We start from the raw sequence: 66825 nt of genomic DNA on the forward strand, positions 1-66825 counted from the left end.
AGGGGCCATTTCTTGCATTATTGTACCATGGTTCTATTTTTTGGTTACAGCTTTCAGGTAGTCCAATTATATTCTATCTTCTAGATCTGTTCTCCAGATCTGTTGTTTTTCTTATAAGATGTTTCACATTCTGTTCTATTTTTTCATTCTTTATATTTTGTTTTGTTATTTCTTGGTCAGCTTCACTGGTTTCCCCTTGCCCAATTCTAATTTTCAAAGAATTATTTTCTTCTTTAAGACACTCTTTTTCTAGTTGGTTAACTTTTTTCCATAATCTTTTTTTATTGGATGAATCTTTTTTTTTTTTTTTTTTTTTTAGTTTTTCCTCAATCTCTGTCATTTGATTTTTGAAGTATTTTTTGAATTCTTTTACAAATTCTTTTTGAGCAGGTAATCCCTTATTTCTGGGGTAGAAGTCTTTTTTATTTCACTGTCCTCTTTTCAAAATGAACCCCCATCTTTCCAAATCCCATAGTAAGTTTCTGTGGTTGGAGTCTTCCTTGTGAGTTTTTTTTTTTTTTCAATGAGAAGTATCAGTGTAACATCTCTGATTGGAGGGATGGTGCTTCTACCTTCACTTCAGCTTTCCCTTCTGACCTGGAACCCCAAACCAAAAACTCCACAGCAGCATCCCTGCTCCACTGCCTCTACACTCGCCTAGTACAGCTAGTCCTGGTGTTCCTGATACAGCAGGGTTCTCCTCAGTCTTCTTGGACTCAGATCCCCCAACTTCCTATGGAAAGTTTCTGTGGCTCGGGCTCAGGCTCCAGCCAAACCTAGCTGGACTCCCCACTAGTTGTTTATGTGAATTTTGCCTGGAGTTTTCACACAGCACACAGATTAAACCCATCCTGCCAGAGATCCTCAAACTTACAACCCAAGGGCCAGATGCGGCAGCTAAGGACGATTATCCCCCTTACCCAGGGCTAAGAAGTTTTTTTATTTAAAGGCCCACAAAACAAAGTTTTTGTTTTTACTATAGTCCGGCCCTCCAACAGTCTGAGAGACAGTAAACTGGCCCCCTGTTTAAAAAGTTTGAGAACCCCTGCTGTAGTCTTTCTTCAGAAGAACCCCTGTTATACCCCCAAGTCACTTTTGTTTTTCACCATCCTGTGTTCATCCTGAGGCACAAATTTATTCTGTTTTGTGGGGAAAATCTGGAGAGTTTGAAATTTACTGACCTGCTCCGCCATCTTCTCAGAATCCTTCAACCAACATTCATTTTTTAAAAGGTCAAGTTCCAAATTCTCTCCTTTCTCTTGCCCCACCCCCACTTTGAGAAGGCAAGCAATTTGCTATGTTATATATATAAAGTCATATAAAACATTTTTCATATTATCCATATTGCAGAAGAAAACAAAATCCCAACAAAAATAAAGTTTAAAAATAATCTTTGATATCTTTACATGGAATTGAAAAATATATATTAAATTTTTTAAATGTTTCATTCTGAACTCAAATATCAGCTTTCTCTGTGGAGGTGGAGAGCAGCATTTTTCATTCTAGGTTTTTTGGAGTTGTCCTGGATAGATATGGATGGACATAACCACATCTTTCCCAGCTCTCTGTCATACATTTTATTTATTCGCTTTTTTCTTTTTGTGTTAAACATGTACATTCATTTTTTATATATTTCCATATGAGTTAGATTGGGAGAGAAAAATCAGAACAAAAGGGAAAAACCCATGAGAGAGGGAGAACGGAGGAAGATAAAGAAAATAAAAGTGAAAATAGTGAGAATTGACTGATCCACATTCAGGCTCCATAAGACGGTCTCTCCCTGAATATAGGTGGTATTTTCCATCCAAAATTTATTGGGATTACCTTGGATCACTAAATTGCTGAGAAGAATCAAGTCTATCATAGTTGATCATCACACAATCTTCATGTTGCTGTGTACATTGTTTTCCTGGTGTTCTGCTCACTTCACTCAGCATTGGTTCATGTAAATCTTTACAGATTTTTCTAAAATCAGCCTTTTCATCATTTTTTATAAAACAACATTCAGTTACTTTCATGTACTGTAACTTATTGAGCCATTCCCCTATTGATGAGCATCAACTCATTTCCATTTCTTTGCCACCACAAAAAAGAGCTTCTACAAACTTTTTTGCCTTTTCTCTCTTTAATGATCTCTTTGGGATCTAGATCCAATAGTAGGCATTGCTTAGTCAAAGAGTGTGCATGGTTTTAAAGCCCTTTGGAAGTAGTTTCAAATTGTTTTCCTAGTGCCCCAGTTTTCTCAACTCCATTTTATTTACAATCTTTTTCTGAAATCTTAGCTTATTTGAGATTTGTGAGATGGTACCTCAGTTGTCTTAATTCGCATTTCTTTAATCAATAGTGATTTAGAACAGTTTTTCATATGTCTATAGATGGCTTAAATTTCTTCATCTGAGAAATTGTTCATATTCTTTGATCATTTTATCAATTGGGAAATGGCTTCTATTCTTCTACATGTGAGTCTCAGTTCTCTATATATTTTAGAAATGAAGCCTTTGTCAGAAACACTGGCTGTCAAAATCCTTCCCCCTCCCCCCACCCCCAGCTTTCTTCTTCCTTTCTAATCTTGGCTATATTGGTTTTGTTTGTGCAAAAACTTTTTAACTGAATATAATACAAATTACCCATTTTGCAACTTATAATGTTCTTCTTTGGCCATGAATTCCTCTCTTCTTCAAATTTGATAGGTAAACTATCCCTAGCTCTCTTAATTTGCTTGTTTTGTTATTACCCGTTAGTCTTAAATCATATATCCATTTTCACCTCATTTTTAGTATGAGGTATGAAAATGTAGGTCTATGTTAAGTTTGTGACATATAGTTTTCCAGTGTTCCCAGCAGTTTTTGATCAAGAGTGAATTCTTATCCCAGAAGCTGGAAGTTTATCAAACAGTAGATTACCAGTCATTGATTATTGTGTGTTGTGTATCTATCTAACCTGTTCTACCAATATCCTCAGCCAGTATAAAATAGTTTTGATGACTGCTACTTTATAATAGTTATACATTTAATATATAATATATATTATAATATATAATATGTTTTAAAGTACATTTCATTGGTAAGTTTTAGCATTTAATAACCATTTTACCACACATCCTTGCTGCAATTAAAAATTTTTGATAAAGAAAAATTTAGCATAAATCTCATCCTTTTTGTAATTCTTTATTCTAAATTTCAGATCATCCACACTTCCACATGCCCCTCATCATTGTCCTTTTGGGAATCTTGCATTTCCATTCTTTGGAGATGGTATTCCATAACATACATTTGGGCAGATCATTTAATTTTTTGACCTCAGTTTCCTTATTTGTCACCCTGTCATCCTCCCACCAATGCTTTTGCAGAGTGTTCTTCATGTAATCGTTTTACTGTCTTTGAGGTGCTTTTAGCTCAAGACAGGAGCCTACCCTGATCCCCCCATCCCTTTCTTCTTATTACTTTATATTTTATATAAATTTTGCATTTCTGTATTTTTGTTGTGTCCCCAGTTGGATGGCAGATTCTTCTCCTATGTCCTCAGTATGCTATGCTGTGCTATGCATAGTACCTCCCTAACAGGTGGCACTTAATAAATGTTGTTTATTGAATGAATTGGCCAGTTTGGTGGTACCGTGGATAGAGCACTGGCTCTAAAGTCAAAGAAGACTTGTATTCCTAAATTCAATCCTAGTTTCAAATATTAACTAGCTGTGTGATGCCAGGCAAGTCACTCAACCCTATTTGCCTCAGCTTCGTGATCTATAAAATGAGCTGGAAAAAGAACTGGCCAACCATTCCAGTATCTTTGCCAAGAAAACTACAAATGGAGGCACAAAGAACCCCACAACTAAAAAAACATGATTGAATAAATCTTTAAATTGAGCTATACCTGGAAGATGTTGCTTTTGAGCTGAATAATGAATGTTTTTTAAGATTATGAACTTAATAATAAATAAAAATGAGCATTTCAGTAGATGAAATAGCAAAAGATTGTATGTGAAACTAAATCTTCTTCCTTATAGCTTGGGGCTTTTTACATGAATATTAAATTCATGTAAATCCTGCCCAGCTTCTAGGTCCCTTTTTGTTCCCATTTCTATTTTTGATGCTTTTATGCTTTAGTGATATCACTTTCTTAGCTTTTTATTTTCATTGGTATCAGGTATCACATCTCCCTTGGGATCCTACCCCTAGAACCCTTCTCTTTTAACACCCAAGCCTAGTGTTATATGGGGTGGGAGACAGCGTTTTTTGACTATGTCCACTTATTCCCTTACCTGATTATTGGGTTCAGATCCCTGACACAGCTTGGGGTATAAAACAAGAGAGAGGTCTTCAAACAGAATGATACACAGTTGGGCACCCGCCGGTGGGGGCTCCTTTTAGAATGAGAACCTTGAGTTTTGATCACGGCCAGGGCCAGACTAACCTCCCTGCTCTCAGATCTTATTTTTGCGTAAATTGCTATCTGTGCTTTCCCACCATATGATCCCCCAATTATGATGAAGGCAGATGAATGAGAAGTCATTGTGATGACCAGAAGTCAAATATTTCTCTTTGTCTAAAGGCCAAATGGGTCCTCATTCATTCATATCTTACCCCATTGGCTTAAGGAGAATCTCCTTGGGGAGATGAGAATTTCATCTATTCCCATCTTCTTTAAAAATGATGGAAATAGAAGGGAAAGAGGAGAAGGAAGAGAAAATTAGTGCTAAAGAAAACAGATTCCAAGAATGTAGAAAAATATGTAGCCTCCATTTTCAGAAGTGGCAAATGATAGACTTTGATGGGGAAATGGCTAAACAAGTTATGGTATATAAATGTGATGAGCTACTTTTGTACTCTTCAGAAATGATGGAGAAAGTTGCAGAGAAACTTGAGAAATTTTGTATGAATGGGTGCAAATGGAAGTGAATAGAACTTGGAGGACAATTTATGATGAGGCAGACAATTTTGAAATATGTAGGAACTGTGATAACCTTAATGACTAGATATGGTTCCTGAAGACAAATTACAAAACAGGTTGCCCACGAATGAGACCAAAAATATTTTGGATGTAGACAGTGTGGAAATTTGTTTTGATTGATGATGCATGTGTGTAATGGGCTTTGTTTTTCTTTTATTTTCGTTTGGGGCTGAATTTGGGGGGGTGGGAAGATGAGAAAGTGGTTTTTGCTGAGTAAATAAAATATAATTTAAAATGATGTTGAAATCGTTCTCTTTGCTCTGCTCCCAGTTTCCACGGGAATGACCGAGAACTGTCGTCGGTCACCGGGCTCTGTGGAGGGAATTTCAGTTGCTGGGTTCTAGCTCTATCTTCTGTTTCCATGGGAACAGCCCCTGGACCAGCACAGGTAAGTGTTTCAAAATCTTGTTTCTTGTTAATTATCCTTTTGCCATCAAACGGAGAGCTTGGGTAGAATCAAGAGAAGTTACCCAGAAGGGTTGCTCAGGAGAAGTGGACAAAGAAAAGAGAGGGATGCTAGAAGTCTATTGGGCATGAAAGCTGGCATGGGATGCCTTCTGGATGGGTACTGCCCAGCAATGATTTGGGTCTGAGATGAGAATGCCCAAGAGTCCCAGGGAATAGTTGGGATGAGAAGAGGTGTGATGTCTTTTGTCAGATCTTCCCTCTGGTGACTTTGTGACCTCTTTTTTCTATATAGACTGGCACAGAGAATATATTGGCACATGAGTGCCCAGTCTTATGCTAGCTTTTGGGAGGTGGGGCTTGCTGGGCTGTTTCTTAAAGCTCAGGTGGGACAAATCACTTTATTTGTTTAGGAAAAATTCAAGACATTCTGAGTCTGTTTGAGTTGCCAGCCCCAAACTCACTTCTTTCCCCTAATTTCCAGTCTCCACGTTGGAGGGGACCAACCTCAGGAGGCCTTTGGTCCAGCTTGGCTATGAATAGGAATCCTGTACTAAGGTCCCTGGGTGTTGCTGGACACTTTAAAGAACTTTCCTGAGGTCTCTTTGGGACTCCTTCCCTTCCATCCCCTTAGCTTACCCCACCCCACCCCTGAGCTGTCACCCTATACCCTCACTCTTTAACTCCCATATGACCAATCTGGTACTCAATGCAATCATTCTGCCTTCACTGTGGGCAACCTCCTGGTGAAAACCTTCATCATTTCACACACAATGTTTTTATTGTTTAATTAATTTTATAGTGTTCAAAGAAAATATGCCTTCTTTTCCTGTACCCCCAATATCTATTAAAAAATAAAAGTAATATCTCAAACATGTATGTATAGTCTAGTAAAATAGCTTTACACCTTGGCCTTGTCCGAACAGCTCTGTCTGTCTCTCATCTCTCTCTCTTTTTCTCTATTTCTCACACTCTCAGGGGATGGGCAGCATGTTCTATCAGGAATCCCTTAAGACTGGGATGGTCTCCATGGCCCAAATCCATTTCCCACACACACACACACACTCAGGTGAGCTTCCTAAAGTGCAGGTTCAACCATATATCCCCTCCCCAATAAAATCCACTGGTCCCAGGATGAAATGAAAAAGTTCTCTGGTTCAAAGCTCTTCCTAACTTGCTTTCACTTCACCTCCCCAGTCTTCTTACACCCATAATTCCTCACCCTTCCTCCATTCTCCTGGCTCTTCCTCATCCAAGATCACTCCATACTCTGAGCATTTTCTCTGACTGCTCCATGCCTGGGACTGTTCTTTCCAATCTCCTCCTGGCCTTTCCAGCTTCCTTCAAGTGCCAGCTAAAGTCTTCTTCCTGTGGGAAGCCCATCCCCAGCTGCTGCAGCTGTGTCCCCTACAAGTCCTCCCTTCTGTCCCTTCCTTACTTCTTTTCTCTCCCTCCTACACACAGTTTTTCCAAACACACTGCAGGACCGGGTGCTTCCTGGTCCACACAAGGACTGGTCTGATCTCCAAAAAGTCTCCTTGTAGTGCCTCTCTGCCAAGCAGACCTAGTCCAGTTTGATTTCCAGGGTCTAGCACTTACACACAGCCGTCCTGGCTTGTTGAGGCTTAGCCCCTGAACAGTCTGTGAGTGTGGCTGTCCCTGTACAGCTTCTCACACATCAGGGACCCTGAGCTTCCTTCGCCCCGGACCCCTGGGGTGAGACCTGCACGTATCAGGTTTCAGCCATAGTCACCATCTGGGCCCCACACTCTGAGCACTATGAGATCATAGAATCATGGGCCAACTGGGTCAGCCACTCCAAAGGGGGCTTTCAAAGCAGGGCGCTCTGATGATGGTCAGGAGTCTCGTACAAGCCAGGCCTCCAGCTCAATCAATAGCCAATCAAAGGACAAAGTACACACCCCCAAATCACATTACGATGGGTGGAGTAGTCAGCTTCTTGTCCAAGGGAAATGGGGAGGAGAGTTTCACCTGGGCTGAAATAGGTCACACAGAAATCAGAGAGACAGATGAATGGATGGATGGATAGATTTGTACATAAACTTAGGTCCTCCTCAGCCCTCTCAGCGGCAAGGAGTCTCATCTCTGATTTTCTAGAATCTTAGAAGGTGAGAACAAGCCCTACAAGGGCTGGAATCCTCTAGCTTAACCATTGCCTCTCCAGGATTCCCTCACACCCACACCCACTCCTGATTGTGCCCGTACTTCAGAACCAAGCAGAACAAAGCTAAACCTTCCCCCCAGTTGTCTTTCCAGTAAACCAGCCCATTCCTGTGTCCTCCTATCAATTGTATTGTGGACTCTGGTCTTTTCTCCAGATAAACCATCCCCGCTGCCTCATCCCCATACCCTTCTGGCATATTCCTTCTCTTCACCTGGCTATTTTTCCCTAATGGCCAGGGCATGTCAGTGGGCAACTCCTTGGGAACAGCTGGGGTCTTTTGTGACTGCCCTGGCAGGACTCTGCCCTTGAATCAAATTTAATTGCTCCTTGAGTATAGAGACTATTTCTCCTGTTTGTCTCTGTAGCCCTGAACACAATGCATATAGTAGTAGGTGCTTAATGTTTGTGGGTAGGTGTTTTTTTGTTCCTTCAGTATACTTGTCCTGTTTTTTTCCAGGTAACCTTTATTAACCTTTTTTTTGGGGGAGGGTCTATTAATATCTTTGGGAGGGGTACAGAAATGTGTTGGCCAAAAAAAAAATGTGTTGGCCATCTACTCTGACCTCACTCACTGGAGAGGAAACTTAGAGGATGGGCCCTTTCTGGGCTGAAGTTAATTAACATCTTTGACCTCACCAGGATCAGGGATAATCTCTGGTGATGGGTTCAAGCTCCTTGAGTATTACTCAGGGACATGGCTCATAGTCTCCATGACTGGAATGTTCCTTGGTCCTGGTGCTCAATCTCGGCTCTGGGAGAGCTTCCCTTTTCCTCCCTCTTAGTCAACTGCTTGAACATAGCCCTAACACTGCTTATCAGTCCTACCTTTCTGGGTTCCTATAGTCCCATTACTGCCGGGGGGGTCTCACATTTTAGAGGGTAGATCTCTATCATACTCCTTCCAGCCTGATCTCTGTAGTCCCATTTCCCCCTTATGTCTACACTAGATGGATGGTGGGCTCTCCCTGACACAGAGATGACACAAAGCAGGCAGTCATCACTCAGCTTGATTTAGAAGCACCTATTATGTGTCAGGAAGTGAGCTAACTATAAAGAAAGGTAAAAGACAATCTTTGGTCTCAAGAATATCAGTTTAATGGGAGAAACAACACGCAGACAGCTACATACAAACAAATTTTGGGGGAAAAAATTGTAATATCAGCAGAAGGAAGGGGAGAAATCATGAAAAGTTTGCTGGTGAAAGAGGGATTTTAGCTAAATCCTGAAGAGAGTGATGGAAAAGGTGTCTGGAGGAAGAGCATTCTAGGCAAGGGCAGAGTCAGAGAAAATGTCTAGAATCTGGAGGTGCTGTGTTTTGAAGAGCAGCAAGGATTATTACTGAGTGGTGGGAGGGTGTGTGTGTAGACAGGAAATGTAGGAAGAGATCAGGTTATGAAGGGCTAGAATGGGGAGAAACTGAGGCAGATTGATGGCCAGCCCTACTGCAGTAGTCTAGCTATGAGATGAGGGTTTGCTCCCAGCAGGGGCCACTGTCAGAGGAGAGAAGGGGGGGGGTGTATTGGTGACATTGATGGGTCTTGGCAACAGCTTGAACATGGGGGATGAGAGAGAGGAAGGAGTCCCAATGACCCCTAGGTTGGGAACGCAAGGCACTGGCGGCTGCTGGCAAGTGAGGAAAAGGGAAAGGGTTTAGGGGGGACAAATAAGTTCAGTTTTAGACCCATTGGGTTGAAGATGTCCCCTCACCATCCACCATCCAGCTGAGAGTGTTCAGTCATTTATTGGAGATGGGAGATGGAGAGAGCATAGGGCTGAACAAGGCATTCTGGGAGTCATTTCGAGATCATAATTGAAACCATGGAAACTGATGAGATCAGCAAGAACTCAGGGGGGGAGAGAAGAGGGCGTGGGCAGAGAGCCTGGGGACACCCTTTGTACACTCAAAAGCATCCTTGGTGTAGATGGTATTCAGCACTTATTGAAACATAGAAGGATTAGTGTGTGCCCCTGAGACCCCCAGCCTTAGAAGCATGAAGCTCTGGTTTCTTCTGGTCCCAGTCCCATGCTGGCTGTGGGACCGAGGCAAGTGACTCGCCCCGTTCTGTTCCCCTAGTATCCTGCGAGCAAAGCCGTCCAAGAAGTTAAGCTTGTCTCAGGGTGGCTCCTTGAAGTTCCTGGTGGAGCAGGTGGCCTGGCTGCCTTGGCCTTGTGCTGAAGTCTGCTCTGGCCCTTTTTCCACCTGTGGGCCCAGCCTGTACTCAGGTCTATCTCTGTGAGGCCTTCACCTCGGGGGCCCACAGCATCCGATGTGGACCAGGTGGGCCTTTGGCAGTTATAAAAGGGGGAATGCTCTTTGCTTTCCCCTGGCATGCTGCGTTTTTGTACTAGCATCACATCACCAGCCCTTCAGTCTGATTAAGGGGTCACTCCTCTGGCTGGGCTGGGCACTAGGCTCTGGAGATATCCATGCAGAGAATGAAGCATCTCTTTTCCTTCCAGAGTGGGGAAAAGCACAGATAGATGGGTCCAGCCTGAATAAAAAGGGAATAAATGCAAATAGAGGGGGAGAAGGGAAGAAACAAGCATTTGGAAGGACCTTTGTTGAATCTTCAAGCACTAGATAATTACTAGCTGTTAATATTTCTGTGAGGGGGTGATGACAAGCATTTACTAATCATCTATTGTGTACCAGGCATCATAACCTTGTGAAGTAGGAACATTTATCCCCAACTTTACAGAATAGGAAACTGAGGCAAATGGAGATTTTTTTTTAAGTGCTTTCAAATCCCTTTTATAAAGTACCTGAAGCAATATTTGACCTGAGTCTCCCTGATTCCAAGCTATCAATCTATCCATTTGGTATTTTGGAAAGATGAGGCAATTAGCAGTTAGAGAATCAAATAGTGTTTCCTCTTTTTACACATGGGGAAACTGAGGCAGGCAGAGATTTGAATGACTTGCTCTTCTGGATGTGTCTGAGACAGGATTTTAAAATCAGATCTCCCTTTCACTGCCTGTAATCCCACCTTTCCTGTGGCTTCCAGAAAAGGTCTTTGCCCCAGAGAGATCTGGGCCTGTTATTTTGTTTCTGGTTCCCAAGGCACTCCTGAGTGGCAGCCATTCAAGCTTCTACCTGGCATTTGCTTTCCCCTCCCACCCCAGGCTATACTGCTCTCTTTTTCCAGGCCTTCCCCTTCTCATGTCATCTCCCCAAATGTGCTCCTCATTCTGTTACTGCAACTCAGGTCTCATGTGCTGTCTGCGGTGCCCCCCATCCTCCATCTCAGGCCACTGAATTTGCCTTCTTGCGGGCCTTATGCAGAATGCCCCTTCCTCCAGAAAGCCTTCCCTGATTGCCAGGCTCTAACTCTTCCCTCTCTGGCTCTGTATGCTGCTTCTGGTTGAGCATGCCTTCTTGTGGATTGGCTCTCTAGCCTTGTCCCTCCTCTGGCTGTCAGGGCCAGGACCCCACCTCAGGTCCTCATAGTGAATGCTGGGGAGAGAGGGCAGTGGCTGGAGAAGGCAGGCCTGGAGGGAACATGGGGGCCTCTTGGTGGGTGCTTGGCCAGTTCCACTAGAGGTCTGTTAAAATGTCCACTGGAAGAGGTCTGGCAGATGTCTTGGGTCTAGGGGCAAGCATTCAAGTGGTGCCAGTTTCACATTACGGCTTCACGTTTAGGCAACTCCTTTGCTGTATGTAGAAATGCACATTTTCTGGTGTTTGTCAAGGTCATAATTTCAAAAGATAGTTAAATGAACTGCAAACAAAGAGAGAAGTGAGACAGGTGGAAGGAGAGGAGAAAGAGGTAGAAAAGAAAAGGGGAAGGGAAAAGAGATGAGAGAGGGGAAAAGGAGGACAAACAGGAAGGAAAGAGGAAAAAAGAGAAGAAGAGGTAGGAGGAAGAAAGAAAGAAAAAAAGAAAAGGGAGGAAAAAGAAAAGAAAGAAGGGGGAGAAAGGAAGAACAGAAAAAAGGAGAGGAAAAAGAAGGAAGGAGAAAGGAAGAAAAAAGAGGATAAAGGAAGGAAAGAGAAAAAGGGAAAGAAATTAAGATAGAGAAAAAAAGAAAAGAAAAGGGAGGGAAAAGGAAAGAGAAGGAGAAAGAAGGAAAAAGTGGGAGGAGAAAAGAGAGCCAGAGAGCGGGGCTGATGTGGCCCCTTGCCTTCACCCAGGGTTGTCCTGTGGCTGTTGTGAGCCCCTCTCTGGTCACTGGCCTGACTGGTTCTGCCCAGCAGCACACCTTCCCAGGCCTGGCTCTGTCCCAAGGTGCTTATGATATCATAGGCATGGAGAATATCCCAGCTGGGAGGGTCAGCACGGGTCATGCGTGACCCACTCTCAGGGGTCCTGATGGGAGGTACTTAAAGGGGACCGGTTGGAATCTTCTCATTTTGTTGGTGAGGAGGCCACTGAGTGAGAGGGAAGCCAACCCACCAGGGTCCCCCAACTCTCAGATCCCCTTTCTGACTACCCCTTCTCTGTTAAGGGGCTCACATCGCACACGACTGGGAAGAACCATTAGAAGGACTATTACTACTATATTTTTCTTCATTTTAATCAACCTTTATGAGGCATCTGGTGGATACCACCCATTATTGCCCATTGGGGCCAGAAGGGAATTGGACACATGGTGGGTGAAGTGTGGGAGAGAAGGCTGGGAAACAGAGGGTGGCGGAGCCAGAGAGAGAATGCTGGCATCTCATCATTCTTTCCCTCCTCTCTAGGGGTGAGTGGGATTCTTCGAGCCAGGCCACCAGACGAGACCAAGCAGGTAGGTCTCTTCCTTATGTCATTGATTCACATGTAGTCATGTGAATTCCCTACTTTTTCCTTGTTTTGTGATACCTGTTCTCTAACTGGGACATTCAAGGAGTTGGCTGTCTCAGTCACCTTAAAGGGTATATAGCCCAAGTGATCTTCTACCCAGATGAGGGTGAAGGTCGGAAAATGTCCTTTCTGCTTTGGACTGAATTAATCTATTATTGATAATATATTGTAATATATTATAATGTGTTACGTATTATACAATAGCATAATTATATTAATGATGTAATATACAACTAATTCTATTATAATAGCTAGTCTTTATATAATACTTTAAGTTTGTAAAGTGCTTTACAAATATCTTACCTGTCTTCTCTCCCCTTTTCTGAGGCTTCAGAGACTGAGATTCTGACTTTCTCTGCTTAGCCAAAGGACCCCCCACACACACCGCACCCTCCAGCAGGGGAGAGATTATAAAGGTCCAGTCACTGTTTTGTCAGTCTTACTCCAATTTTCCAGATGACTTTGCAAAGAAAATTCAAAAGAAAATTGCAATTCCACCAACAATGAATGTGTACTGATAACGTGTTTTTCGTCTTTTTGAAAGTTTAATGGTTATGTGATGGTACCTCTGCGTCACTTTAATTTACATCTCTTTGATAAGTGAGGATTAAAAAAGTACTTGTCCTCCATTCTACCCAATATGTATATAGGACCATTTGTCCTTGGGGGCCTGGATGTTGTTGCCTTTGTAAATTTTAATATATTCTTTATATTTTAATATCATTTATCTGTCCTGTTTTTCAGACATACTGATACAGATAAAGATATAGATACATATAAATATAGACATAGAAGTAGAAATGGATAGACATTTCCCAGTGTGTTTGTTATTTCCTCTGGTAAGTTGTTCATGGCCATTACTCTTTATTGACTTATCTGAAAGTTGTTCATATATACACACACATTCACATAACATTCATACAACCCAGCGCCCTTGGGCTCACCTACCATGTAAGAGGCACTGAGCTAGGTGTTAGGGTGGCAGAGATGATGATAAAAAATGTGGATCTTTCATTCTTCTTAATCTATAGAAACACATAGGATATTTTCAAGAAGAGAAAGGGAGCATTGACCCCAGGAGACTCTTCCCAGTGGTTGTCACGTAGCCTGAGCAGAGCCTCAAAGCAACTAGGGAATTCTGAGACAGGGTGGGGCATTCTAGAAAGGCTAGAAATGAGACAGAATGCCCTGTGAGCATTCCGGCCAATAGGATACCTGAGGCCATACCGGAGATGGCCTTAACGGGATAGTCTGAGGTGGAGAGGTGAGCTCGTGAAGGGCCACGAAGGTACTGGAGGCAAAGAGTGCCCCCAAAGCTGCACAGTGTTCTATCAGACTGGGGTTAATCTCACAGGAAGGACAGCAGCAATTAGGCAGAGAAAATGACTATTTTCAGTTTCTTGGAGTGTTTATGGCTCCTCCGTTTCCCAATACATCACCCTGTCCTTTCCCCTCTCTACTTTTTTTCACATCTGGGAGGGCTGTAGCCCACCCTAAACCAGAAATCATAGACTTCTTCATTCCCTCCTAGCCTGGGATGCCATAATCTTTCAATGTAAAGTTGCTGGTCAGTGGAGATACTGTTGGGCTTGGTTAAGGCCCTTGGCTGGCATTTAGAGCACCTCTGAGCTCTGCAGTGTGCTTGTATGTATATCGTCAGCCTCACAAGGGAGATGCTGTTAGGATGCCCATTTTGAGCAATGTCAGACCTAAAACTATATAAAGCAGCAGTCATCAAAAACATATGTAAGAATGGGGGATCAGTGGAATAGATTAAACACACATGATGCAATAATCAATGACTGTAGCAATCTAGTATTTGATAAACCTCAAAACCCCAGTTCCTGGGATGGAATAACTCATTATTTCACAAAAATTGCTGGCAGTGCTGGAAAATAATGTCAGAAACAGCATAGACCTGCATCTCATAATCCCTTGCCAAAATAAGGTCAAAATGGGTACATAATTTGGGCAATAAAGGATGATATCATAAGCATATTAGGAGAGCAAGAGATAATTTATCTATCAGATCTTTGGAGAAGGGAGGAATTTATGACCAAAGAAGAACTAGAGAACATTATGAAAGGCAAAATGGACAATTTTGATTGTACAATTTAATGTAAGCAAAACCAACACAAACAAGATTGAAGGGGAAGCACAAAGCTGGGGACAATGTTTGTAGCTAATGTTTCTGATAAAGGCCTCATTTCTAAAATATATAAAGAATGGTGTCAAATTTTTAAGAATAAAAGTCATTCCCCAATTAATAAATGGTCAAAGAATCTGAACAATTTTCAGATGAAGAAATTAAACCTATCTATAGTCATGGAAAAAAATGCTCTAAATCACTATTGATTAGAGAAATGCAAATTAAAACAACTTAAGTACCACCCCCCCATCCCCCCTCCCCACACACAAACAGGGTATATGGGAAAACTGGGACACTGATACATCGTTGGTGGAGTTGTAAAATGAACCAACCATTCTGGAGAGCAATTATACCTAAAGGGGCTATAAAAGTGTTTATACCCTTTGACCCAGCAGTACCACTACTGGGTTTATATCCCAAGGAAATCATAGAGGGAAAAGGATCCACATGTGCAAAAATGTTTGTAGCAGCCCATTTTGTGGTGGCAAAGAATTGGAAAATGGGCAGATGTCCATCCAATGAGGGGGAGAATGACTGAATAAGTTATGGTATATGAGAGTAATGGAACATTATTCTATAAAAATAATGAACATGTGATCTTAGAAAAACTTGGAAACATTTACATGAACTGATACACAATAACAGCAAGATTGAGTGGTGATCAACTATGAAAGACTTGATTCTCATCGGCTCAGTGATCCAAAGCCGAATGGAAAATGCCATCTGAATCCAGAGAGAAAAAAACTATGGAGGCTGAATGTAAATTAACACATGCTATGTTCACTTTTTTTTTTCTCTCATGGTTTTTCCCTTTTCTGGTTTTTCTCTCCCAACATGATTCTTAAGGAAATTTTTTTTAAATGTATAAAACATGTATGTATACAAAAATGTATTAAAAAAATTTTAAAAATTTAAAATTAAAAAAATTTTAAAAAAAATTTTAAAAAGAAAGAAAATTTAAAAGAAAGAAAGAAACTATTGAGGGCAGGATAAGGGTGAGGTAATGTGACCTACCTAGGATCCCATAGCTCAGAAGTGCTATGACTGAATTTGAACTCAGCTCTTTATAACTCCAGACCCAAGGCTCTGTCTACTACTTCAACTTCAGTAGCCTCAGACCAGGCATCCTTTACTGGCTATTGGTAAATGAAAAGATCACTAGGAAGCTGGAACCAATGGGGGTGGGGAAGAAAGGGCTCTGATTTCATTTCTTTTTCTCAATTTCTGAATAGTTTTTTTATTTTTTCAATTACAAGTAAAGTGTTTTTAACTTTAATTTAAAATTTTTTTATACTAATAGCTTTTTATTTTTCAAAATACAAAGATAGTTTTCAACATCCACCCATGCGAAATTCCAAATTTTTCTCCCTCCCCAACTCCCACCTCTCCTAGAGAGCAAGTTAAATATCAACATTTGTTTTTGTAAGATTTTGAGCTCCAGATTTTTTTTCTCCTTTCTTCCCCCACCCTAAGACATCAAGCAATCTGATATAATTAATACGTGTACAATCATTTTAAACATATTTTCATATTAATCATGTTGTTAAAAAAAAATGAGCAAAAAGGAAAAACCACGAGAAAGAAAAAGCAAACTTAGAAGGTGAAAACAATATACTTCAATCTGCATTCATACTTCATAGTTCTCCCTCTGAATGTGGATGGCATTTTCCTCCTGATTTCATTTCTTAAAAGTGTCAGTTGAAAGAGACCAAGTGAGAGTGTGTTGGGGAAGGGAGGGGCTTGACAGCAGATAGTGTTAAAGCCATGAATTCAAATGCTGCCCTTGAATGGTTCTGAGTAGTCACTTTCCCAGGATCTTCCTGTTATCTCCTCACCTTAAATATGGCCCTTAATATGTATGTAATATAATATGTAAATATATCAAAATAGCACTTAATCTCCCAGGGCTGTTGTGAGGACCCATTTGCCAATTGCTTCTAAAACTTCCAAGTTCTTATTATGGCCCCCAAGTTTGGGCTTAGGACCATTGTGCTGATTGCTGGTGCACTGTGCTCAGTGGGGCTGTCGGGGAGCAGGTCTGACTTCTGATCGTCCATCTTTCAGTAATAATGACAATAATACTGACCACTAGGCAAAGCGCTGTCCTTCATTGTCTCATATGAAGCCTCCCTGCAGCCCTGGAAGGGAGCTGTCATTACTGGCTATTTAACAGAAGAGGGAAATCCCCCTTCCCCCCCCAGCCCAGTGATTGAAGGTGATCTCTCCTTTGACTCCTCTCAAAGAGAGGTGGTTGCTATAGGGCCTTCCACAGTCGTCCTGTCTTTGCATCCTTTAGGTCAACACCGGAATGGAATTCAAAGAAAGCAAGCGAGGCAAGTCTTCGAGCCACCACAGTTATTCCCACCATGATGCTGTGGCCCCTGGGTCCAGCTCTGGCCTCGAGGCCCACTCTCTGAAGAACTTTACCATCCCCAAAATCCGAAAGACAGCTGAGAAAGGTACTGGTCACCACCCCATCCTCCCCTGGGCCTGCCTGCCGTTTTTCTCTAGGACCAGTTCTCGCTTCTAGAATCCCCAAATCTGGCTGATTCTGCCTTGAGTCTTGGACACAAAGAGCAGGACTTCTGGGGAGCCAACCATCTGCTGGATTGCATGGCCAAGCCAGGCCTGTCCTTTGCCAGGTCTTTCCAAGCCTCCTAAGAGGAATGCCCCCAGAAGGAAGGTACATAGTGCCTCCCAGTTTGCTATGCCATGGATCCCATAAGCAGGTACTTGGTGTAATTGGGGAAGTACTGCACAAAATTATGGCGGTGGGCAAATCTCTGAGAGCTGGCACTGAAGGGCTTCTTGCAACCCACTGGAAGACATGTTTTTCTGAGTACCAAAAAAAACTCACATACCCACCTTAGATATTTGAAGAGGACCTCTGCTAGCCATGTCTATAACTGACGATGCTCTCTGGAGTCCCTTCCTCTCCTGCATCTTTGATTTCCTTCTCTGGTTGGTCTCGGTCATCACAGAGGACCTTTTTTGCTTTAAAAACTATAATAGTCCAACATTTTGGTTGGGAATCTCATACCCCATGGTCTCAGAACTGGAAGGAACCTCAGAAGCTGTCAGTTCAACCTGTCTCACCTTTAGATTGCCAAGTTTCTAGCCTCCGTTTGAGTAGGAAAACCTTAAAACAATACAATACACCTTCCAGAAGTGTCTGGTGATGTTCCAGGGAAGGGCTCTGGGTCTTCCACTCACTACTTTTTTTCCTCTGGCTTTTCTGCAGTGTACTTGTCATCTTGCCACACCAATCGGAGGGAATACAGTTCCATAAACCATACCATTTCCCAGTGCAGACTGGACCTGAGCTGCGAGTTGCAATCAGCATGGCAATTTGGGGAAACAAAACTAGTTCACAACGAATATCTTGAAAAAAAATATTCAGCTAAGAGGTCAGTTCTTTTGATGTGAGAAGTAAGCTTTTTAACAGATGGAGCTATCACAGATAACCTGGATAATCCTGGAACAGATAACCTACAGAATTGTTTCTGTAGGTGGGACTGTATTTGGCTGTCAGGACTTTGGTTCTGTCCTGGCTTTTGGGGTGAGCTTGGGAGAGGGGGAGAGACATTTCTCCTGTTCATTACCCAACATCCTTTGTCCTTTTTTCTCAAAGAGAACCAAAATGACATCACTATGTAGCAAAGACTATCTCAGTGAAAGGTTGCTGGTAAGCAGCTTAGATATGCCCCTGGGGCTAGACAGGTCTTGAAATGAGATTTTTCAGGCATTCTTCTTTGGTCAGTGATAAATCTTTGTGTCTTATCCGCAGCCATATCTAGAGTGCAGGGCAGGCCAGGGTGAATGTTAGTTTTATCAGAGTATCCTTGGCAGAGAAAAATTTGTGCCTGGATTAATTTTACAATTTTATAATATGAACAGAAAGCCTTGCTTCTTGACATCTCTTTAGCAGGTTTTGGCCCTAAAAGTGTGGGGAGTGCCCTAGGTAGTTGTGGATGGCCTTGCAAGCACCTGACACTGGGTTTCTGTTTCAGATTCCTTGGTCATCATCCCCTACATTTCTAAAATCAGGGCACTGTTATCTGTGTGAGAGTCCTGTACTCTGGGCAGTTTCTCATAACTAGCTCAAGGATGGCACAGCTTCAGTGACCTTGGGAGAAAGCTCTTAATCTCAGATGAGGCAGCCTGGCCACTGGAGGAGCTAATAGTGGCTTCTGAGAATGACCTTGGAATAAGCTATCTCCTTTCCTTTTTTTGTAGCTCAATACTTGTGTGTAAATTTGTTAAGAAGACAGCTAGATGGTGCAGTAGAAAAGTGCCAGAAGTCAGGATGACCTGAGTTCAAATCCAGCTTCAGACATTTAACACTTCCTGGCTGTGTGACCCTGGGCAAGTTACTTAGCCCCAATTGCTTCAGCCCCCCCCCCCAAAAAAAAAAATTATTAGCACTAATGTTCTATTCCATTTGAATTTTCTTAGGAAAATTCTGAAAATCACCTGGCAGGATAAGATAACCAGACACTAAGGTCCTTTCTCAAAACTAAACTGCCAAGCATTCCAACTCTGCTGCAGAGAGCACAATTCTGTTGGGCTGGGCACATTGTTTGAATGTTAAATGCACACGCACCAAAATGATTAGTTTGTGGAGAACTTGCATAGCGCAAGCACTTAAAAAATAGAAAAAGCAATACAAGGACACATTCAAGGTCTCTCCTAAGAACTTTAAATTGATTAAACTTTGACATGGGAGACATTGGCACAGGACCACCCAGCATGGTGAGCCCTCATCAGAGAAGGTGCTGTGCTCCATGAGCAAAGCAGAATTGAATCAGTCCAAAAGAAATGTGAGACAGGCAAAGTTAAGAGAAGCCCCCAGATGTTCATAGGGAATATTTGTATCTTACCTGGGCAGAGCATGCTGAGCTCATACTGGTCTGATCAGCCACAATTGGCTCTAACATAGTGATATTATTTTGACTTGAGACCGGAGTAGCAAGGCTGCTGGCTACCTTGAATGTTGAAAACTATCTATCCATGTATTTTGAAAAATAAAAAACTATTATTATATAAAAAAGAAAAATAAATAACAAATACTAGACATTAAAAAAAAATCCTTTCTCTAAAATCCAAAGTGGCAGAGAAGTGATCTCCTTTGGAAGTCCCTGTGTAAGTCTAGTCTCTGCTCCGTGGGTGCAGATTGGTTCCTTCTGAGACACTGGCCATTTTCATCTGGTCACAGACTATAAAGGAGATTATAGAGTTCTCCCTACCTCTGAGGCTAACAAGGGATCTGAGAGGCTGCATCAGGCCTGATTGTATTACTTTATAGGGGAGGAAACAGAGGCCCGGGGCTGAGGCGCTAGAGGGTCCTAGGATCCCAGGTCTGAGACGATCCTCTCCAAATTTGATGGATGAGTAAATCTAAGGACCAGAAATGCAATGAGTTGCCCTAGATAACGCAGCTCAGAAATGTGGAGAGATGGGATGCATGTAGCAGAATGGAAATGGGGGCTGGGCTTCTTGACTCTCGGCCCCCAAACCCAGTGGCCCAGCTTGTACTGAACCCAGTGATTTCTTGTAGGACGGAGATGCGGGAACGTGGCCGACGAGGCTGTGAGCTGGAGGAGCAATACTGCTTTTTGGCACTGTCCAACAATGCTATGTCCCGGATGTACCAGAGCGGGCTGTGTACCCGAGAGTCCACCATGAAGGCACTCGGCAATCCCCTACTTGGCGTCTACTTGTTCAGGCATTCTGACGTCGCCCTGAGTTATGCACGCTGTAGGAAGCGCCATGTGGACAACCTCATGATTTTTAAGGTAGGCAAGCCCTTGTGGTTATTGGCCCATGCAGGATTTGGTCAGCATTTGTTGGGGGCTTTCCAAGTAAGAGGCTCACAACTCTAGGACAGAAAGAGCTGTAAATGTGATTTCTCAGGGTGTGGAGGACACTAGGAATGGGGGGCAACAGAAAAGCCCTCTTACTGACAGAGCAGGAAGGGAGTTCCATGCACCTGTTAATACTTGGAAGGGAGAGACAGCAGGAGCCACAGGGAGGCTGGTCTGGGTGGGCGTTGGGTTGCTGGATGACTGTGTTCCCAGGGAGATTATCACTGGCCCTCCTGGGCCATGCTGGTCACAGAGGTGACCGGGGGGTCCTCAGACGCAGCCACGGCACCAGGAGGGCCTATACAGGGGCCGTTGTTTACCGCTCTCTCGCTCCCCTCTTCCCTCCCTCAGGTTCTCTATGGAAAGGTGAAGAAGATCCAACCCATGGTGGACAAGACTAAAACGTGTCTGGATCCTTCACCCAACTTTGACTGCCACATGTCGCGACTTGTCCCGACCCCCAAAGACCCCATTGAGCAACAGGCCAATGGCTCTGCCGTACGTTCTCCTTTTTCTTTCCTTTCCTTGCTTGTTTTGGTCTGGGGCTGCTCCCAAGGTGATGTCACCCCATCCATTGTCACAGCAGTAACAACAATAACCCAGTGCCTTCAGGATATCCCTCTGTCCTGCAGTGTAGAGAGGAGGTAACTGAGACACACTATCCAAGATCATGCCATAATCAGTGTCTAAGGTTGGATTAGAATTCTGGATTCCAGCATCAGTGTTTGACTCACTCCATCACCAAGGGATCAGTTCCCACTGAAATCAGGGATGGGTTAGCTGGAGGCCTCAAGTGCAGACTGTCACTTTAACTAATTCCACCCCCCCATAAAGCCCAAAATGAACTGTATGGTGAGAAAACTGGGGCCCAAAGAGGAAAGAGGGCCCTGCAGTGCACTGAAAACTGGGTTTGGAGTTGAGAGTTCAAATCCAGCCTCAGACATTTCCCCAGCTGGCCTTTCCCCTCTGTCTGCCCCAGTTTCCTCATCTGTACAATGAGGGATGGTAATAACACTCCCTTTCAGAGTTGTTGAGTGGATCCAAGGAGATCCTCTTGGTAAAGTACACAGCATGGTGCCTGGCATGCCAGCGGTGCTTAATGAATGTTAGCTGTCATTATTATTTGCCAAAAACCCACCCAGGGAGTGAAAATCAGAGTAAAGTTTGAATTCAGATTAGTGAGAGTCACTGCTGTGGATTCAGAACAGAAGTTCCAGGTTTGTACCTGATTGGCTCATCAGGAAGCCTCCCTGTTCCTTCAAGCATGAGGTTTTATGAACTATTGTGTAATTTTGTAGAATTGTGACCACCTTCTTCTTCCGCTCAGACTTTGTCCCCATGCTGCCTGTTGGAGACAGGCCTATACCACAGTTGGTGACTTAGGGCCTTGTTCTGAACCCTTTGGGCTTCATTGTGACCCAGAAGCCCAGAATAAATTATGCTTTGTGAAACCATCTGAGGAGAAGAGGCATCTTTAGCTCCATTTAGCAGGACTTGCACAGAATTCAGTTGTTGGCAATTTTAGATGTCTACATCCTCCCCCTGCACTGAGCAGCCCTGTCAACATGGCTGGCTCTAGGCTATCTTGGTCTCTGGCCTAAGGGATGCCATTGGTCATCCCTCAAGTTGGCTCATCACCATGGAAAAGAGGAGGGAGAACAGAAAGAGATGTATCTTTTCCTCCTGCTGCCTGGTCTTTGGTTTGTATGATCTTTTGGGACTTTTTTCTGAAATGTTGTCTGATGGAGACATGTAGTGTGTGCTGTGGAGGAACTGTGGCCAGACTGGGAGTCCACAAGACTTGGGGTTCAAATCTAGTCCCTGGTAGAACATAGTGGTTGGGTGTCTCTAGGAAACTAAGACTTTTTACACGTTATTATACAAGCTGCTAATCTGTGTCGATGGAGGAAATGTCCATTTTGGGTTTCCTGTCCTCAAGGAACTCCATTCAAATGGGGAGAAAGCTTTGTGAACTAGGGGTGCTGGAAGATAGCATTTGGAATTTCTGTAGAGATAAAAAGCTTAATAGTGACCAGGATCTTGAAGCAGGACCCCTCTTTGTTTAGTTAACTAATTAATGCACTCTGGCTCAATTTCTCATCTTCATGGATTTCCTCTCCTGTATCCTGTATCCTGGAGTACAAAGATGAATATATTCTCATGACTTGCCTGCTGTCTTGAGAATGGCTTAGCATCCTTCCTGCCCTTTTGCAAAGTCCTCAAGGTCTCTTCTTTCCCCCTCAGCTAGCTTAACATGTAGGCAGCTTCCTATCATGAATTGCATGCAGTTGGGAAATATTGACCTATAATGTATTCAATTTGACTAGATTAAGCATCTTGTCTGAAACACATGGAACAGAGCCTCTAGCAGGGTTGATCCGATCCCTTTCATCATGGCACCAAATCAACAGGCAGGGGATTTATTGAGTCCTGGCTTTGCTTGGGTGTTTAATTCAATTGTGTGATTATTAATATGTGGTTTGCTATGTGATCCTTAATTTTGGTTTGCTGTGGCACATTGTTTGAGAAAGCATGCTTGCTTCCTTTCAGATTTTTATCAAGGACACCTTTGATATTTTTGTAGACTCCTTTTCATCAATGATTCTTCTTGTCTCAATCTCTGTCTTGGAATTATGGATGGATTGGATAGATAGACAGATACATGAGTCCTATGATGGATGCTTGAAAGAGAACTCTTGGTGTGATTGGTGTGATTTTAACAAAAGCATTGGTTTGTTTGAGAGCATCCAGAATAGTAAAAAGCCCTTTAGATTATGCTTTACTTGAGTGTTGAACTCTGAAAGAGAAGACTTGCAGGCAGGGAATCACAATAGTTCATTTTTCTTATTTAAAGAGCTGTCTCTTGGAAATAGATTTGTGCTTTGTGCCATTTGTGGATGGAAGTAGTGACAATGGGTAGAAACTGGAAAGGAGAGGGGGAGTTGATTGGAAAAAAAGGAAACTTTTGGGAGGTCATTGTGAAAATTCTGTAGGAAACTTGAGTGTCAGGTGGGGCCTTTACTAAATCAGACACTGGGAAAAATTAGATGTTGAGAATGTCAAAATGTTGAACACATGCTATACTGACCATAGTAACAGATACAGGAACACCAACAGAATGCACTCTTCTCATCGGGGTCCTCACAAAGGCTCTCTGAATTCTGGAATCAGAGGAAGAATGTGTGAAAAGATTCCAGGAATGTTTCATGGTCCCTGAACTCCTGAGATGCAGTGCCAGCCTTTTTTCTCAGAGGGAGCGTTCTTTCTTTGGAAATATGCACAAACAAATCTTACCATGTAGTTTTAACAATTGAACGTCAGCCGATCAGCCCAAAAGGACCTAAAATTCAAGAAAACATATACAAAGTGGGTAATGAGAAGATTTTTTAGGTTTTAATCAGAAGAAAACCTCCCAGTTGCATCTTTGAAGACTGACCACACTGACTTTCTGGCACTGGATGGTGGAGGCTGAGGAGGTCTGGATTCAAATCCTGCTGCCTCAGTCATGAGTGAAGTCACAAGAGATTTGGATTCAAATCCCATTGCCTCAGCAATGAAGTGAATTCATGGCCCAGCCCAGGTCACCTCACCTCATCTCTCTTCCTTAAAGTCTTCATTGGGTATACTGAACCCCCCACCTTTAAGACTGTTTTGAGGATCAAACAAGATTATATTGTAAAGTGTTTGGCAAATCTTGAAATACTTAAGAGGAGAAATGTAAGTTTTTATTATTATTAATCAGCAGTCGTGTACATTTTCAGTTGTATTTGACTCTTTATGACCTATTTGGGATTTTCTTGGCAAAGACACTGGAGTTTGCCATTTCCTTTTCCAGCTCATTTTACAGATGAGGGAACTGAGACAGAGTTAAGTGATTTGCTCAAGGTCACATAACTAGTAAATGTCTGAGACTGGATTTGAACTCTATCCACTGTGCCACCTTGTTGCCCCATTAGCCATAATCCTCTATTTCTTTTTAATTAGCCAGCAAAACCAAGAATTAAAAAGAAATGGAAAATTATTTACAAAAATTTTAAATGCCAATTAATGAGACAAAATAGATAATTTCCAGAAAGTTTTATCAGGTTGTGACAAATGCCCAATAAAATCAGTGTCTTGGTAATTAATTGTCCATGAGATTGCATGTTGCTTCTCTGTACAGCCTGGCTTTTCCCTTTAAGGAGAGATTAAATGAAATCTGTGGCTTTCAAAGCTGTCCTCTTTGGGATTTCTTCTGTATTTGCTTCTCTGCATTTAAAAAAAAAAAAAAGCTTTAATGACCCTCATTACTTCTTCTAGCACACCTCTGAATAGCCCCTTCTCCCAGCCCTCCCTTGGAAAAAAAAGAAAAAGAAATCCCTTGAAAGAAACATACATAATCAAGCAAAGAATACTACTTCATTGGATGTGTGGAACAATATCTCATTCTGCAGCGCAGGCCCCTCACTGTTCTGCCAGGAGAGGGGCAGCCTGCTCCATCATGGGACTTCCAGCTGGTCTGGTAGTGATCAGAGTTCTCTCTTCAGCAAACACTGCACTCTTCTCAAAGAATGGAACTGAGCCAGCCGGAAAGTCGGGGGATTCTCGGCCTTCTCTCGGTCAGTCCTGGCTGGGACTGGTAAAGCAGCAGTCTTGTCAGTGCCTGGAATAAATATAGAGGATCATGAATGAACCCAGTGAGGCTGAAATGCTATTTTCTACACAATAAAAGCAAGCAGGTTCAGCATCCATGTTAAACTCAGCTGCAGGAGCTGTTGGAGGAAATATTCATCCAGACTGATTTATGGGTGAATTCTGTGAAATGTTGGAAGATCTTTTCATGTGTGTGCTACATGGTCTGAGTGGGAGGTGATGTGAGGGGTAGGAATGGGGCAGTGTTTTGGAGAAGAGAAAGGCAAATGTCTTAAGGCTGCATCCCTCAAGTAGAGTTACCATCGGTGGAAACAGTAGTTTGGAGGAAAATAGTTCAGGGTGGAAGATAATGAGATGCAAGGTGGGCTATGTCAGCGCTCTCTGTAAGGAGTGCTTAGCTTTGGAAGTCAGTTTTATTAAGAGGGGCTCATTGAGACTAGGTTTTTTTTTACTGCCTGTTCTAGAGGTCAAAGGCCAGATTTTTTGAGGAAAAAGACCTCAAACCATGGCCCTGGCTGTGCTCCCAGGGGGCACCTTCACACGGCTAAGCAGAGTGACCCAGAGAATTGAGAATAGCCGTTGTTGAGTATCTGAATGGACCAGCAGGTGGGTACCTGTGCCAAAGCCCTCCTCCTCCCACCTATCCCATATCTTCCCCACCCCTTGACAAAAGTAGGTTTTTATTTCAGATGTAAAGAAATGAAAAGGGAGTAGAAAAGGCCAATACCTCCCTTGGGGGGGTTTATTGTGAGGATTAAATGACATAATATTTGTAGAGTAGTTAGCGAAGAGCTTGCTTACATAGTAAGTACTATAAGGCTGTTTCCTCCCTTCTTCCCTCCCTCTCCTTTCTGCCTTTTTTCCCCTTTCTCCTTTTTTCCCTTCCTTCATTCTTTATTTTCTTTCTCTCATCTTTTTTCTTCCCTTCCTCTGTCCTCACATCCTCTTCCTTTTTTCTCCCTCCCTTTCTACTTTCTTTCTTCTTCCTCTTCCTTTTTTTATCTCTCCCATTCTCTCTTCCTTATTTCTTCCTTCATCTCTCTTTTCTATCCATCCCCCATCCCTGCTTTTGCAAAATCTTTTGTCTGTAAAGACAAGCTTCTGCAAGCATTGTCAGTGAGCCTGTGTCCTCTCTCTATCCTCCAAGAGTGGGCTAGAGCCCTGGAGGGTTAGACATGAGGTACCCATGATATCTCCTCCCCAGGTACCAGAGATGAGAGGGAACACTCTAAAACTCACTGCACTGGCTCAGAATATCTTTTAACAGGTGATTTCTGTGGCCGCTTTATCAGGGCCAGACAAGGAGCCCACTCTCCTCCTGCATATCGAGCTGTTAGCAGCTCGTTTCCTTGGTAACCAGGAGGCAGGCTGAGTGAAACATTGGAAGGGGCTCACTTGGGTGACTCCCTTCATCCACTGATGCTGCCGCTGCCATTGGGGAGACAGAAATGAGACAGCATCCGTTTCTTCCCCCTAACAGGGTGTGGGAACTCATCACAGACATCAGGACCTGATAAGAACCCTGGTATATGTGGGAGGGGTCCTACAAGTAGCTTTTTTAAAAATTGGGGGTTGGAAGTAGAGGGTTGGAGGGGGGGATATTGAAGCCAGATGCATTTTGTGAGTCTGCACAGAACCTGATAACCCTGGTATCTATGGGAGGGGTCCTACAAGCAGCTTTTTTAAAAATTGGGAGTTGGACATAGAGGCTTGGAGGGGGGACATCAAAGCCAGATGCATTTCGAGAGTCTGCATAGGGAAAAAAGAGGGAAGATGGATGGTTCAGTGGATAAGAGTGCTGGCTCTGGCATCCAGGAGATCTGAATTCAAGTCTTCCTCTAGACACTGTGTGGCTCTAGGCAAATCATTTTCCCTCAATTTCCCTGCCTAGAAAAGGGGGGTAATTACAGAACTCCCCATTTCAAGGTGGTTATGGTGGCCAGGGAAATCACTCCTGTCAAATTCTTTGCAAATCTTAAAGCAACTTAGAACTGCTGGCTCTTACTGTGGGTCTTGTTGGGCAGGAGGAGGGGACATCCGAGGCTCCTTGTGTCCTCGGCTTTTGAAGTCGGCCTTCATTTCATTTGCTCCATTTCTTGCAGGTTTACCTCTACGAGTACAACACACTTTCGAAGCCTGTGGACAAGCCCCGGCAGTGTCTTCCCTATGCCACCATAACAGTCAGATTCCTTGGGCAGAAAGCAGAAAGCGGACCAACTATCACGTCCTTGCGGTTTCTCTCTGCGGGATTTCCCAAGTGGCCTGGTAAGCATGTGCCGTCACCTACTGGTTTTCCCCTCTTGGGGCGACTGGAAGACTGAGGCACAGAACATTGTGGCAACCTTGTCTGAGTAGGTGCTTGAAAAGGTGGCATTTTGCCTGGGTCAAATTCTACTTGAATATTTAAAGCCTTGGGATCTCGTGTCTCCTAAGTCAGGGGTGTGCTGGTAAAAAATGTTTAACATTAGGCTCTGGGGTGGAGGAAAGATAATTCCCGTGATTCTGTATCATTAGGGTTTTCTTCCTCCCCCAGAAGTCTTGTCAATCAGCAAGACTATAACTCCAGCCCCGACTTGTGCCTGTGCCCATTTCCAAGGTTCCAGCTGTCTCCAGCCCTGCCTGAGTCTTAGTTGGAGTACTCAAGTCTGCCTCTTACATTCTGGAATTTTCCCAAGAAATTAAGATAGACGGTATCTCTAAAGACTTTGGAGTAGGGAGATTTGTTGGTTGTTGTCCTTTGTTCTCCTAGAGGCCCAAAATGACATCACATGTTAGTGTGACTGACTGTGGCTAATCAGACCAGTGTGAGCTGGGAATGCTCTGCCACAAGGTCGGACATAAATAGTCCCTTTTAAATTTGGGGTGATTTCTCTAACTTTACACATCTTGCATTTCTTCTGAGATAATTCAATCTTGCTTTGCTCATAGCGCATAGCACCTTCTCTGATGAGGGCACGCCATGCTGGGTGGTCCTGTGCCAGTGTCTCCCGTGTCATACAATCAATTCTAAAGTTCTTAAGAGAGACTCTGAGAGTGTCTTTGTATCGCTTTTTCTGACCATCTTGAGAGTCTTTTCCCTGTGTGAGTTCTCATAAAATAATCATTTTGGCAAGTGTGCATTTGGCATTTGAACAGTATGGCCAGCCCAGTGAAGTTGTACTCTATTCAGTAGAGTTGGAATGCTTGGCAGTTTAGTTTGAGAAAGGACCTCGGGATCTGGGATCTTATCCTGCCAGAGATTTTCTGCATTTTCCAACAATTCAAATGGAAGGTGTTTCTGTTTCCTGGCATGGTAGGTAGATGGTAGAGACTGTTTTGGTGCCTTTCTCGGTGCCCCCTTCTTTGAGGACCTGTGGGTTTCCAACTCCAGGACAGGGAGTCTTCCTGAGGGTGGTCTTTAGTTACTGCATGGCAGAGGAAAGGGCAGCAACCTTGAGTACCTGGCTTGCTTCCTTCCTCTGCCAGGGCATTGGGTGACTTCAGGTGTTGGGGTGACTTTTCAGGTGTTCGGGTGACTTCATTCAGGTGTTTGGGTGACTTCAGGATTGCCGTGCCTCTTTCCAAACAAGGGCCTCTTGGGGCTCTGAGGACCTGCCTTGGACACTTTCAGAGTGTTTGACTCATGAAAGGTCACCTTTGTCTTCAGCTCTGCAAGCCTCAGTTTCCTTATCTGTGAAATGAGAGGCCATGAACAAAATAATCCTTGAAACTGCTCTCATTTGGGATGTTATTGGGTCAGGTCCAGATGTGATTTGTCTCCTTACATCTCATTTTTACTTCTGTCCCATGTTGTCTTAGGTAGAGAAAGGGGAGTAGGATTAAAAGCGGGCTTTTACATTTACGCATGCTCCCACTTGTGTGTTTTTGCCTAAGCTGTACTCCCTCTTCATCCATCCCTTTTGGAATCCCTAACTCCCTTGGAGGCTTAATTTAAGCCCTGCTTCCCACACAAGGACTTCTGTTTCCCCAACTAGAATATCCTTATCCCTAAATAATTACTTTGTAATTCTGTATTTTTCATTTCCTTATTTGAATACACTTTGTTCTTTCTTGAGGGGTGAGCCTGCTGTATTTTTATTGACTGATTGATTCTTCAGAAGCTTGTTAAGACCTTGGATTGGGGAAGTGGGAAGAGGTGCTTTTGCTTTTTCTCTACTGTGCATTTACTGTTTTTTCTCTTCCTGAGTGGTACTTTTGTTACCCCCAAAGGCACAGAATTTGAGAGCAGGAGGAGGCTTCCTCAGATCTAGTCCAATCACCTCCATGAGGAATCCCCAGTATAACAGAGCTGATAGACAGAAAGGTCTCTCAGCTTCTGCTGAAAGATGCCCAAGGATTGGGGAACCTATCCCTTTTCTAGGCAGCTTGCTCTACTTGGGGGCTCAGATCTAGTCCAACCACCTCCATGAGGAATCCTCAATATAACAGAGCTGATAGAAAGGTCTCTCAGCTTCTGCTGAAAGATGTCCAAGGATTGGGGAACCTATTCCTTTTCTAGGCAGCTTGCTCTACTTGGGAGGGGGGGGGAGGAGGAAATGGGAAAAGAAGCTTTTTTCTGAACAAAAAGCAAGTCCCTCCTCCACATGACAGCCCTCCAGACCACAGTTCCCATGTCCTCCCTGAGGCTGAACAAGTTCTTTTCCTTCAAGTGTACCTCCTGTGGGTTTGGACTCAACTGTCCCTGTCCTCCTTTATATCAGGATTCTCCTTAAACTGGGTGCTGGGACCCAGGACTCTGGAGGGAGTCTCAGCAGGATAGAGAACAGTGAAACAGCCTTTATTGGTGGCCACATCCCACACTGCCGACTCGTGACTCCCACTGAACTTGCAGTTTCCTAACAAACGCCTAGATCTTTTTCTGAACAGCTGTTGTCTAATTGTTTTCCTCTGTTTAAGGCTTTGAAATTGATTTCTTGTGTTTAAATCTAAGACTTTACATTTGTTCACTTTTGAATTTGAACTCCAAAGTTTTCGCCGGGTGTCCTAGCCCTTTCCTTGTTAGCTATTTCTCCCTGCTTTATGTTACCTGCAGATGTGATAAATAATCTGTTTCTGGAAGTCACTGGATTTTCAGTAACCCAAGGCCACGCAAAGAGCTCTGGGGCACTCCCCTGGAGAGCTCCTGCTGTACCAGCATTGAACCATTTACAACTGTGGCTCTGAGTCTAGCTGTCCCATTAGACCTGCATGCATCTCTATGTGTTATCACCTTGACATTCTATCTTTGTAGCATCGCTATATTCTTTTGGAAATTTTAATAAAGTAAAAAAGAGCTTTAAAGCTCTGTTTGGGATAGAAACCTTGTTACCAATGGAAATGAAGTTAGCCTGGCATGACCTGGCCTGGATGAGATCTAGTGGTGGTTGTTCAGTCATGTCCAGTTCTCCATGACTCTGGTGGGGAGGAGGGGATGTTCTTTGTTTTGCTGTGTTTTTTGTTGCTGTTTTTTTTGGCAAAGATACTATAGAGTGGCTTGACATTTCATTTCCTTCTCCAGTAGATTAAGGCTTGCAGTATATGTAGATGTATGGGGCCAGATTTGATCACTCGCTATCTCTTTAATGAGAGTGCCAAACTTGCAGGTGACATGGGACCAATTCTCTCCGTTTCTCATTTAAAAATCTCTGGTCATAGTCCCAGTGGACTGGTGATGAGATTCTTCCATATCCAGAAAAAGGACTGTGGGGAACAGAGTGTATTTTCACTTTTTTTGCTATTGTTTCTTGCATTTTGTTTTCTTTTCAATTTTTCCCCCTTTTGATCTGATATTTCTTACGCAGCATGATAATTGTGGAAATGTGTATAGGATAATTGTACATGTTTATCATAAAAAAAGAAAAAAGGAAAAGCTGTCTTTGGTTAGGCTGCTCCACACATAGGGAGGGAACTTCTGATGGGAAAATTGCCTCTCATTGCCAGTGCAGAACCACTGTTTACCATCTTAGAATGTTTAGTGACGGGTCAGATTAACTTGCAGTAACAGAGTCACATAGGCAAGATTATGAAAAGAAATTGGGAAAATTGAACCACAATGTTGGTTTTGAGAGTCACCCATTATCTGTTCTCTCAGGCTGTCTACATTAGGTATCGCTCTTATTATCAATTCTCTGGGACAAGTTGTTTTGTTCAAGAGATCATCTCTCCTGAATTTTAATCCAAGGCCTCTAAATCCAGATTTTTGTTATTCAGAATACTTTATCAGACACACTTGTGTAAATGTCATACTTTTCTTTCCCCCTTCCTTCCTAGGTATTGCTATATTAGAAAACTAAATTATCTCCACAATATCTTCACTACTAAAGAATTAACATTGGATTTTCAGTCAGCACTCATTCATTGAGTAGTTAATTTTATGCCAGACATTGTGTAAGTGTTAAGGATACAAAGAAAAGCAAAAACGTGGTTTTCTGATTCTGGGTTAGATTCTGATTCTGATTCTAGTGGCGCTGTGGATAGAGCATCAGCTCTGAAGTCTGGAGGATCCAAGTTCAAATCTGGCCTCAGACACTTAGCACTTCCTAGCTGTGTGACCTTGTCACTTAACTCCAATTGCCTGAGCCAAAAAAAAATCCCATTCTTAAGGGAGATTGCAGGCAAAAAATTAAAAATTGTACAGTAAATACATCTGCATGTTGTATTTATGTATATAAATATATAGAGAGGAAAAAAAATAAAGATAGTGACAGATGGTGTTCTCTGAAGGAACTCTCTAGCAGGTGGTGGGAGGTGAGAGACTTTCTTTTATCAGAAGAAGGTATTTGACATGAGTTTTAAAGATTCCTAGGGGAAACTAAAAAAGGAGTAAGAGGAATTCTAGGTATTGAGAGAGAGCCAGTGAAAATGCCTAAAGCTTAAAGATTTATATAGGAAGGATTGAATGAAAAATTGTCAGATAAAATATATGTTTACTACTTCATCTCTGATAGCAAGTGGTTGGAGTAGATGAGCTCCAAAATCCTTTTCAGGTCCAGAACTTTCTTTTACTCTTAAGTTTTCACCTGACTTTTGTGCCCATCAATTATAGAGAAACAGTTTTCACTTGCATATTTTTTCTTTTTAATTTTTAACAGAAAAAAGAGATTCCTTGAACAACTGTACCATTGCCAAAAGAATTGGAAAGGGAAAAGACGCTACTGTCATCTATGAGCATTTCCCAAAGCCTGCAGATTCCTCAACACAAGACAGCTGCTCCTGTAATTCTGAGATGAATCCTTTGGCCCCTGACACATCTTCTCCCTGTGGAAACGTACAAACAAACAACTTCTTTGCTTTGGGTACCACTGATGGCCAGCCTGAGCATAATTTAGAAGAAAACCACAACCCTTCTCAAGCACAAGCAACAGAGGCTAACCCGCCCCTCCCACCTAGTGTGGACGCCATTCAAAATATGAATGGCGATATGTTGATAAGCTTTAATTACCTTGAAAAATTCCTCAGCACTCTTTCTGCTTCAGTCGCTCTTGCTAACAGCATTGGTACCAGTACCGTGACAACCTCCAAGCTCATCAAGGACCCTAGGCTGCTGAGAAGAGGAGGATCCCGTGATCAAGCAAACCCCGAGACAGGCTCTGGAGAAAATTTGCCATTGGAGAACAGGGAAGAATACCCTGATTCATATGTAAATGCTTTGCCATCCCCTCCCACGGATGCTGCTCTTTCCTCCAGTGCCATCCCCAATGAGCCCGTGGCACTCAGTCAAGACTCCCTTTGTCCTGAGGGTTTGTCCTATGAAGCTGCTTTAAAAAGAATATTCTTTCAGAATTATGACTATGGAACTCTTCATGAGATAACACTGAATAATGCGAAAAAAGACCAACATATTAGTGATTGTCAAGTTGGTCTTTCATATGCTACCAAAGAAGTTGTTCCAGAATGTGAGAACCAGGAATATGGTGATAAAGAAACACATGACTCAAGCCAGATGAACAGAATCCTTCTGCCTATTAAGAAACAAGCCAAGAAAAAGTACATCTCAGAGATAAATCATAACTCTGTAACCCAGGAATTACCACCTGCTGACTTAAAAATTGTACATGAAAGATTTCGACCACCTTCCCCCCTGGAACCTCTTCAGGCTCAACAAGAAAGCAGAAATAAATTCATTCAGGATACTCAAGATATGAAAAATCTGACCCCTGAAACAGAAAACCATTCCAAACAAGGAAAAAATAAACTCTCCAAGAAAAGAAATAGTTATGACTCACCTCATGGAGAAAAGAGGAGTAGCTTAAGAGATAATTATCTTCCCCATGAAAAGCACAAGACTTTGAACTTATCCCACCAAAACGGTGACAAATGTAAAAAACCTCGGAAGCACGGGCCAGCTGTTCCGATGCAATCTTCCCCATCATCTCAAGAGCAAGAAGGGAAGTCAAATCCCAAACATATACCTTTTAAATCAGGAAATAGTTACCTTCCTGTAAATACAGAAAAGTCTTCAAAAAATTGCCTTGAAGAGTGGTTGAAATGTGAAAGAATGTACATTGATAAATATTTTTCCAAAGCTCCAAAAGTAGCATTAAAAATGGGAAATATGCATCTGATACCCATTGATACAAAGGCTGATGCTTCCCAGGAAAAGGACCTCGTCCAGACCAATGAAAAGCCTAATGATTTGATTAATGTCTCATTTGATGCTAAAATGCCCCATTTCAAGGTGATCAGAGATGGGAGTGGGAAGTACCCAGTTGTTCATGGGGAAAATAAAGATGAACCGATGTCTCCAGCTGTCCTACATAAAGATGGCAGACCGAATTTCACTCTTGCTGAAGAAGTTGACAGGAATCAAGATTGCCCTGTATTCTGTGACCCAATGATTGAGAATGATCTGAATGTTTATTATAAGGAACAGGAATTTAGGAATGAAGAAAGCGATGATCCTGAAAGACAGAGGAGACAGAGTTCTTCTGTAGGGAAAAATAGAATGGAAAATATTTATGAAGATGAGAAGCAAGTTGTTTATATGAACAAAAACTGCTCCACTGCTGTCAATGATGAAAGAGAGATTAAGAATGCATGCAGGTCAGAAGTTTTGTATTCTGAAAAGTTTTCATCTACATATAACCTAGCCTGGAAAAAAAGGTATGTGGCTATAGAAACTGCCTTGGTTGAAAATCAAAACAGAATTTCTCCTGGGAATCAAAGAGGGATCCTTCCCAGCAGTGAAAGTAACAACTTACCCATCCCAGTGTTCAATGCTGAATGTGGAAACAACCAAAGGAACTTCCTAGAAATATCAAAAGCTGCCCAGAGCCCCAGTTTTGGAGCACGGGGGACAAATGTATTTGGAGAACATGAAGATGATATGGACTATAGCAAACCCAATGAAGCATGTGAACAGCCAACAATTAATGAGGACCTGAAGGTTCTATTTCCTCAAGATCTGAACTTTAACAATGAGATTGAAGTAGAATCTGAACAATGTGAAGACTCTTTACTGACACAGGACACAGCCGTACCTGAAAATCTGTCTGCTGATGAAATGAACTCTGTGTACCAGCTCTTGGAATCTCGTATAGACTGGGAAAATCTGTTTGGAAGTAGCTGGAAGTCCTCAGAGACTTCCAAGAGTAGTCTGCCACAGGAGGATGGAAGCCAATATTTCCTTAAGGAGAGCAGTTGTATTTATTCTCGGACCCAGGAAAACCACAGGGAGCTTGTAAATCCAGTGGTGGTTCCTGATTTGCAAATTCAAATCACAAATATCATTCAGTCAGAATTCACCCTTTCTCAGGAGCCATTAGCAATGCAGGAAGAGGTGGTGATGTGTGCCACACCAGAGATTGCAGAGGCAGAAATGACTGATGCGTGGCAAGAATTAGAGTCTATGGCTGATCCTTCCCAGTTTACTTGTGAACACACAGACTCCTCTAGTAAAGATGAGCTGGGCCTGAAGGTGTGGCCAGAGGCATCAGAACTTATGAGGGATTTGGTTCTTTCCCCACCTCCTGACTCATCAGTTCACAAGGCAAACAAATACCCCTTAGCACTGTCCCCTCAACCTGCTGCCTCTTCACCACCCACAAAGGATGGAAGTACCTGCTCCCTGGCAAAGCCAAAGGAAGCCCAGAACAAAACTACTAAGGCCAAGGAGGTGGAGTCTAAAAATGGCAAAGGGAAGCTGCCGGCCTCCCTAAAGGACAAAGTCACACCAAGTAGGAACATCAAGTACGCAGAAGCTTATGGAGTAACCCGAAAGACTACTCGGTACCAGTCGTTCGAACAGTTTTCTTCTTTATCAGAAGGACGGATCAAGACCTTTTCACAGTCAGAAAGGCACATCAGAAACGTTCTAAATGCCCTTTATAGCGAAGCGTCCTTGTGCAAAAGCAAACGCCTGTCCAGGAAACTTGACCGAGCTGTGCTCCATTTAAAGAAAGCTCACAGGAGGGTTTATCGGTCCTTGCAGCTCATCACTAAAGTAGGGGAGAAAAGGAGAAACGGCCCTTTGCCCAAATCCTATGAGTTCATACGCAACAGTTTATGGGAATGTTGTGACTTGGAAGGTTATAATTTCCTAACAGAAAGAAGGTATTACTCGAGACATTACTGGCAGAAGAGAAAAGATGACAAACGGGAAGAAAAGAGAGCTTCGGGACTGGAAGTGGTTAGGTCTCGGCCCCCTGCCCCACACTACCAGGGTTATAGCAGTAGCAGCAGCAGCAGAGACCACCAGGGAGTCCGGAGATCACTTTCTATAGAAGGCCTGTCCAGTGAAGTCTCCATAAGTCATGTGAACATCCCAAGAATAACCAGTTCTGACAGACCACATCGCTCTGAGTCTAAGGGTTCAGCACCAAGCAAGGGCAGTTTGAAAGATCCAAGAAGAGGGGCTGAACACCACAAGGAACCTGATGAACAGTTGAAAGCTTTCCCTCCTCCTCATGCTGATGGGGAAAGGAGTTTAGATTTTATCATCCTGTCTACCATTCACACTGAAGAAAGAAGTGAGAGACTCTCTAGTGATGTCAGTTCCAGGGAGGCTTCCTCAGTTGTCCTTAATGCTCCATCTCCAATAGAAAGAAATGTGAAACTTTTCAATGGCCTTGAGGAAAGCAACCTTTCCTGTTTTACCAGTAAACCAGATTTGGAAGGTGATGGTGAGATTCCCTCCAGAGCAAATCCTGACATATTCATTTCCATCTTAAAATCAAAAACAGAACAATTTTTCAATGTCGATGTCTCTAAAACAGATGATTTGAAGTTGCCCAGAGATTTCCCCCAATTGGAAAGTCATCTACCTGCAGTCAGCTCAGAACTGAGGACTGGTTCAGAAGATGTACTTGCGTGCTCAGATAGTATGGCTCCTTGTACAAACCAAGAAAGAGAGAGTGTGTTTCTGAATTTTTCTGGCATCTCTGTTAAAAATAATGAGACCAAATGGCAGACTCCCTACTCTGAGACACTGTCCAGGAGCCTGACAACTGTTAGTAGTAGTAGTCTTGCAACTCGCCATCCATCTTTACAGGAGCAGCCACCACAACAGCTGAAGGAGTGGCCACAGGAGCAGCTGCAAGAGCAGCCACCAGAACAGGTGAAGGACCAGCTACTGGAGAATTCCAAGGACCAGCCACAAGAGCAGCCACAGAAGCAGCTGCAAGAGCAGCCACCAGAACAGCTGCAAGAGCAGCTACCAGAACAGCTGAAGGAACAACCCAAGGACCAGCCACAAGAACAGCCACAGATGCAACTGCAGGAGCAACTAGAACAGCCACAGATGCAAATGCAGGAGCAGCTAGAACAGCCACAGATACAACTGCAGGAGCAGCTGCAAGAGCAACCACCAGAGCAGCCCAAGAACCAGTCCCAAGAACAGCCACAAATGCAACTGCAGGAGCAATTGCAGGAGCAGCTAGAACAGCCACAGATGCAAATGCAGGAGCAGCTAGAACAGCCACAGATACAACTGCAGGAGCAGCTGCAAGAGCAACCACCAGAACAGCTGAAGGACCACCCACTGGAGCAGCCCAAAGACAAGTTGCAAGAACAATCACAGATGCAACAGCAGGAACAGCTAGAACAATCACAGATGCAACTGGAGGAGCAGCTAGAACAGCCACAGATACAACTGCAGGAGCAGCTGCAAGAGCAACCACCAGAGCAGCCCAAGAACCAGTCCCAAGAACAGCCACAGATGCAACTGCAGGAGCAGCTAGAACAGCCACAGATGCAGCTGCAAGAACAACCACCAGAACAGCTGAAGGACCAGCCAGTTGAGCAGCCCAAAGACCAGCTGCAAGAACAATCAGAGATACAACTGCAGGAGCAGCTAGAACAGCCACAGATGCAACTGCAGGAACGACTGCAGGAGCAGCTAGGACAGCCACAGATACAACCGCAGGAGCAGCTGCAAGAGCAACCATCAGAGCAGCCCAAGAACCAGCCACAAGAACAGCCACAGATGCAGGAGCAGCTGCAAGAGCAACCACCAGAACAGCTGAAGGAGCAGCCACCGGAACAGACCAGGGACCAGCAACCAGAGCAGACCAGGGACTGGCCACTGGAGCAGCCCAAGGACCAGTTACAAGAACAATCACAGATGCAACTGCAAGAGCAGCTGCAAAGGCAACTACCAGAACAGCTAAAGGACCAGCCGCAAGAACAATCACAGATGCAACTGCAAGAGCAGCTAGAATTGCCACAGATGCAACTGAAAAATCAATCACCAGAACAGCTAAAGGACCAGCCACTGGAGCAGCCCAAAGACCAGCCACAAGAACAATCACAGATGCAACTGCAGGAGCAGCTAGAACAGCCACAGATGCAATTGCAAAAGCAATCACCAGAACAGCTAAAGGACCAGTCAGTGGAGCAGCCTAAGGACCAGACACCGGAACAGCCCAAGGATCAGCCACAGAAGCAACTGCAGGAGTGCCTGCAAGAGCAGCCACAGAAGCAACTGCAGGAGCAGCTGCAAGAGCAACCAAAGGACCCACTACTGGAGCAGCCCAAAAAACAGCCACAGAAGCAATTGCAGGAGCAAGTACAGGAGCAGATGCAAGAGCAGCCACCAGAACAGCTCAAGGAGCAGTTGCAGATCCAGCCACCGGAGCAGCCCCAGAAGCAACCGCAGGAGCAACCACAGGAACAGATGCAAGAGCAGCCACCAGAACAGCTCAAGGACCAGCCCAAGGGCCAACTGCAAGAACAGCCACAGAAGCAAGTGCAGGAACAGGCGCAGGAGCAGCTAAAGAAGCAGCCAAAGGAGCAACTACAGGAGCAGCTGCAAGAGCTGCCACAACTGCAAGAGCAGTTGCGAGAGCTATCACAGGAGCAGCTGCAGGGGCAGTCACAGCTTCAAAATGATGGAGAGGGTGCTTTAGGTACAATTGAGATGCCTGAGCCACTTGTAAAGAAAAATTGCAAAGAAAACACTGTTGAGGTGGTCCTTATGAACACCTCCTTGGAGAATACCAAAAGTTCCTCATCACAAAAATCCTTGGTAAAGAAAAATGATAGAAAAAGACCGTTAAGACCCGTAGAAAAGGAACAATGGCCAGAAAAGGGAGTAAAAAAATCAAATGTTTTTACAGGACCTTTGGAGAAATGGCCTATTCGAATAGTAAGCCTGAGTAAAAAGGTCCGGGCCTGGGACAGGTCTCTTGCGGTGGCTGCCCCATGTAGTAAAAAGGCACGCCATCAGGAGGGCAGAGTAGAAGTAGATGATGAGCCGGCTCTCTCCTCCAGTGCACTTCCAGCCGCAGGGATGGGTGATCCTGTCTGCAGATGGAAAGGAGCTCCCCAGATGAGTATCATGAAAATGCACTTGGGGATTCCTGAGGTTACCCCTGCTCAGCAGCCAGAGGAGGGTCACTCTTCCAAGGACCCCACAACACTCATCGTGAAACTGTCTAGAATTCTGCAAAAAGCAGACAAGTTATCCACTCTGAAGAGTTTACAAGAACAAATAAAAACATGTCAAACTGTCCTTCCTTTGTTCATTGAAGCTTTTGAAAGAAAACAAAAATGTTCCTTTAAACATGTGCTGATTTCCCGGGAGTTGCTGGTGGAAGGGAATGGTTGGAATAACTGTAGATACCGCCTCCACCCATGGGCTGTAGATTCTCTAGTAGAACTCCAGATGATGATAGGAACCATGCAGTTCATTGAGAATAAGAAGAGTCTCTTGGGCAGTGAGCCCACATTCCGCAGCTTCCTGTGGTATGATGCTTCATTTTATGGAGAGCTGCTCCGTGGGAATCAAGGCTACCAGCAGCAGTCCTGTCTCTACCCAGCTTTCCAAGACAGCCTCAAGTACAATGCATTCAGTGAGTTACAGCACTACCGTGGTCAGTTAATCAAACTGTTAGAAGAAGCCAGAAAGGGGAACAAATCCTACTATGCTATCTTGAAATACAAACGACAAATTGAGGAGTGTGAAGATATTATGAAACACTGCTCCAATTACTTTGATTTTATACTTTCTGCACCACTCACCTGTGGGGTCAATTTTGGAGACAATTTGGAAGATTTAGAGAGTTTAAGGAAAAGCGCTTTGGAACTGATCAGTAACCAGGACCATCTCCCTAAAATTCAGTCTTGTCCTGGGAAACAAGACCATCTTTGGATCATCATGGAAATGATCTCCTCCAAGATGCACTTTATAAAAAACTCTGAATCAATTAGTATGAAGATATCCCTCTATGGTCTGGAACACATCTTCTTTGATGCTGCTAAAAGTCTTGTTTGGAAAGAGAAGGGCCCTTCAGTTAGCAAAAGCAACTCTCCCAAGAGGAAAGAAGAACTCACATTTAACCAATGTGCACTTAAGAAATTTCAGCAGATCTATGAGACTCTAGAAGCTGACGGACAAGCGGAAGCTGTTTCCAAAGATTGCCTTGAGGAAACTCTTGGAAATACTCTCAGTAAGCACTGTGACTGCTTAATGGGAGAGGGGCTTGGAAAGGGAAGTTTCAGATTTAGTGATTCTCTCTTCTCTCTCCCAGATATTTGCTGCGTTGGAGAAATATTAGACCAAGCGGAATCTGCTGACCTGAAACAGTTAGAGGAACTTACAGTGAGATGCACAAGCCACCTAGAGACCTTAAAGAAGCGCTTTCAGATTCTGCAGGAGGCCCCTGTGGACAGCCTCTTGATTACCGAAGACAATGTGCTGGATGTGTTCAATAAGCATAGCCATCAGGTAGTCATCCTGAAGCCTGAAACTGTTGAGATGTACATAGAAATGGTCATGCTTGCTGAAACAATTCACTTCCTGAAAAATGTCAAGGCCAAAAAGCTGAACAAACCAAGATTCCGGGGAATGCTATGGTTTGATTTGTCTCTCCTTCCAGAGCTGATAGAAAACCAAGAAAAAAATGCTTCCTTTTCATTGCTAAAAGAGAATGTGGCAACCTGCTTGTGGGAGGCAGTGGAGGTAGCTATCCTGGAACTCAAGGATGAGGCAGCTGTTATCTGCGAGTACCCAGAAGGGGCCAACTCCTCATATGCCCTCCAGCTGCTGTCTAGAGAACTCACAGAACTCTCCGAAATAAGGACACTCCTTGAACAATCCAATCCACCTATCGCCACATATGTGGACCTCATGCCTTACACCATGTCAGTAAATTATGGCACGACTCTTTCTGAACTTGAGCATAATTATAACCAGTTTTCCGAGTTGTTGCAAAACCTAACTTTGGCTTCCCGGAAAGATCTGGGGAAAATGGCCCATATCATGAAAGTCATGAAGACCATACAGTACCTGAAAGTCTCCTGTGCCAAAATGGGAAGCTGTAATGTTTCCCTTTTCACCTGTCAAATGTTCTCCAATTCAGAAAGGGCCTGCCAGGAAATCAGGGTCATTCATAAGATGAAGCCCAGCATGGTTGCCAGAAAACTGGAGACCTGTTGCAGGGAATCACCATCTCTTTTGGTCTTACCCCACAAAGATCCAGCTGTCTCTAAAAAAAGATCTTTTGCTTTCGCTCTTTGTGAAAGCCACCAAGAGCAGATAGAAAGTCCTGACCTGCCAAGTCACAAAAAAGCAAAGGTAAGGATGTCTTCAAGTCTCGATCGATGTCTCCCCCACAAAGTTCCTACTTCTGCCCTTCCTCTGTTTCTCCCAACACTTTTCCTGGGTTTCTGTTCTGCACCTAACTCATCCCTTGTCTAAGTTATTTTTGTGCTCATCTCTCCCGATGTTGGACTTTTAAGCTTCCCAAGGGTAACACCTGTGTCGTTTATCTGGTTTTGAAGTACCCAGCATTAGATCATACATCAGAGCACTTTGTTGGTAACTAAAGTAAATTGAAAAGTATCATCAGGCTGCATTTCTTTTTTCATAATTTAAATAAAATTACCCTTTGAATAAAATTAGCACCAACTGCTTCCTGCTGCAGAACTTAAGAAAAGTGGGGGTAGGGGAAGAGTGAGGAACTCTTCACTCTTTCTTGACAAAACTGAATTATTAGTCCAACTGGCTAGTGCTTTCTAGATCGGAAGTCATTCTTCATTTGTACAGGAGGTAGGCTGATGTTCTGGCAAATGTAAAGAATGAGGTCAAAAGATTAAACTTATCTGCATCCAGAGAGAAAACTATGGAAACTGAATGTAAATCCACTCATGCTATGTTCACTTATTTTTTCTTTTTCTTTTTTCTTTTCCTCTTGCAGTTTTTCTCTTTTGTTCTGATTTTTCATAAAGAAATGCATGTTTTTTTTAAAGTGACCAGAAAAAAAAGGCAATAGAAAAAGGAAAAAAAAATTAAGTTTACAAGTCGCACTGGATGATCTTAGTCAAGTTTCCAACTTCCCCTGGATCTCCCTTTTATCAAATGTAATATATTGAAGGGCTTAGTTTTGTGTCTCTTTATGTTAATCTGTGGTCCTGCAGTATCCAGCCCTTCTTGGTTGCACAGCCATGTCCACAGTGGTATTGCATAGCTAAGTTCCATACAGGTCCAAATGTGAAACCAGAGGAGGGAATAATGACTTAATTTTTGTTTTTTGATTAAAGCTTTTTATTTTCAAAACATAACCCTTTCAAAACATTGACCCCTGCAAAACCTTTTGTTCCAATTTTCGCACCCTCTCCCCTAGATGGCAAGTAATCCAATATATGTTAAACGTAGTAAAAAATGTGTTAAATGCAATGTATGCATACATATATATTCAATTATCTTACTATACAAGAAAAATCAGATCAAAAAAGGAAAAATGAGAAAGAAAACAAAAAGTGAAACTGCTATGTTGTTTTCTACACTCCATTCCCACAGAATGACTTAATTTTTAAAAACCTATAGTGGAGCCATTTTTATGTTCTTCACTAGTTCATTTCTACTTTGTCACGACCCAGCCTGTCATAATCCATTCAGGCACTGTATTGAGCAACAGGATATTAAAAAACTAGAAAATACTGTAATGTAAGAACATACACATAACATATTTGCAATAAATAGACAGTTGTCAGGAGCTGGCTAGGGAGGTGCTCGTGCTTAGAGGGAGCAGAAAAGAACTTTTATTGGACCAGAGAGCACATGCTCTGAGTCTCTAAGAAATCACGAATTCTTGAAATGGAAGTGGTCTTTGAGGACTTAGCCAGAAGGGCCAGTTGTCCTTTAAAGAAAAAAAAAGAAAAGGAAAAATATATAAAATGGTCCAAATGAGTGAGCATTTCTTGATATGGTTGCACTGTTGAATTTTGCATTGTCTATTTCCAGGGAGCTGGAACCAATTCCCATATTTTACTTAATGACAATTGAATATAGTATGAATTCAAATACATGTACTTCTTAGAGGGACTCATTGTTCCCACTCATCAAGACCTTACTGAATGAGGAGGCTGGAAAAAGGTAGCATGAATTCAGTTGTGAATGCCAGACAGAATATGTATTTGACACTGGAGCCATCAGAGAGAGAAGGGAGGTCACCAGAGTATACCTTGACTAACTAGGGACTGACATGGTTGTTCACACCTGGGCTTGGAGAACAACTCTTTGATGGGTGTATGGGGAATTAAAAGGTTGGGATATATGATTTAGCAACTGAGTTGCCATGTGAGGACAGAGGGAGAATGTGAACTTGAAGACCCGCTGAGTTTGGGAGACTGAAAAGATAGGAGTGTGTGTGTGTGTGTGTGCGTGCGCACGTGCGCACACAAGAGTTTTTAAAATTTTAATTCTAAGATTTCAGTTTAATCAAGTTCATTTTTAGCTCATTCATCTTTTCTGAGATTGGTTATTTAGATTCTTTATTTCTTGATCTTTATTCTTGATAGTTCATTTTTAGCTCATTCATCTTTTCTGAGATTGGGTTATTTAGGTTCTTTATTTCTTTATCTTTATTCTTGATATTTTACATTCTTGTAAATATGCATCCAATAAGGTGTCATTTTAATTGGCATATAATTGAGCAAAATAGTCTCTTTATTCTTTTATTCTTTGTTTTCATTCAATATAAATTAATTTTCATTTTGGTATTGGTAATCTATTTTTTCTCTTTTATTTTTTGGTTCCAAAATAAATTCTCTAATTTTAGTTATTTGCAAAATGAGATTTTAGATTTTGTTAATCTCTTATTTGCTTTTCAGAATTTCTATTTCATTGTCTATGATTTGGTTTTTAAATTTTTTGTTTTGTTTTGTTTTGTTTTTTGCATTCTCAGTTTATTGATCTTTTCTTTTTCCCCTTTGTTGAGGAACATATTTAGAGATTTAAAATTTCCTCAAAGACCTCTTTGGTCACATTCCCAAACATTTTGGTATATTGTTTTCTCATTATATATGAGGTGGTGCTTCTGATGAAATTATCTTTTGGTATTATGATTTGTTTGATCTCTTAATTTGTTTGGATTAATCTGTTTTTATTGCATTGTGATCAGAAAAGTATATGTTTACTATTTCTGCATTTTCATGAGTCTTTTATGCCCTAATATATTGTCAGTTTTTGTAAAGGTTTCATACATAAATGAGCATACTTCTATTCAATAATTAATTAACTATTCAGTAATCATCAAAGATTTATCATATCTTAACTTTTCTTAAATTCTATTCAAGTCCTTAATTTATTTCTTTGTGGCCTTTTTTAGATTTGTGTTAATAATAGTATTTTTATGGTAGTTAGATGACACAGTATATAAAACGCGGGGCCTGTAGTTAGGAAGACCCATCTTCCTGAGTTCAAATCTGACCAGAGATACTTACTAGCTGGATTAGCCTGGACAAGGCACTTAACCCTCTTTGCCTCAGTTTTCTCATCAAATGATCTGTAGAAGGAAATGGCAAACCAACTCCAGTATCTTTGACAAGAAAATCCTAAATGGGCTCACAAGGAGTTGGACATAACTGAAATGACTTAACAATAATAAAGTATTTATATGACACTTTAAAGTTTTAAAAAATTGTTCATATATTATCTCATTTATCAAAATTTGAAAAGGGTATATTTAGGTCCTGAAATATTAATAGTTTTACTATTTTCCCTTATAGCCTGTTTAGTTTTTCCTTTAAGTATTTGGATATTATATCATTTGGGGAATTTGTTGAATATTGATACTAATTTATTTTCTTTAAAGTCATTTCCCTATTAATCTTTAAAATAAGTCTCTTTTTGCTGATTCCTCTCCTAAGATCATGACTGTTAACCTTATTTTTATTTATTTCTAAAGAAAAACAACAAATTCTCCTTCAATCCTTGTTTTAACTGTGTGTGAATCATTATGGTACTTATTGCTTCATGTTGTTGTCCCTTTCTCATCCATTGTTTTCCTCTTCCATTACATTAGTATATTTGTCCCATTGACAGTCAGTGTTAAAATTTTATATTTTCTCTCCATCCTGTTCTTTTATGATTTATCTTCTCTTTGTTTCCTATTCTCTTTACAAAAAAGAGGTAGTAAGACTGGTGTGTAATTAGTATTTGTCTTTTGGTACTCTTAGAGCTCGATGCACTATACGTGCTCAATACCATGTTTCTAAAATCTTGCCTTTCTTTTCTCCCTCTCAGATGTGCCAATCACATTTTTAGAAACGTTTTCCCTCTTAAATCCTGCTTCAAGATTAACTTTATTAGGTTGGAATTTATTTTGCTTCTATGTATTCTCTTTATGGATCCACCTGCATTTTTATCCCCACATCCCTTTTCCAAAATCTTTTCTGTTTCCCAGTGGAAAAAAGTATTTCTGTACCAAACTTCTGTGAGTGTGTATATATGTGCACATTCATGCATATTACATAGTGGGTGGGAAGGTTTGGAGGGGGGAGGGAGGAGGATGTGAACATGACTAATGTGGAAATATATTTGTATGATTTTCTATATGTAATATTTGAATTTTTCTTTCTCAGTGGCTGGACAGGGTGAAGGAAGGGAGAGGATTTGGAATTGAAAATAAATTAAAATGAAAAGAAAAAAGATGATGTTTTGTACATATTTGACATATCCAGTAGGCACTTAGTGAGGTAGTCTGACTAGCTTTGGTGTGAGATTTGAGTTGGAAATAAAGATCTAGGAAAGAAAAGTCCCCTTAGAAAAGATGTAAAAAGACCTAGATACAGGGTATTGACTTGAGGAACACCCAACTCACTTAGATGATGATCTCAAAAAAAGGAGTGGCCAAGGTCAGAGTTGGAGAGAAAACGAGGAACAGTGTGTCAGGAGACTGGTATTACTGGAAGATCAAGAAGCAATCAGGAGTCACTGAGGACATTTGAGTTGAGAAGTGTGATATGTTCAAGCCTATGCAGAATTTCCCAATATTGGTGGGGGGCAGAAAGACCTTTGAGAGGCTCCTGCTCCAATAGTTCTAATTCTAATAAGGGGTGTTAGAGGAACAAAGAGACGACTTAGGTCTTAGGGAGCTCAGAAAAGGAGACCCAAACAAGTGGGACAGCTTTGAAACTAACATGTTGTATGTAAACTTGATGAAGTTTAGATTTGGGGAACCCAAATGAAATTGGGGTTTCTGGTGGTCAGGAAATTAAGTGAAGTGTAGTGGCAGGTTTGGGATTCAAGGAATCAAATGGAGAGGTTTGTCTCCCCTGCAACCCCTTGGGATTTGGCACAAGCATAGATTCTCTATAAAGGAATTTACAAACCCGAAAACCTAGATTGATAAGAGAGGTTTATTATGGGGATTGGAAGTAAGGTTCAAGTCTAATTAAGGAAATAAGTGAGAGTAAAGAGGTACTGGAAACAGTATTCCAGTGGGCAGAGACCCTTGGTTGCCAAGCATGGTATAGCTGGCATGTTTGGAAATTCTGCAAAGAGAGGGTTTTAGTTTGGCTCTTTTATAATAGGGGGCTTTGGCTACAAGCTGAAGGGGGCTCGTGGGTGGAGTTCCAAGTTGGCTCCTCACTGGGTTTCAGTTAGGGCTAGAATTTGAATTGAATTCAGTGGGTTTCAGGACTGAGCTGACCCATCCAGATAACAAAGATGAAACTGGGAAAGGGCATTCCTGTTGCAGACCAAAGTGACCAGTCCTCTTATGGGGGTTCACCATATTTGATGAATAAATCCCATTAATAACATGAACTGTGCAGTTCAGCAGAGCCCCCAAGGGACTAGGGAGATTTCCAGCTGGAGAGGTGGTGTGAGTAAACAAAGGGAACTGATGAGGGTCTAGTGTGACACCAGGTTTACTTATGCCTTCAGCACAAATGTTTTGGTGTTCTGACTTGATCCTACTGGGAATAAAAGTGCTGTTTAGGATGTTCCTAGATTTCATGCTAGAATGGAACTCAGGGACTATCTAATGTTGAAATTCTTAAACCAGACTCCATGAATTATTGTGTTTTCATTGAATAAATTTTCTTTATAATTCTCTATATTCTATTGTGCTTTTAAACCATGATTCGGAGAAGGGATCCATATCATAGACTTCATTAATCTTGATTGGGAAACAGCTTAACAAGAATTGAGGGACTTGGTGATTTCATCAGTAAGCAAAGGGTTATTCAGCATCTGTTTGGGGCCGGGTACCATACTGAGGGCAGAACCAAGCAAAGTACAGCCCCACTTTGTAATGGGAGAAACATATAAATAACTCAGGTGTATGAAAGACAAAGTGGATGGTAAGGAAAGCATCTGTGAAAGGACTGGAAGAGCCTGCAGAAAGCAGGTCTTGGGGAAGCCATTGGTGTGGAGTAAAGAGGAAGGAAGTTCCTGGTATAGATGTTTTATCAAATGGAGAGTCAGATTTAAGAAGCTGCTATTAGGCCACATGGAAGGAATAAAGTTTTAAAAGCTATAAAAAAAAATTAGAGCCACCTTGTGATTTTTGGTGGGTAAAAAGAGGAATTTGGTTTTGATTCTTGAGGTAATAGAGACCCCTGATGATGTCGTCGGATGTGCACTAGATAATCACTCTGGTGGGTGAGTGAGGCTAGACCATAGTGAAGAGAGGACGGAACCCCTGTGGAGGCTAAAATTCAACAGGGTGCAACTCAAGATGCTGGGGAAGGGAGCACTTGTGTGAGACACACTGGGGAGCTGAGAATGACAAGGCCGCTTCTCCTTGCTGGGGTGATGGGGTCATTGAAGGAGCTGCTTATGGGCATGTGTGTGTGTGTGTGAGACATTGGGGGTTGGCAGTGGGCAAGGGGGATCCATAGCTAAAACTAAAACAGAGCTTACCAGAAGGTTATTGATATTGTGACCTCCATTTTGGTTTGCTTGGTCTCTCCACAGATAGATGACCTTCTCATTACCGAGGTTGAGAAAACCAAGGAGCCAAAGGAGCCCCTTCACGATACAAGGTACAAAGATAAAAGCAAACTTCTACAGACAGACCCCAGACTTCTATAACTCTTAGTGTCTAAGTAAGAGTCCCTTCTATAGTATGAACCAGTTCTATAGTACTGGTTATCCAGCTTCTGCTTCCATAACTCACTTTCTGCCCAAGAGGCTCGTTGTGATCTTTTTTTAATTTAATTTTTAAAAGAAATTTCTTTTTTTCCCATTGTGATTTTTAAACGGAACCAAAATCTATAGCTTAGACTCATTAGCCTCATTCTGCCAAACCCAAACACTTTGCCACATCATGACTCCACAAATCCTAAAAACCAGAGATGTCATGTTCCTTTTGGTTCTGTATATTATGGCCCTGGGAGCCAGAGTCATCATGTTCTTCTTGGTTATCTCAAAGCTAAAGCTCCCTAGTTTCTTCAGATGATAATTACGTGATGTGTTTCCAAGTATCCTTCAGCATTTTGGGATTACATGATAATTTTTCAAACCTACCCCTTCTCAGAAGATTCCTTGTCAAGGGCCTCTCTCTCCTTCCCCCAGCCTCTCAATGTTTATGTCTGTATGTGTGAAGAGTGAGTGAATCTATGTACCTAGCTTGAGTGCATAATATATATGGACAAGGTATATGTGTGTATGATGTATATAGCATCTACGTATTTATGTGAATATAATATATGTGTGCCTACATAGATGTGCATGTATGTACGTACGCACATACATATAGATGTAGGGTGTGAGTACATGGTAGACGTGCACATTGGTGTATACGTGTGTGTATATGCTGTCAGAAGAGAAGTGTGTGTGTAGCATGACACTCACTTGCCTCTCAAGGTCTCGGTTTGCTCGTCCTAGGGAGAAGACAACAGATGGGGGAGGCCCTCCAGACCCCATCCCCCATCCCTGTCTGAGCCAGACAAGGCCGAGGTCCCCCAGTGGGCCTGCGCAGGGCTTTCTAGGCCCTAGCTGCCTGTTCCTGCTGCAGGGCCTTCCCAAGGACAGCCCTCCAACTGCCAGAGGCATGGCTGGGAAGCAGGAGAGCCCCATGGACATGGGCGGGAGAAGCCCGCCTGAGAGCCTAAGGAAGAGAAGCTGGTCTGAGGGGACCCTCCCCGGAGTTCCAGGCCTCTCCCCCCAGACTGCCAAAGCCTCTCTTGCTTCCCTGGCAGATGCCCTTCAGGCCACGCCCCTTTTAACAGCTGCCAACTTCCCTAGGGAAGCCAGCCTTCATTCTGCTGCCCAGGCAGAATTCTCAGGCTTCGTCTCCCCAGACCACAAGATGCTCCTGGACGGTGCTAAAAGTATCCAGCCCCCAAGCACCACCTCCCCAGACCAGGTGGCTGTTGCCGCACAGTCCGGCTGCTCTGACCCCTCTGAGCCACTGGCCAGTCCGCCCCCAGCTCCTCACCAGCCTGAGCCCCCAGACCAGCTGGCCCCAGTGTCCTCAGGGGTGTGCCCCGTCTTGCAGCAGCAGCAGCAGCCTGAGAACATGCCTGGGGGCTGCTGCAATGGCTCCTCCCAGACCACCCCCCAGACCACCTCCCAGGGGTCCCAGACGTCCCAGGCTTGGGCTCACTCTTACCACCACTTCTATCCTTACCATTCATGGTGTGTCTACCACTACTGCAGCGGCAATGGCAGTTCCGTCACCCAGACCTACCAAGGGATAACGTCTTGTGAGGAACAGCCCCTTCCAGCGGCCGTGGCTTTGACCCCCATCTATCACGTCCCTGCCAATCTGCTCCGCTGCCCAGGCCCCGAGGACCCCCAGAGCAGCAGCTGCGGACAGGCACTGGTGCCTGTGCAGGGACTCGGCTTCTGTGCCTCTCACGGCAGCCTCTTCGCCGCTCCGCCTTGCGCAGCCAGCCAGGCTCTGCTACCTGTCCCCTACCCCTGCCCTCCTCGTCCAGGCTTGTTCCCAGGAGTGACCTGCATATGTGGTGAGTACTATGAGCTCCGGTGGGGCTGAGGGCTGGGCGGGATGCAGGAGCTCCTCATCCTTGGCCAGCTGGGCCCTGTCACAGTGAGTGGAGCTCAGAATCCAGTGGTACCCAGGGGCAGCTCCTGGCACCAGGGGGCTTATAAAGGGTGGAGGAGTGTCTGGCCTCCCCAGCTTTCAGATGTCTCGCTGGGCCCAAAGCTCTCTGGCTTGTCAGTTTCCCCTTTTGTGCGTTTTTTTAAATACTTCAGTGATCTTTTTTTTTTTTTTCATCATCATGGATCTCTTTCCCTTTCCCCAGCACCCACCCTCTGCCATTAAAAGAAAAGAATTTCTGCTGTTGACTAAGCACAGCCAAGACCAAACTCTCCCAGGCCATGTCTGCAAGGCCCAGGGCTCTCTGTCTCAGGAACTGGGGAGAACAGCCTTCATCATGAGGAGTCCCTCAATCATTGTCTTGCAGCGATGTTGTTGTCCCTGGAGAAGTGCTTGCCCCCTTCTCCCCGAGCCAGTTCACTGAGCTCTCCCCAAGTTTGCAGAGACCACTGCCCCATTTGTCCTTCCTTATGGCACACAGGACGACTCCACCACAATCATACGGCGTCATTTGGTCAGTCATACCCTGCTGATGGCAGCGAAGCTTTTAAAAGCCAATCATTGGGTTCCTAGTAACTGCCATGCTCTCACCATTCTTTCTCATGGGCTTCCTTGTTCTGAACACTGCGAAGTGAGCTGGATGGGGCTTACCCCAGCAACAAGACCCCATTGGAGGCACCATCTGCAAAAAGGCAGTAGGGACAGCCATGCAGTCTCAGGACAACAGACACCTGCATGGAAAGCCATGAACTAGATGGAGGAGAATCTTGGCAGGGAGCATTTGTATAAAGACAAAGAGACATCAGAGTGGAAACCAGGAAGGGATTGATTCCTCCCTCCCCTAAGCCCCCAAAGAGGCTTCATGCTGAGGGGAGGCAATGGGTAGAGGTTTTGATTGTCCAGACATTACTTTAGTGATCTTGCTTTTTCTCATTTTCTGTGTGTCTCTCTCTCTTCCTCTTAGTTTTTTTTTTTTTTTTGCTTCCTCTTTTTCTCTGTCTTTCCTGCCCCTCTCTCTCCTTCACTCTCCTCTGTCTCTCTTTTCTCCTTCCCTGTTTCCTCTTCTCTCTTCTCTGTTTTTCACTCTTTCTTTTTCTGTCAATTTGGGTCTCCTTTTTTTTTTTTAGCTATCGATCTTCATTTTTCTTTCTCTCCTCTTTACTCTACATTCTTTTTATCTTTCTGTCTCCATTTCTCTCTCTGTCCCTATCCCTCTTTGTCAGCTGCTAACTCTCTGAACCTGTTTATGTCTTTCCTTCTCTGGTTTTTTGTCTCATTTTGCTGTCTGTCTGTCTGTCTGTCTCTCTCTCTCTCTCTCTCTCTCTCTTTCTCTCTCCTTCTTCTTCTTCTTCTTCTTCTCTATTTTATTTTAATTTTTCATTTATTTATTTTGGCGATTGGGGTTAAGTTGCCAAGGGTCACACAACTAGGAATTGTTAAATGTCTGAGGCCAGATTTGAACTCAAGTTCTCCTCACTTCGGGCTGGTGCTCTCTCTCCTTTATTTTAAATTTTTATTTTGTTTTTTTTATTTTCCTTGCTCTCTCTCTATCCCTATCTGTCTTTCAGTTGCTGACTCTGTCTCTCTTTTGTTATCTCATTTTGCTCTCTTTTGTTTTGTTGTCTCTCTCCCTCTCCGTTTTGTTGTCTCATTTTGCTCTGTCTGTCTTTCTTTTTTTCTTTTGTTGTCTCATTTTGCTGTCTCTCTTCTTTCTTTATGTATTTTTATTTCCTTTGCTTCTTTCTATGTCCTTATCCCTCTCTGAACCTGTTTATTTGTCTCTCTCCCTCTCTGTTTTGTTGTCTCATTTTGTCTCTCTTTTTTCTTTTCTCTCTTTTTTAATTTCTCTTGCTGATAACCTAATCTAAAGAAGGTAGCCAATGCTCCTTTATCTCAGACTTGATTCTAGCCATTAAGAACTTGTTGGATAAAGTAGAAACAATAATCACAGCCAATAAGACTATGATGATAAATAACAGGTATCAGGCAGGAGAAAACATGTTTGCTCAGTTTCAGGAGGACAGATATTAATATGGTCAAAGTGAAGATAGGGTCTAAGGCTCCAAAAGAAGGTGGGAAACTAAAAAATTCTCATCATGCTGTTATGTTTGGTCCAATGAAGAAAAGAAATTGATGTGGCTATGAAGGATTACCCATCTCTTAGGATGGATGACCCACTGTTTTTCAGATGGATAAGAGCACACAGTTCTCTTTAAGTGATCTGAGATTTACAAGTGATTTTCCCTCTACAATTCTTAACTGTAACCCTAGCATTAATATCATCGATTATAATTGTCATCATCGTTGTTGTTGTCACGCTGGTTTTTTCAGAGAAATTAAGTGAAGTTCAGATGGTGTAATTAGTCCATGGTCACACAACCTGTACATGTAAAAGATGAAATTTAAAACTAAGTTTCCTGATTCCCAAGTTCAACTCTCTTTTCAATGGATCAAACTATTTTAATTTTAACTACTGTCTGGCTTTTGTCACTGTTATCAATGATTCTTTATTTAATATTCTTATTTTCTCCAGTTTTTAAACATTTTGTTTTTAAAACTTTGAGTTCCATATTTCCTCCTTTCTCCTCTTCCCTTCCCCCACATTGAGAAGGCCCATGTGAGAACAGTCAAATGATTTTCAAACTACTAGAAAGCTGAGGATATTAAAACCCTAAATATGTAAAAAGATGGTGATCAAATTCCTAGCTGCTCTTGATAATTTTAAGACTGCTTCATACCAGGCCTTCAAAGAATTATAGAATTTACTACTGAGCTATTCTCAATTACTTTTGAGGAATCATGGAAAATGAAAGTTGCCACAATTCAAGACCAGAGCCAATATTACCATCTCAACTGTCAAGAAAAAGGATGAAGATGGATCTTTTGTTTGGTTGGGCCTTAGATCAATTCCTGGCATCCTTCTATAATAGATCATTTTTTAAAAATTATGAGCATTTGGAAGCAGCCATACGTGATCCTTGCATTTCCTTGGTTAATAGAATTATTGTATTGATATATTATTGGCAGACTGCCATAAGCAATGTATTACTCGATTCCTAGTACCCCATGTAGGAATTTTATAGCATCTTTGTAGCTAACATGGAAAAGTGTAGACTGGACGACTTAGAGCTGAGTGAATAACCATGCCCAAAGAGCCATTCCTGTGTGGACTTCATGTCTAGTAAAGTGTCTCAGGAGTCTGCTGGTGATTGGGGAGTGCTCAAGCATTTTATCAATGGACTTGGAGATAAAGGCATATTAATCAACTCCATTCGTTGATTTGACCAAAATCCAAAAGGTCTTAATGGTCCACAACAGCTGGCTTCAGTGAAGTCCCACCTTGGGTTCTGAAACTAATTGTTAGTGAAAAGCCCAGGAAGCAGCTTAGGAGACATGGATGGTGCGCCTGAGTCAGCAAGGTGACTTGGCAGGCATCGGATAAGTGAGAGTCTTGTGTGCGTGGATCACACCTATGGCAGAGGTTCGTTTTAGATGATCCAAGCTAGATAATATTTCAGAGGAAGAAGATCCCAAATGGTCTCCATAGGCCCTTCCAACTGTGGAATTCTGCAATTTTCCAGCAGGTTTCCGCTCCCTTTAGAGGGCACCCTCTAAAATGAATCATTTTGGGGTAAGCTGGGGCAGGCGAGAGCATCCTCGCTTATATCCCAGCATGACTTAAAGGCCAGGGTGGAGGTCTGGGTCACTGCCCATGTCAGACTTACTTGGAGACCGTGGCTCTTTCTGGGCAGGGCTGATGGAGTGTGATATCTCCGTGTTCTCTTGGAGCCTAGCAAAGTCTCTGGTCTGTAGTAGATGCTTTATAACTATGGCCAGTGACCCGGTGAGGTCTCGAGGCAGCCCGAGCTGGCTCATCCATGCAATAAAGACCGCCTAGTCCTTCGTTTCTCATCTGCCTAGTGATGGGGTTGGGATGAGATAAATCTGCAGGGTCCCTTTCTGCTCTGTACTTTGGATGACACTGATAATGAGCCCCAGAGTCCAGGGAGGGAAACGCAGTTAGATGCATCCCCCTCTTTATTCCAGCAGAATTGGAAACCTTAACTGACAGTAACAGGATCTCAGGGCCTACTTGCCTGCTGGCCAGCTGCCTCTGAATCAAAGGTGTGGGTGGATAGAATCTTACCAAGCCAACGCTGGAGAATCACAAACACCCTGGAGAGCCAGAGTCAGGGTTCAAAGTGGGGACACTGAGCTTCCCAAGACCCCCTTCAGGGAGTCCAAGAAGTCAAAACTCTTGTCATATTAATAAGAAGATTGATGTTTTAATTTATGATATCATAATTATAACTCTGGAGCAACAAAAGCTCTTTGAGAGATCCTTTGTAATTTTAGTGAGTGTAAAAGGATCCTGATACATGAGTTTGGAAGTTGCTGAGCTACAGCAGTCAATTGATCAACATTAAGTACCTACTATGTGCCAGGTACTGTTAAGCACTGGGAAGTGGGATAAATTTAAGACAGCCTTCAGTAGGAATAAAGGTAAAGTCCTTTACCTTGGTTCAGAGACTTCAAATGTACAAGATGTCCCATAAGGCCTGATTAGGCAGCAGTTTGTCTGAAAAAAAATCTGAGGCAGGATCTATATGAGTTGTCAGGATGAGATAGTGGGTTATAGCTTACAGCCCAGCTTGTTAAAACTCTGAATGGGAACCCCATGGGGTTTCCTAATTGGATATGAGGGTTGCAAAATTATGATTTATTAGCAAATGTTTGATTTTTGTATATCTATACCTGGCCATATAAAAACATCTCAGGTGAAAAGCAATTGTGAATAGAAAAAGTTTAAGGAGCCCTGGCTTTCAGGACTGGGGAGATTATGGTCCCTGCACTGGAGCGCAGGGTTCAGGTTGTAGTGATTCAGTTTGGAAATGGCACTGGTATATGAGAGAAAACTTCCAAGAAGAGTGATTGAGATGATGAAGGAATTTGAGTTTGTGCCACGTGATCTTCTATTGAAAGTGATTTTCCCTGGGGAAGAGATTTGTAAAAACTCAAGCATGTGAAAGGGCCTTGACATAGACAAGACACCAAAACTAGGATTTGTTTTCTGGCCCCAGAGCGGGCAAGATCAGGAACTGTGAGTGAAAGGAACCAAGAGCTATGTTAACGTGTGACATCAGGAAACAAGTTGACTGACCATTAAAACTCGTTACATGGATAGGATAATCCAATTTAATAAAAATGCCAGTATTCCCTAAGTTCAGTGCAGCAATGGATTAAAACATCAAATGACTCATTTTATAGATGTCAGCGGCAGGAGTTAAATGCCTTCCCCAGAGTTAGACACTTTGTAAGGGGCAGAGGCAGCATTTGAACCTCTGTCTTTCCTAGTGCTAAGTATAGAATTCCATTCAAGGAGATATGTGTGAACAAAGATAAGGGGATCATTCTGGAGCCCAAAGGGCTCTCAAACTGTGCATACCCTTTGACCCAGTGGTGTTACTACTGGGCTTATATCCCAAAGAGATCTTAAAGAAGGGAAAGGGACCTGTATGTGCAAGAATGTGGCAGCCCTCTTTGTAGTGGCCAGAAACTGGAAACTGAGGGATTGCCCATCAATTGGAGAATGGCTGAATAAGTTATGGTATATGAATGTTATGGAATATTATTGTTCTGTAAGAAATGACCAGCAGCCAAGTCATTATTAATTAGAGAAATGCAGATTAAGATAACTCTGAGATACCACTATATACCTGTCAGATTGGCTAGAAAGACAGGGAAAGATACAGCGGAATGTTGGAGGGGATGCGGGAAAACTGGGACATTGATGCATTGTTGGTGGAATTGTGAATATATACAACTATTCTGGAGAGCGATTTGGAATTATGCTCAAAAAGTTATCAAACTGTGCATCCCCTTTGATCCAGCAGTGTTACTACTGGGCTTATATCCCAAAGAAATCTTAAAGAAGGGAAAGGAACCTGTATGTGCAAAAATGTTTGTGGCAGCCTTCTTTGTAGTGGCCAGAAACTGGAAACTGAGTGGATGCCCATCAATTGGAGAATGGCTGAATAAGTTTTATGGTATATGAATGTTATGGAATATTATTGTTCTGTAAGAAATGACCAACAGGATGATTTCAGAAAGGCCTGGAGAGACTTACATGAACTGATGCATAGATCTTCACACACACACACACACACACACACACACACACACTCACTCTACACCAATGGCTTTCCATTACTACTTGGCTTCCCCAGCTTTTCTTCAAGTCTCAACCCAAAACTTGTGTTGCTTCTTTAAAAAACAAAACAAAACAAAAAATATCCCAGTGATGCTCCTTCCCAACCAAAATCTTAGAACAAAGAAACATATTTAAGTAGAACAAATTAATCTATTCACCATATTTGACTATGTATTTCTCATCCCACACCTTGAGATGCCATCTCCCTGTCTAGTTGAGGTTTCCCCCAGCTTTAAAATTGGAGGATAATAATAACAGCATCTATCTCCTAGGGTGTCAGTAGGGATCATATTTGTTAGCACAAAATAAGAGCTTACTTTAACTGCTTGGTGATTTCCCAAGAAAGGAGACAGAGGAAGCAAGCTTTACTTCCAGATAATGTTAATTGGAGCAGCTCTCTTACCTCTATAAGATTTTCTAACTTAGCTACATATGAGACCTCTGGACTTTAAGTTGTACTTTCATTAATAGTAATGATAATTGGCTATGTCTGTAGGGAGAAAAAAAATCATTGAAAAGAATCAGATTTCAATAGACTTGGGATGGAAATTTTAAACTCTATCTTTATGGAGACTAAATGCAGATTGATGCACACAATTTTCAGCTTTTTTTTTTTCATTCTTTTGGTTTTCCTCTTTTGTTCTGATTTTTCTTTCACAACATGACTAATATGGAAATATCTTTTTATTAAAGCTTCTTTAATTTTCAAAACATATGCATGGATAATTTTTCAACATTAACCCTTGCAAAACTTTGTTATCCAATTTTTCCCTGCCTTCTCCCTACCCCCTTCCCTAGATGGCAAATCATCCAATATAGTTTGGAAATATCTTTAAAATGATTGCACATGTATAACCTGTATCAGATTGCTTGCTGATTTGGGGAGGTGGAGAGAAGGGAGAAAGGGAAGATTTTGAACTCAAAATCTTAGAAAAATGAAAGTTGAAGACTATCTTCACATTTAATCGGAAATAGAAAATATTATTGAGAAAAAAAGAAAACAATCTCGTCTGTGGCCCTATCAGACAAGGGGTTACTTTTTCTCTGGAGTTGCATTCTGTGGTCCATATAGTAAAAGTGAAATAACCATTTCTGGTCTGGGGGGAGGGGAAGACGGAACAAGAGGGCAGGAAATGCCATTTGCCCTGGGTCACTCACATCTCATATTTTGTTTTCTTGTTTATTTTTCTTTTCCCCCCTTTAGCTTCCTGGCAAAAAGGATCTTTTCAGAATGGACATTGAAAATACTTCATGCTGTCTACAGGAACAGAGGAGACTTCATATGGGGTTTGGGGGTGGTGTGGTGTGGGGTGTTTGCTGGTTTGTTTTGTTGTGTCTTTGATTCATTTGATTGAATGACTCAATGTGTTTTTCAATTTGTCAGTTTGGTTTTAAATTTAGAAACCATAGAGCACTTTAAGTCCAAGAATTTTACCCATTAAGCAGTAGAAAAATCCATTTTCTTGAACATTTTCCTAAGCCAAGTTCATTTCCATGTACCTTTTTCGACGTGCTTGATCAGGCCTCTCATTTGTGAGCTCATCTAGCTAAGAGACCAGGGGCAGGTCTTCACCTTTGTAAATGGTTCCTAGTCACATAAAAACATTCTTGCTTCTCTTTTGTTGAGCAAGAAAGGAGCCAGTATGATCTATAATTGTGATTCAGTCTCCTCCACATTCTTGCTTTATTTCCTATCAGAATCAAAGGCAGGGGAAGGGGTGTTCTGTTTTCAGAACAAATGCCAAAAAGGGTCCGGTTAGCTTGTCCTGGATTTTAATCCTTTTTTTTTCCATCAAAATCATCAAAACTTAAGTTTCTTAGATGATTAGGTCACCAAATAGGTATTTTTGTATTCACCACACCTGGCCTTGACTATTTTATTTGATTATAAGACTGTCTTAGACCTTAGTACTTGTGACATGTTTAAATATTCTAGAGACCTTAATTTGTGTGTGTTCAGTATTTCCTGGAGCAGAAATTTATTTTTGTAACTTTGTAGGTTTGAAGCATTTCTAACTTGCTCTCATTATACTAAAGATGAGCCCTGTCTTTTTCATGATAAACTGACCCAATATGATGATAAACCCCATTGATTATAGGCCTTTTGACAACATTTATAGCAAACAGAGGAAAAAATGAGGACAAGGGAAGGCATTTCCATAACATCACCCCTCACTGAGATCTAATTTTATCCACTGGATACCATTTTATGCTTCATTTTTTTATGATTTAAAAAATCACAAAACGTACATATCTGCTCTCTCCTTGAAATAATAGTCTGTATGGCCATGGAGGCCATTGAGCCTTTAGTGAACCTCTCTTGCCTCCTAGCCCAATCCATTCCTCCTTTACCTTCTAACCCAGTCTAATTTCCTCATAAGGGAACAAATAGGATCATCCCCTACTTCCAGAATTCATAAAGTATAGCAGGAACCTCTTTTTTTTTTCCTTTGCCTCAATCTTACCCTTTGTGTTCATAGCAGAATGTCAGGAGCTATCCTTTTTTTTTCCTTTTTCCTTTGCCTGAACCCCTGACCCCATACTTTATTTAGCAAGAACCTCTCCTTTTCTTTCACCTTGCCTGAAAACAGACTTCATTCTTTCATACATAAGCAAGAGCTTTTTTTTTCCCCTTTGCTTGAACCTGATCATGTGTTCATATAGCAGGATAGTAGGATCCTATCTTTTCCCTTTGCCTGAACCTGACCCCTGTACTTTCATATAGCAGGAGCTCTCCCTTCTTTTTTTCTTTGTCTGAACATGATCCTGTGTTTTCAGAGATTCAAAATGCCTTTGCTCATTGTATTTTGGCATTTTTAGTGCCATAGGAGAAAAGTAGTCAAGAGCTATTGAGGAAAAGGATTCTGTTTAGAAATCCTGGTCCTCCTTCCCCAGCTTCTGTTCCCAGCTGATTCACATGTAAAAGGAAACCATGCATTCTAGCAGATATCACTGAAGGGAAATAAGTACAAAACAGGAATGAAACATTAAAGTGGGGTCAGGCTCTTTGGTCAGTTTAATCAATCATTGAATAGCCACTTAGCAAAACCCAGACTATGAGCCAGTCAGGGGAAACAAGGACAAAATGATTTTATAAGCTGACTTCATAAGAGACAATAGAAAATACTTTTTCTCTAATGTTTTACAAAACTGACTTCATTTCCCAATGGCTGTTTTATTGAGATTTATCAAGCTCATGATTTGTAACTTCTTTCTTGCCCAGAGAAGGGAGCCTGAGCTTGCCTTCCCACTTCTTTAAGTTGTTGATCTTAGTCACCTAAAAATGTTCTTGCTTTCCATTTGATTGGATGATTAAAAACACGAAAGTCATAGGTCATTTGTGATTGAGAATCCAGAGTCTCCCAATTTGGGGTATTTCCCCCCCACAAAACAGGGTTTTTGCCTCTTTCTCTTTTTATAACGTAAAGCCATGGATGCTGACACATAAGCTCGTTCTGTTCCTTGGGAGAAAGAATTCCCTTCAAGCTTCCCCATCCATCCGAGGCTTAGCCAAGTGTCTGTTTTCATATTGTCATCTCATTTGTCTTATTTTGGTCATTGCCCTTATTCATATGAGTAGAATCCCTCTGTCTCTTGAGAAATAAAAGTCCAAGTTAAATGCGTGATGTTTATTCTCTTCCCCACCTACTTCATGTTTCTTCTACAGAGTAAAAATTAAAAGTTTGCTGGAAATGTAACAAGAAAAAATGCCCATTGGGAAACAGTTTAGAATCCATGGAGAGAAAAATAATAAACTGGAGAAAACTTGATTTCTTGTCTGTGCTTCTGTGTATGTTGTCCAGAGTCCTTGGAAGGCCAGTGGGAGCACCTTGCCTCACAGCTGACCCTCTTACCTTCCTCCTCCATGTCCTTCAGCCTCCCTGCACTCCTCCTCCAACCTTGCCCCCAGTGCCCCTTTTTCACCTGGGCGGTTGTCCCCTCCATGTCTCATTTCTCCTCTGGGAGGACATGATTACTGGAGTCAAGACTGGGGGCAAGATCCTAGATTTAGAGATCTTGTCCATTGAATAGATTCCCTCCTTTTAGAGAAGGAAATGGCCCAGAAAGGTTCCTTGTCTCCCCAAAAGTTTCACAGGGGGTATGTTAGTGCTCGACCTCAGTAGTGTCTCACTGATTGCCCTCTGTTCTATAAGAGCATTTACAACTCATCTTTAAATCAAGACTTTATTTTTGTTGATTGTCTAGATCTCAGTAAGCAATGGGGAAAAGAAATGCAGATGAAACATTTCCCAGCACAACCTTTGGTTATATAGCTAGGAAGGGTCCGAAAGAGTTGAACTGAGGCCTTCTGAACTTAGGTCCAGTCCCCAAGCATCACCCCCTTGCCCTGTTCCAGCCCCAGCCCCCGCCCCCTAGGATCACCCCTCTGCCCTGTTCCAGCCCCGGCCCCTGCCCCCTAGGATCACCCCTCTGCCCTGTTCCAGCCCCGGCCCCCGCCCCCTAGGATCACCCCTCTGCCCTGTTCCAACTAGCCCCTGGGATCATCCCCCTGCCCTGTTTCAACCCCAGCTCAGCCCCTGGGATCACCCCCCTCACACCTGTTCCAGCCCCAGCCCCCAGCATCCTTCCATTTTTGATAGCATCACCCCCCCCCCAATCATGACTTCTGCCTTTCCTGCAGGGCTTTTGGGGCAGATGATTCTCCTTCCTTCTCTACCCTCCTTTCTCTTCCTATTTTCACCCTCGAAGATCCCTTGCTCCCAAAGCTTTATGGCGATGACTCCCAGACCTCCATCTCTGAGCATCCCACTCAGTCTCCCCCTAAAGACGGTCCCTTCCCAGCAGTCCCTCCCAAGTACGTGGGCTCATCCTCTCTACACTAACACCCCAATCCAAGTCTGCCCTCCAGGAGCTTTCATGCTAAAGAGAGAGACAGCACATGGAAGGAAACTAGACCATGGGGGGAGCCATAAGGGGAGAGCCTGCAGTGGACAAAGGCCATTAGAAAACTTGGCAGAATTCAGCTCCTCTGGGGAAGGGTTTGGAGCCGACTGGCCAGTAGCATGGAGATTTAGTCCAAGGGAGCCTAAGACAGCAGATTCAGGAGCCTTGGACTTGTGCTGTGGGACCACACTTTAACCTCTCTCTACCTCAGTTTCCTTAACTGTAAAATATAAATAGTAACAGCACTTACCTCCTAAAGCTGTTATACGATCAAGTGAGCACTTAGCAAGATGCCTGGCATGTATTTTAGAAATACTAATTTTGTTTTGTGTGATCTTAACATAGGAGTAATATCATGTTGCTTATTATCTCAAGGACTAAATTTGGGTTGGGAAGGAAAGAGAGAATTTGGAACTCAATTTTTTTTAATGAATGTTGAAATTTTTTACATATATTTGGGAAACATATAACAAAATAAAAATAACGTCTGTTTTTCCCACAACCAACAAAAAAATACCTTATTTCCTTCCTTCCTTTCCTGATTCAAAGTGTTCAGTGCCTCCCAATTATTGGTAATAAAATAAGCTTTTTTTAGCAGGCTGTTCAAGACTCATCAGCCTCCCTTACCTCTATACCCCTTGACACAGCACTTGCCAGTCAGAGAAACAGAGAAACAGGACTGATAGCCCTCCCACATATGACTCATCTTGGGTTTCCAATCTCTGTGCCCTGGGGCAGCTTGTTCCTCTTTCCTGAAATGCAATAGAACAGATCTTTATTAATGCCTGGACAAAGACAAAAATTACACAATCTTGTCCTGTCCTCAAGGAACTTATTACTGGAGGGATATATTATACATAAATACAAGGTAATTTTCAGTTTGTGAGAGCCCTGTAGAGACATCATCCAAAGTGTCACCTGAACTGGGCTTTGAAGAAAGCCAGGGGCTCTCAGTAAGGTGAAGGAGAATGTTTCAGGCCAGGGGACGGGCAGAAAATGAAATGGCTGTTTGAAGGAACATTAGACCCTTTGGCTGCAGAAGTGAGTGAGAAACAAGAAATCAGCAAAGGTGAGTGGGAGCAAGATTGTGGATGATCTATATTCTAAACTGAGTAGTTTGGTGTTTCAAACTGGAGGCAATAAGCCATTGGTGATTTATGGGGGGATTGGGCATAGGAGGTTCAATGACAAGTAAATCTATGCCGATGAAGATGATTTTGATAGCTACGGAAGGGTTGGAGAGGTAGAGATTGGAAGCAAGGAACCAGTGAAAAGGCATGAGGCGATGAGGATCTGAACTGGGCTATTGTGTGGGCAGAGAAGGAATGAATGTAAGATTGTGGAGTGGGACTGATGATGATGTGGGAAAGATTAGTTTCTAGGTTCCCATCCCCTCCTAGTGAATGTAATTACCCTTTGACTCACAAATCCTGGTGCCTTTGAATTCCAATAGAAGATCCGAACCTGTCCCAACCCCACCTGGATCTGAGCCAACTTTGGGGCTATACCCAAAAGCCCCTCGAGCTAAGTCTCCTATTATTAAAAAGGTCACACTGGGAACCCCTCTTTGCAGAGATTCCAAACATGCTAGCCATGTGAGGACCCTCTGTCCACTGGACCCTCTGTCCAGTGCCCTCATCTCTACCTTCGCCTATAGTTTAATCTTGCTTACCCAATAATAAACCTCTTTTATCAATCTAGCTCTCAGGCCAATAAATGTTTTTATTGGGAACTCGCCCAGCTACTAGACCCCATTTACCGCCGTATCCAAGGGGATATCCAGGGGAGCTTTGCTTGACTCCCCGTACTCCAAACCTGCCACTAGACCTTAACTAAACCCTAATTTCATTTAGGTACCCCAAATCTAGACCTCAATAATGAGACTTGTTGAATATAGTTAGTGAAGTACAGTACTCAATCAAGGATGACCATAATGAACCCGAGTGATTGGAAGGACAGTGAATCAGAGATTGCTCATTACCGCAATTTGAATGAAGCTAGATTACAAATTCTAGCATATTTAAAATGAAAAGGAGACTTAATCAGTTTGTCTTACCCTGGTAATTGGTACATTTGACTAGATCTGGTTAAATAAGTGATGATGCAGTAAATCTGCACTCCCACACACTCATTTCCCTTTCTTTTTTTTCCCTTCTCTTCCCCTCCATTCTCTTCCCTCCCCTTTTTAAGCTTTGGGACATCCCAGGATGCCAGGTGGCAGGAAGACTTACCATCTTTTGGGGCAATCGACCAGCCTGCCTTTCTCCTTCACTTGAGATTATTTCCCCCAGAGCTCAAATGAGATAGGAGACAACAGCTTTGTTCCTTCCAGTGAGATAGAGGACTACTGGACTCTGCCTTTCTGCCCTTCCATCCTTCAACACAGCCATCTAATCTTTTTTTTTTCTTTTTCTTTTTCTTTTTCTTTTTTTAAAATAATTTTTTATTGATAGAACTCATGCCAGAGTAATTTTTTACAACATTATCCCTTGCATTCACTTCTGTTCCGATTTTTTCCCCTCCCTCCTTCCACCCCCTTCCCCAGAGGGCAAGCAATCCTTTACATGTTGAATAAATTACAGTATATCCTGGATACAATATACGTGTGCAGAACCGAACAGTTTTCTTGTTGCATAGGGAGAATTGGATTCAGAAGGTATAAATAATCCGGGAAGAAAAACAAAAATGCAAGCAGTTTATATTCATCTCCCAGTGTTCTTTCTTTGGGTGTAGCTGCTTTTGCCCATCTTTGATCAATTGAAACTGAGTTAGGTCTCTTTATCGAAGAGATCCACTTCCATCAGGATACATCCCCAAACAGTATCATTGCTGAGTTATATAATGATCTCCTGGTTCTGCTCATTTCACTTAGCATCAGTTCATGTAAGTCTCTCCAAGCCTTTCTGTATTCATCCTGCTGGTCGTTCCTTACAGAACAATAATATTCCATAATGTTCGTATACCACAATTTACCCAGCCATTCTCCAATTGATGGGCATCCATTCATTTTCCAGCTTCTAGCCACTACAAACAGGGCTGCTACAAACATTTTGGCACATACAGGTCCCTTTCCCTTCTTTAGTATCTCTTTGGGGTATAAGCCCAGTAGAAACACTGCTGGATCAAAGGGTATGCACAGTTTGATAACTTTTTGAACAGCCATCTAATCTTAACTTAAGGCCCCCTCCCCAGACCTTGCCATTCCCCCCTCCCCACTGCACCTTAGGGCAGTGAAGGCTTTCAACATGTCCAGAAATGGGACTTTCTCTTGTGTATGTCTATTTCAACATGTCCAGAAACAGGGACTTTTTCTCTTTGTCTTTGTATCCCCAGCGTTTAACATAGTGCTTTGAAAATAAGTGCTTAATAAAGGCTTTCTTATTTATTCATTCATAAATGAAAGGAAAATTAGAGAACTCCCACACAAGACGGAAACGTTCCAAGATGAATTACAAAGCACTGCGTATAGCTATAGCTGCCTGATGCAGACAGTAGGTTGCCTCCAGGTAGAAGTGGTGGTTTGACCACTGCAAGGGAGGGGCTTTCCCTTTCTGTACAGGAAGTTCTGTCCTGACATCGAGAATGGTGATTGGTGGGGGGAAACAAATGGGTTTTCTTGGCAGTCTCCAGTTCCCCTCTCCTCATCATTCAACTGAACATTGCTCTCTAAAGTTACTGGTGATCTCTTAATTGCCAAATCAAATGATCTTTTCATAGGCAATATCCTTTCTGGTCTCTCTGCTCCCTGCACCTTGCAGATAAACCTCTCAGTTTCTCAGTTTTCTTGGCTGGTTCACTATTCGCATAGCTCTTGGCTATGGGTGTTCCCCAAGGCTCTGCTCCAGGCTTTCCCTTTACTCCCTTCTCCTCCCCTTCCTCCCTCTCTCTCCTTAGTTTAATAATCATTTTGTGATAAAAATTGTATCTTGCTCATTGTACACGGCAACAGCAAGATTATACAATGATCTAGATGTGGTTCTTTTCACAGTGAGATAATTCAGACCAATTACAATGATCTTGTGATGAAGAGAGCCATCTACCCCCAGAGAGAGGACTGTGGAAACTGAGAGTGGATCACAACATAGCATTTTCTTTCTCATTTTTCTTCCTTTTTGACCAGATTCTTCTTGTGCAGCAAAATAATTGTATAAATATGTAAGCCTATATTTGATTTACATTTTTTTTTTACCATGTTTAACATATTTTGCATTATTTGACCATCTGGGGAGAGGATGAAATGAAGGGGGGGAATTTAGGGCAAACAAAAGGTTTTGCAAGGTTCAGTGTTGGAAAATTATCCTTTCCATATGTTTTGAAAAGAAAAAGTTTTAATTAAAAAATAAAATTGTATCTTTCTTAGGTCTCCCTGACCACCTCATCCCTCTTTGACTCAATACAGTAAGTATTTATAGGTAGTCATTATAAAGAGATAATAGCAAGAAATCAGATTGCAAGGAGGAGTCTGGAAGTCACATACAACCTTCAAGATCAAATTGTATTATGTATTAATCAAAACTCACATCCTAGTGATGTGTGCAAAATAGGGAAAGCCATGAAAGCATCCTTTGTCAAGATTTATGACCTGTTAACAAATGATTCCCAGACAAAATCTAGATCTCCACAGCAACAGACCTTTGGAAGAGTTGCTGAAAACTTTCAGACGATGATTTTGCAGTTTTACAGAGAACTTTGGTGTGCTCAACTATAATCCATGATTCCTTACTTGAGTGCTACTACTCTGGCTCTCTTCCCCTCCTCCATATCCTCTCCCCTTTGCTGCCTGCTTTTCTTCACTATCCCATCTCTAATTTCCACACTCTCTGCTTCTGTCCTTCTTTCCCCACTGTCTCTGCCTTTATGAGCTTTTTGCCCCCACAGCCTCTGAATTTATTTAAACTGTGATCATTGCCCCATTTCCCACTGCCAATCAAGATCTTTCCAGGGAGTACCCAAAAAAAATACCTATTTCATAAATTAATATTCACTCCACTCTTTATACAGATAACTCCCAGATCTCTACATCCAGCCCTCTGCTCTTCCCTGAGCTCCAGCCCTGAATCACCAACTATCTAGTGAACATTTCCGACTGTTTATCCCAGCTTTCTGTCTTCTATCCTCTATTGCATCTATACCTCTACCACAAGATGTGAATAATTCATTAAACTATTTTTGAGCATTATGAAGATTTGACCATTGAATGAAGACAGATAACTCCCTACAAGAAATCTTTTGATTGGCTGAAAGAATCAGACACACTTAATTGGCCTATATTTTAAAATAGCAGTTTTTCTAGTGTGGGGACCAATCTAGTTGTGACAGCCTCTAAGTTCAGGAGCTGAGGATTTCATTTTGCATTTTGAGAGCTTAAGTTATTGAGAAACTAGATCCTAAGGAAGGAGTTAGCTTTAAAGGAGTATGAGTCCTTGTATCAGGAATGCTGGCTATGGACTCAAGAAAGAACTTAGAGGTCATAAAACACAAAAAGGATGAATTAGTTGTGACTACCATTGTAGTTTAAGTTTGAGCCCACCCTTCCCACGGACCTGTATGTATTTGTGGGTGTATGTATCCCAGGCTTTGGGGAATGGAATGTGATATATTTTGCCACTATACCCTTTGAGTAAATACATCTGCTAAAAGGTAATTAAATGTACTGGCTGATTGGTAAAAGGAAGTACACTACCAGGGGCTTCTCCTCAAGGAGCACTAGTAGAAGTATAGCCTCTTGAGGTTACTCTTAGAACCTTGAGAGAAGTAATAGCCACCCTCATGCCTTCTGATCTATTCAACTCACCAAGTATTTTTCAATCACCAACTGTGTGCCAGTTAGCCAAGAAAACTCCATGAATAGTGTTGGTGTGCTAGAGTCCATGCAGTAGGAAAAATTTGACATAACTGAACAACTGTGTGCCAGATCAAAATAGAACAGTCTTTCCCTAAAAGAACTTATAAGGGGGAAAGCTTAGATAAAAGCTGTATGTACATATATATGCCATATATATGTAAATGTATATATTCATATGT

General features: G+C 42.5%; 1 protein-coding gene across 1 annotated transcript; it reads left to right on the top strand.

Annotated features, from left to right (window-relative positions):
* Nucleotides 1-17089: 17089 nt before the first annotated feature.
* TEX15 (testis expressed 15, meiosis and synapsis associated) lies at nt 17090-59666 on the top strand. Its single transcript, XM_051966731.1, has 10 exons — nt 17090-17102; nt 17718-17883; nt 20034-20271; nt 20692-20838; nt 27075-27237; nt 32043-39836; nt 39918-40963; nt 47594-47661; nt 49280-49590; nt 57101-59666. Exons 1-10 carry the CDS (start codon nt 17090-17092, stop codon nt 57136-57138), a joined length of 9984 nt encoding a protein of 3327 aa, XP_051822691.1. The 3' UTR covers nt 57139-59666.
* Nucleotides 59667-66825: the final 7159 nt, after the last annotated feature.

This window comes from Antechinus flavipes, chromosome 6 (genome assembly GCF_016432865.1).
Source record: "Antechinus flavipes isolate AdamAnt ecotype Samford, QLD, Australia chromosome 6, AdamAnt_v2, whole genome shotgun sequence".
NCBI lineage: Eukaryota > Metazoa > Chordata > Mammalia > Dasyuromorphia > Dasyuridae > Antechinus > Antechinus flavipes.

Coding starts and splice junctions, on each gene's coding strand:
- TEX15 (XM_051966731.1), top strand. Junction 40,964..47,593: donor CAAGTCACAAAAAAGCAAAG/GTAAGGATGTCT, acceptor GTCTCTCCACAG/ATAGATGACCTTCTCATTAC. Junction 47,662..49,279: donor GAGCCCCTTCACGATACAAG/GTACAAAGATAA, acceptor CCACTACTGCAG/CGGCAATGGCAGTTCCGTCA.